The sequence below is a fragment of the Triticum urartu genome, chromosome 1 (assembly GCF_003073215.2).
Source record: "Triticum urartu cultivar G1812 chromosome 1, Tu2.1, whole genome shotgun sequence".
Taxonomy (NCBI): Eukaryota; Viridiplantae; Streptophyta; class Magnoliopsida; order Poales; family Poaceae; genus Triticum; species Triticum urartu.
Genome location: NC_053022.1, coordinates 134,183,016 through 134,255,104, shown reverse-complemented (window position 1 = coordinate 134,255,104; position 72,089 = coordinate 134,183,016).

Sequence of the window (72,089 nt, the reverse complement as noted above, 5' to 3'; positions counted from 1 at the left end):
CATGGCTTTATGGTCGAGTGGACGATGATATTTCTTCGACTGCTTCTGGTTCTTTTAGAGATGTCCTTGGGGAGGGTATCTTGGACAGATCCATGACCCTACCCTAGGTACATAGCTTCGTCATCTACTACACAACCTTCTTCTTGTAGACGTTGTTGGGCCTCCAAGTGTAGAGGTTTGTAGTACAGTAGCAAATTTTCCTCAAGTGGATGACCTAAGGTTTATCAATCCGTGGGAGGCGTAAGATGAAGATGGTCTCTCTCAAACAACCCTGCAACCAAATAACAAAGAGTCTCTTGTGTCCCCAACACACCCAACACTAGTGCAGAACCGGGCAATAGCACCAGTTCGTAAGGCCCTTTAGTGCCGGTTTGGTAACCGGCGCTAAAGTGTAGGCACTAAAGCCCCCCCCCCCTTTAGTACCGGTTCAGCACGAACCGGTGCTAAAGGGCAACCACGTCGCACGAGCCAGCTTCGGGGGCAGGGAGCCCTTTAGTACCGGTTGGTGTCACCAACCGGTATTAAAAGATTGGGGGGGTTGGTTTTATGATTTCTTTTTCATTTAATTTTGTGTTTTCCATTTAATTCTTTTTCGTTTGCTGGTATTTTACGATACTACATATTGTACATGTTATGCATATATATAAATAGAATTTCTAGTAGAACCGATCATAATATATATATATCATCGAATGTCTCACAACCACCATTAATTAATTCACACATATATACACACATGTGTATATATATACAATTTCTCCTAATTGGTGCCTTCGGAGCCAGTGGCATTAGCCTAATTGGTGCCTTCGGAGCACGATAACAATTGGAAGTGGTTCATGGGGGCGGTAGCGGGTAATAGTATTCTCCTTTGGGATCTATGACCTGGTCGAGCAAAAATCCTGCTATTTCCTCTTGAATTGCTTGTATGCGCTCCGTTGGTAGGAGCTGCTCCCGCACCTCTTTGAACTGTTAAGAAGGAGATCAATATGCATGTGTATTAGTTGTGTGACTAGATATCGATAATGGTGTAAAAATTGTGAATAGTGTTTTGACAAACGTACCCACTCCTGTCTTTGAGATTTGCTCCTTTCGGACGCCATCATGTGAATGTTCTCGCAAATGTAGTATGCACACAGATTATTCCCCGGCGCCTGCTTCAGGGCCTTTACGAGAATGGAATTTGATCATATAATAATTAATCAAGCATGATAAATAAAGAGATGGCAGCTAGCTAGTACTACTTAATTACTTACCTGTGGTCGATACCATTTCAGATCTTGTTTCCATGGGCCTGGAGTGGCCCTGATGAACTTTGCCCAAGCCCTGCCCGCCGACAAAGAAAATGAATAAATGGGTTATTAAATAGTTGTTATCAGGAAATGACAAACTAATTAAATAGGCCGAGATATAGTTAATAATGATTGAAATTACCTGTTGACTATCCCCTTCACGATGGTGTAGTCACTTGCTTTCTTAAGTAGTGAGTCTAGTACTTCAACTGTTCCTTCATCAACTTTAATGATTAACAAGATCCAGTGAAATCTGCATGCACACACGTTTGCATGTCTTAATTAAGCGGACATATGTAAGCAAAAACATGAAGCTAGCTAGTAGGTAAAAACAGAATTTGTAGTACAAGATAGTGTGACTCACTCAAAGTTGTAAGGAAGTAGTATATCTTCATTGTATTTGAGGCGCTTGAAGAACTGTAGCATGCTTTCCTCTACACTTTTTTCGTGATATGGATCTAATTTCCATGTGTATTCATTAATGGTATTTGGGTCAACGAACCCAATGCCATAGCGTCCACCTTTTTTCATTTCATAAATCTTCATCCTGCATAATACCACAGAAAAGAATATAGTGAGGATAATTACAGGTAATGATTGATCAAAATGATCACTACAGCTAGCTTGAGACTTAAATTACAGAAAGAAATCACTTACAGACAATAGCAACTGACGACAGATTTGTCGAGTGCGTCTTGATTGTATAGCTGAAATAGTTCTGAATACTCAACGGCCAGAGCTTTCTCATGGTAGTAATGCTCCTCCTTGACATTCACCATGAGGGACTCTCGATTGGAAATCTTGGTAATGTCCATGTACCATCGATGCAATTCATACATTCTCGTTGGGAGGTTTCTTGACCTCGTCTGGCTCGACCAAAGGTTGGGCCCAGACATATTTCCGTTTTATTTCCTCCTCTCTAGTCGGAGACATGGGCTCGATATCGAGGAGTTGTCCAACAGTGATCCCGATCGCTTCAGCCTGCGCAATATGCTCCTCGGTTATTACCACATCTCCCACCCCGGGAACGTTAACGGTTTGCCCACAATAATATTGGGCGCGCCTACTCTCATGTGTTGTTGGCACAACAAGTGGGGGGATTGATTGCGCCGCCTGTTCTCCCAGCTGGGGAACAGTTTTACCGCTCCTTTTGCCAGCTGATTTGCTCGAGCTCGAGCTCGCCTCTTTCTGTAGACGTGCTCGATTTAACTTCTTGATGTGGCGCTCATAGTCTGTGTCAACAGGCTTGGGAGCTGGTGCTCTAGCCATACGAATGAAGTGGTCAATCTTTTCCACAGGCACCTTCTCCCTTGGCGGTGATGGTGGTTTCGGTGCAAAATGGGCTTCCACCTCGGCCTTTGCCGTGGTTTTGTCACGGCAGATGTCCTAGAGAAAGGACTTAGTCGTGGATCCATCGCAACGGGTTAGCTTGAAGGGATTATAGCAGACACAGGGACGCAAGAGAGTTTATACTAGTTCGGCCCCTTCAATGAAGGTAAAAGCCTACGTCTAGTTGTGATGGAATTGATGGGGTTTCGATGACTAGGGAGCAAACAAGCTTCGCCTAAGTCTCGAGTTGTTGTCTGTTGTCCTTGAACCGCCGCCGGGTCGTCCCCTTATATACACGGGTGACGCCCGTCGGTTCACAGAGTCCCAATACCGGCTCATAGATGTGTCCGGTTTGGTCTCTATTTCTTCCTAACTTATAATACAAGTTAAATGCCAACGCCGGTTTACGGCTACAGGCCTTGAACCGACTATGGGCCTTGAGCTCTCATCTGCCTTCTTGGGCTTTAACATAATTAACTACTGATGAAGTTAACCCGGCCCGGATAGGCCGGTTTACGCCCAGTAGTAATATCCCCAACATTAGGCCCCAGATTGATTTGAACAGGTTCATGTCAATCCTTAGCAAAAATCTTCACTTTCAACATCTTCTTGTAGCTTGTTGAACCACCATGATGTCATCTTCTCTGGTCGTTGTAAACCGGCGTGACGTCACCTGTTATAAAGAACTTTATCCATGATACCCCCTTTTTGTTTTTTGTTTAATAGGTCTCCGACAATTAAGGAGATAGCTTCATTTCCAAACCCACGGTCCCTTGATTTTCGCGCCTGACTCCTGTCCCTTGCCTTATAAATAGGACCGAAGGGTCATTTCTTTTTCCCCTTCGTGCCCTTCTGCTTCGTCTTCCTCGCGTCATCCCGCTTCGAAGCTCCGCCGCCGTCGACGACCTCTGCTCCAACCTTGGCCGCTGCATCACCCTAACTGTACCAGAGCATCGCGGCGACCTTCTGTTTCTTCCTCGGCTCCGGTGAGTTCTTCACCTTTTCCTCCGTAGATCCGTTCTAGGGTTTCCAAGTTCTTCAGTGTTCATCGTCTGCTTCGTACTCATATGATAGATCCTGGATGAACCTGTGAACCTTTGCTCTGTGTAGCGGTAGTTCTTAGCATCCGCCTTTACTTATATGCCTCAAGACCATAGATCTACCTGTATCTCTGCCCATTGATTCGGTACTGTTCTTTTTTGAACCTTGAATATTTTCCTTCTTTTCTGAACTTGCTTCAGATCCGAGAAATCTTGTGAAATCTATTTCTGTACACTTATCTATCCGCAATCTCAATTGTTTCAATGCTTAGATCCGGCGGTTTAACTTTGTAGAAAAATTGCCAAACCGGTATATACCATTAGTCCCCTTGTTGAACCGCCTGATGCTGTTGCTTCATAAAACTCCGGTTTAGATAGAGCTGTCTCCGGTTTAACATTGTACATACCAGTGCACTTTAATAAATGCATTCTTGAACCGGAATTACCGATTTCATCATGGCCAAGCAAGTATATGAGTGCAACTGGGTTCCTTCTCGCGTCACAGAGACTCAACTGGATAATTTAGTCCTAATCGGCGCTTTAGGCAGCAAAAACACTATCCATTGGAGAGCTCCTGGCAAAGAATGCCCTCCCAGACCTCAAGAAGGAGAGGTCGTCGTTTTCGTAGATCACTTAGCCCGGGGCTTTAAGCCGCCCGGTTCTAAATTTTACCGGGATGTTTTAGCCGATTTTCAACTCCAGCCACAAGACACTGGTCCCAACTCTGTTACAAACATGTCACTTCCAAGTGCTCTGTGAGGTGTTCTTTCAAGAGGAGCCCACAGTAGAGTTGTTCAGAGACTGTTTCCATCTAAACCGCCGTACTGAGTTTTCTGACGGTTCCAATACAGAATTGGGCGGTGTGGCGATTCAGAAAAGGAAAGAGGTCACATACCCTCACGCCAAGCTGCACAGCCACCCCAAAGAGTGGAATCAAACATGGTTCTATTGCAAAGACACCTCCCCTGCTAGTGAAAATCCTTTGCCTGGTTTTTGTCCGGAGCGGCTTAGCAATACACACCCCTTTCCGCAAAGGTTGACTGCCAAGGAGAGAAGCAAATATGCTCCTCAACTGTCCAAGCTCAGAGCCTTCATGACCAATGGTTTAACAGGAGTTGATCTCGCTCGCTGTTGGAAATCATGGAGCATACTACCCCTTAGTCAGTGCTCCGGTTTGATGTGCGAGTATACTGGCAGTGTTGATGACCCACTGCGACATGCTAACATCCAGCTTACCGATGAAGAAATCACAGAGGCTGTGAATAAAATGCTGAATGAACTGGAACACGTCTGTGCTCGAACCGGCCTGCTTCCCTTCTGTGCCACCAACAAACCGCCAGCTGTAAGAGTTTGATTGTTCTGTTTTCTGAACGTGTTATTGATATATCTGGTCATTGTTTAATATCAATGCCTGTTTAAACAGGGCAATGATCCGTTTTGGAGCAAGAAACTGCCACAGGAGAAACCAGAAAAACCAGACAAACCGGAAAGATCAATTCGGCAAAAGACTAAAGCTGTGAAGAAGATTACCCACAGGAAAAGAACCATTGCATCCTCTGATCCGGCCGCTGATGACGATGTGGGTAACCCGGACCTTGAGGTAGAACTTGATTCACTTGGCTTATTTTTCACGCGCCTTATTGATGATGATATTTGTCAGGATGATGCCAAAGCCAGTCATGCTGATGTTGCAGAGGTAATTATTCTTTCCTCCGATTCAGATCCTTTGCCTTCGCTAAAAATCCGTCAGGCAAACCAGAAGGTTAAATTTTCTCATCCTCTTGCTTACTTGGATCCCAAATTTCTTATGAAGACCCAACAGCACGAAGCTCGTCGCACGACCCAGCATAGTGGCCAGGTAGTTACCTCCGCCGGTTTACCGAATAGCCCGGTTCAGAAACGCCATTCAGAGGTCTCTAATTTGCCTGTCAGTACTTGTCCTACAATGGGTTGTTTTCATCAACCTCTTAATCCGTCTGACTCCGATTATCAGGTCACTTCCCATTCATCATCTGGCGAGTCATCAGCTACCCAGCTGCCGCCGCTCAAAACGGTGCTTGGGTAAGCCATACTTATCATAATGCTTCTGGTGTATTACTTTGTAGCATATACTGTACTGACCTTTGTTACTCCTTTCAGGGCCAAGCCTAAGCCAAGCAAGAAGGCTCGCCTAGATAAAGCGGCTGAAGAAGATGCTATTCCTGAACCGGACAAAGTACTCAACCCTGAAGCGGCCATCCGTGAGGATGTGCCAAACGACCCACCACCACAAGATGATGATTTTATTACTGAAGAGAGACATGTTGATACCTCCGGTCCTGTTGACCAACCCAGAAGCCCCATCCGGATTGAGAAATCCACCAGTCCATCCAAGTCTACTGATAAACTAACGGCCCCAATGCAAACCGGCGACGCCAAGGATGATGAAGTTGTTATTACTGGCATTGGCCATACAGAGCCAAGCAATCCTGTCGCTTTGTCTAAACATACTGCTAAGGAAGAATTTGCTGCCTTTGGCAAGGGCAAGTGGAATGTTGATCTGGCAACTTATGCTGCTCTGAATGCCCAAGACATCCATTCCGGCTATCTGAACCGGTTGTATACCAGTCGTGACTATGAAGCCGGTCTGGTTAACATGATGAAAGATAAATATGAGGTAACTTCCGTATGCTCTTTCCTGCTTGTATGCTTCAATTCTTGCTAACTCGCCTAGCCCCCAAGGACCGGTTTGTAATCTTCTTTCAAACCGGGACTTACTAATATAAATCTTAAAGCCTCGAAATTCACTGATGTAGCCCCCAAGGGCCGATTCAACTTAGTGTAGTTAAACCGGGACTTAAGTAATTAATATCGCCGCATCAGAACTTATTTGAACAAATAGCCATTTGCCCCCAAGTGCCAAGTTGAATACTTGTATTGAGCTTGGGACTTTATAATCAAGTGAAATATGAAGATCAAATAGGCATTAGCCCCCAAGCGCCAAGTGCATAACTTGTTATGTGGTTGGTGCTTCAATTCTTGCACTGCTTGCTGAATCATATAACTGTTTGTATGCAGGCTGAGCTGAAGACAAAAGAGACCCAAATCGCCGATCTCCAAGAAAATCTGAAGTCCCAACAGACTGAAACCTCAAAAGCAAAAGAGGAGTTGACCAGCGCCTTAAGCGTCATGGAACAGTTAAGAAGGATTTCAAGAAGGAGCAGGCGGATTGGGCTACTGAAAAATCCGCTTTAACCAAACGAGCAGAAGACGCCGAGGCTGCCCTAAACCGGTGGTGGATGAACTGACCGGCATAAAGCGGCACGTGCATGCCATGACCGCTGCTATCTTTGGTAAGCCGGTTTGATTTCTGAATTGATTCTGCCGTCTTACAGAGCTGCCGGTTTGTTAACCCTTTGTGATATTTCAGGGACACGCATTGGTCATTTGGGGTCAGATGTGCAGAAGAAATTGAAAGCCGCCTATACGTTGATCGAACAACTATACACTGGTGCACAGCGGATCATCTGTACTGCATCCCACAACAAGCCGGCGCCCACTTTGATTCAGGACACTCTGCAGAAACTGTCGGTGCTTCCTGCCCGGGTTGAAGAGCTGAAGAAATCTGCTGCTCGAACCGGTGCGATCAATGCCTTAATCCGGGCAAAAGCTTGGGTGCCGGATTTTGATCCTATTGAAGCGGCTCAGGGCTATCCCAGCTTGAAGGAAGACGGGTCAGAGTTTAGTGAAGCGGATCTGCGAGCAATAAACCGGGAGATGCGTCCGCTAGCTTGTCAATTGGCCGAAGAAGCAGACTTGTCTCATTATCAAGCCCAATATGACAATCAAAACAAGCGAATAGCTGCACCAATTCATGAAGCGGAAAATCTTATGCCTCCAATCCGTAAGCATACTTACGCTCCCGGTATTGAACCGTCGTTGCTGATCAATGATGAAGCTGTCTTTCGAGCATTAATGGGAATCGACTGGACAACTGTTGATTTCCAGCCGCTGGGTAGAGAAACTGAAGTTGAAGCGGCGCGGGATGAACCACAACCATCAGGCCAGGCTGGTGACGAAGCTTGAACTAGCAGCCGGTTTAAACTGCTTCTCCTTTCAAAAACAATGATTTTGTTTTGGGCACCGTGTTGCCTTGTAATAGGCTAGTTGATACTCTTGATCTTAATATGCCTTCGTGCATAACCACTTCAATTTGTGCTTCTTTTGGGTGATGAACTTTCCAAAGTATTTTCTGCAACATAAAAAAACTTAAAGTGCCACCGCGGTTGTACCGTCAAGCGGAGTATGATGTCTGCATATGTAAAATCAAAATATATGAAATTTAAGCATATGATCAAATCTTTGAGATACATAATACCTGCCATCGTTGGGCATGAAGTTGGCTTAGCCAATCTTGAAGCGGAGGTTTATAAACCCACACTGTTGGAGGAGATAGCAGGTCCTGTATATATATAATGCCAGTTTACCATGTAAACCGTGCCGGGTTATAAAACACCGTGTTACTCCGTAATACGATGTTAACAAAAAATCAAACCGAGCAAATAGTCTCCGGATTAAAAATGGAACGTGTTCCGTCCATTGACAGTGTGAACCGGTTTAAAATTTTGTCGGTTTAAAAAACGCAACAAAAAGAAAGAAATATCTAGCAAAGAAAATTGTGAAGCAAAGGCAATGATAAAACCATTTGCAAAAAGAGGCTTATTTGAGCCGATCAGATGGCGTTACCATGGTCGGACATGACCAAGCTCCCGATAGGTGTAGCTATGGTTCAAGTCAGCCAGGTCCCCAAATGAAACCGTGGCATTTATGCCGATCAAGAGGCGTGGCAATGGTTCGGGTTCGACCAAGCCCCCAAGTGATTCTGTGGCCTTAGGCCGATCAAGAGGCGTGACTGGTTCAGACGTGACCAAGTCCCCAAGTGATCTGGTGGCTCTCGCCTATCAAGAGGTGTTGCATTGGTTCGGACACGACCAAGCCCCCAAGTGATATAACATGATGCTTTTGAAAAGCGAACTCAAGGGGTAAACCGGAGGCCGCTTTAGAACAACTCCGTGTAACCACACATGATGTAAAAGGACAGATACCCCGCTTTAGCTGAGGTTCCGGTTTATTATATTTAATCATAATGTATACATCGTCGTAATATGTACATAAGTAGAGCCAATGGCTCAGGTATAGTAAGGCCAAAGATGAGCTATGTTCCACGGCCTGTTGGTCTCTTCCTCTGATGTACGTGAGTCTTTATGCTCTCGAATATCGATCAGATAGTATGACCCGTTGTGCAGATTCTTGCTGACCATGAAAGGTCCCTCCCAAGGTGGGGATAGCTTATGCATATTAGTGTGATCTTGGATGAGCCAAAGCACCAAATCTCCTTCCTGAAAGGTTCTGGTTCTGACTCGGCGACTGTGATAACGACGAAGATCCTGTTGGTAAATCGCCGAGCGGGCGGTTGCTATGTCACGTTCTTCATCCAACAGGTCCAAAGCATCTTGCCGTGCTGTCTCATTGTCCGCTTCAACATAAGCCGCCACACGAGGTGAATCATGACGGATATCACAGGGGAGAACCGCCTCCGCTCCGTAAACCATGAAGAACGGTGTGTATCCTGTTGATCTGTTGGGTGTAGTATTGATGCTCCATAACATAGATAGTAACTCTTCTACCCAACAACCCGGTGTTCTCTGCAAAGGAACCATAAGCCGGGGCTTGATGCCTTTCAAGATCTCTTGATTAGCCCTTTCTGCTTGACCATTGGACTGTGGGTGTGCCACTGATGAAACGTCAAGCCGGATGTGCTCCTGTTCGCAGAACTCCTTCATGGCACCCTTGGACAAATTGGTACCATTATCTGTGATGATACTGTGTGGAAAGCCAAACCGGAAAATCACTTTTTTGATGAACTGAACCACCGTGGCCGCATCACACTTGCTAACAGGTTCTGCCTCCACCCACTTTGTAAACTTGTCAACCGCCACCAGGAGGTGGGTCTTCTTATCTTTGGACCTTTTGAAAGGCCCAACCATATCCAGCCCCCAAGTCGCAAACGGCCAAGTAATTGGAATCATTCTCAATTCTTGAGCCGGCACATGAGCACGTCTTGAAAACTTTTGGCAACCATCACATCGTCTGACCAGATCCTCCGCATCAGCATGAGCAGTTAACCAATAGAAGCCATGATGAAACGCTTTAGCTACCAAATATTTTGAACCGGCGTGGTGACCACAATCTCCTTCGTGGATCTCATGAAAAATTTCACAGCCTTCTTCAGGAGACACACAGCGTTGAAACGCCCCTGATACACTGCAATGATGCAACTCGCCATTGACAATAGTCATGGACTTGGAATGCCGGATTACCTGTCGGGCCAGAGTCTCATCCTCTGGTAACTCGCCCCGGCTCATGTACGCTAGGTAAGGAAGCGTCCAATCCGGAATGACATGAAGAGCTGCCACCAATTGAGCCTCCGGATCAGGAATAGCCAAATCCGCTTCACGAGGGAGCTTGACCGACGAGTTGTGCAGCACATCTAGAAAAACATTGGGCGGGACCGGTTTGCACTGAGAGCCCAGCCGGCTTAAAGCGTCCGCCGCTTCATTCTTCCGTCGGTCCACGTGGTCCACCTGATAGCCTTTAAAGTGACCTGCAACAATATCCACCTCACGACGATATGCTGCCATGAGTGGGTCCTTGGAGTCCCAAGTGCCAGATACTTGTTGAGCCACGAGGTCCGAGTCACCGAAGCACTTAACTCGACTTAGGTTCATCTCCTTAGCCATCCGGAGACCATGGAGCAAGGCTTCACACTCTGCTGCATTGTTAGTACAAGGGAACATTAAACGGAGAACATAACAAAACTTATCACCTCGTGGGGAAGTTAATACGACTCCAGCCCCCGAGCCTTCCAATTTCCTGGATCCGTCAAAATGGATGGTCCAATATGTGTGACCTGGCTTTTCTTCAGGTGCTTGCATTTCCGTCCAATCATTGATGAAAGCAACAAGTGCTTGAGACTTAACCGCCGTCCGAGGCACATACTTCAATCCGTGCGGCCCAAGCTCTATAGCCCACTTGGCAATCCGGCCAGTCGCTTCCCGGTTCTGGATGATATCCCCCAAAGGAGCAGAACTGACCACCGTAATTGGGTGCCCTTGGAAGTATTGCTTAAGCTTCCGGCTTGCCATAAAAACTCCATACACCAGCTTCTGCCAATGCAGATACCTTTGCTTGGACTCAATGAGTACCTCGCTGATATAATAGACCGGACATTGAACCGGATGCTCCTTACCTGCCTCCTTTCGCTCCACCATAATAGCCACGCTGACCGCACGAGCATTAGCAGCAACATATAGCAGTAACGGGTCCTTGTCAATGGGAGCGGCGAGCACATGCGGATTGGCCAATTGCCGCTTTAAGTCCTCAAATGCTTCATCAACAGCGGAACTCCAGACGAACTGATCCGTCTTCTTCAACGTCTGATACAAAGGGATTGCCTTCTCACCAAGTAGGGTGATAAACCGGCTTAACGCGGCAATCCGGCCTGCCAGGCGTTGAACATCATTGATACACTTCGGTTTAGCCAGGCAGGTGATGGCTGTGATCTTCTCCGGATTAGCCTCAATTCCCCTGTTGGACACCAGAAAACCCAATAACTTGCTCGCCAGTACACCAAAGACACACTTGTCCGGATTAAGCATCATCTTGTACGTCCTCAGGTTATCAAAGGTTTCCTTCAAATCGTCAACCAGAGTCTCCTTCTCCCTGGACTTAACCACGATATCATCCACGTAAGCATGTACATTACGGCCAATCTGCTTGTGAAGACAATTTTGTACACACCGTTGATAAGTTGCCTGGGCACTCTTGAGCCCAAAGGGCATAGACACATAGCAGAAGGCTCCAAAGGGAGTTATGAATGCCGTCTTCTCCTGGTCCTTAACTGCCATTTTGATCTGATGATAGCCAGAATATGCATCCAAAAATCTTAAATGCTCACAACCTGCCGTAGCATCAATAATTTGATCAATACGAGGGAGGGCAAAAGGATCTGTTGGACAAGCCTTATTAAGATCTGTGTAATCCACACACATGCGCCAGGTGCCGTTTTTCTTAAGGACTAGCACCGGATTGGCAAGCCACTCAGGGTGAAAAAATTAAACAATAAAACCAGCTACTAAGAGCCTGGCTACCACTTCTCCAATCGCCTTGCGTCTTTCTTCATTAAACCGGCGGAGGAACTGTTTCACCGGTTTGTATTTAGGATCCGCATTAAGGGTGTGCTCAGCGAGTTACCTCGGTACACCTGGCATGTCAGAGGGCTTCCATGCAAAAATGTCCCGATTCTCACGGATGAACTCGATGAGCGCGCTTTCCTATTTCGGATCCAAGTTGGCACTGATGCTGAACTGCTTGGACGAATCGCCAGGTACGAAGTCAACAAGCTTAGTTTCTGCTGCCGATTTGAACTTCAGGGCCGGATCATGCTCCGTAGTTGGCTTCTTTAATGGAGTCATGTCCGCCGGATCAACATTGTCCTTATAATACTTCAGCTCCTCGGTGGCACAAACCGACTCTGCGTAGGCCGCATCTCCTTCCTCGCACTCAAAAGTGATTTTACGGCTTCCGTGAACCGTTATTGTCCCCTTGTGACCCGGCATCTTGAGCTGCAAATACACATAACAGGGGCGTGCCATAAACTTGGCGTAGGCCGGTCGCCCAAACAGGGCGTGATATGGACTTTGGATTTTCACCACTTCAAACGTCAATGTTTCCGACCTGGAATCATGATCATCTCCAAAGGCCACTTCTAGAGCTATCTTACCAACAGGATATGCTGACTTGCCAGGTACCACACCGTGGAACACCGTATTAGACGGTTTGAGATTTTTATCTGTTAGTCCCATACGACGGAAGGTCATAGTACAAGATATTAATGCTGCTCCCTCCATCCATGAGAACTTTGGTGAACTTGTAACCTCCCACCTGAGGCGCCACCACCAGAGCCAACTGAACCGGATTATCAACCTGGGGAGGGTGATCCTCTCTGCTCCATATGATTGGCTGTTCAGACCAGCGTAGATAACGGGGCACGGCTGGTTCAACAGAGTTGACTGCCCGCCTCTGAACCTTCCGGTCTCGCTTGTCCAAGCTAGTGGTGAAGACATGGTACTGCCCACTATTCAACTGCTTTGGGTTGCTCTGGTAACCTGACTGTTGTTGCTGCTGGTTATAACCACCCTGGTTGTTCTGATTATTTTGATTATTATGTCCGCCCAGATTACCATTAAATCCTGAACCGGAATTTCCTCCACCATAACCCGGCCCGGATCCTGAGCCACCGCCGGAGCCGTGATCATACCGGAAAGCATTAGAATTCTTGAACTCCTACATAATAAAGCAATCCTTCCAAAGGTGGTTTGCTGGCACCTCCTTCGTCCCATGTCTTGGACAGGGCTGGCTCAGTAGATAATTTAGGCGGTCCGGGTTAGGGTTGGGTGCCCCACTGCGATTTGGTGGTTTACCCTTACGTCGCTGGCCCTTGTCCTGCGCGTTGGTATTAGCCACAAAGTCCATGTTACCATCCGCTTTACGCTTGCCTCCGCCACCATTACCTGCCAAGTGATGCTGCTGACCTTTGGAGTTGTTGTTCCTCTTTCCCTTCCCTACCTTGTCATCATCAGATTCGGGATCCTTGGTACTATCAGAATCAACATACTTTACCAAAGCGGCCATGAGGGTCCCCATGTCAGTGCAATGGCGCTTCATCCGTCCCAACTTTAGTTTTAGGGGCCCAAACCGGCAGTTGCCTTCTAGGGTTAAGACTGCGGTGTCAGCGTTGATGCGGTCTGATGAATGCAACACTTGTGAGACCCGGCGCACACAATGAGTCATCGATTCTCCTTCCTCCTGGACACAGGCAGCTAAGTCCACTATCGACATAGGCTGCTTACATGTATCCTTGAAATTACTGATAAACCGGGCTCGTAATTGGGCCCATGAACTGATAGAGTTGGCCGGTAAGCTTTTTAACCAAGTGCGGGCCGTTCCTTCAAGCATCATGGTGAAGTACTTCGCACATGCCGCATCATCCACATCAAGCATCTCCATGGCCATCTCATATCTCTCCACCCATGTCTCTAGGGGTTGATCCGTCGTGTAATTTGGTACCTTGCGTGGGCCCTTGAAATCCTTGGGCAGGCGCACATTGCGTAAAGCGGGGACAAGGCAAGGCACCCCCAAAGAGCTAGAAGTAACACCGGGTTCGACCGAAATAGTTGGACGAACCGGCGTAAGTTGCCGAGCCTGATACTGTGCGGCTAACTCGGCCTCCCTGCGCGCTCGGGCCCGGTCCACCACTTCCTGAGCGTTATCAGCACCACCCGCCGGGTTATTGCCGCGGGGTGCTCCACGTCGTTCATTACTTGACACTGCTGGTTCATCCATACGCCTGCTATAGCTCCGGCTTGGACGAGGGGTCGAGTGGATCCGGTCGCGGCTGTAGGAATACGCTTCCTGTTGGACCAAAGCTGTCCTAAGAAGATCCTTGACCCGTCGTGTCTCTACCGCCTGCGGCGAGTCACCTTCAATTGGAATGGCCTCCAGCCGTGCAGCAGCGGCAATGAGATTGTCCATTGGGTTGGAGTAGTGAACCGGAGGTGTTGAAATAGCCTGAGGTATAACAGTGTTTTGACGAGGCGGATTCATCAGACGGGGCTGAACCGGCGCACCGGTCCCCGGAGCTTCCGGCTGGTTTCCCTCCAGCGGATTGCTGGTTCCTACTCCTGGGGTGTTGAAAAGGTCTCTAGCCTCGAAAACCGAAGGCAAACGGGATCGGTACTTCCTCCTCATGACTTCATGCGACGCGTTCTGGTCCAACATGAGCTTGTAGGCTTGTGCGTCTAAAGCGGCCCGCTCTGTGGTCATCCTGGCATTCTCAGCTGCCAGGTCCGCCTTGGCCTGGGTGATCTGTTCCTTCACCTTTCCAATCTCCATGTTATGTACTTCCTGATCCGCCGGATTAGCTTCTGCCATAAGCGCAGCCAATGCATCAAATAGATCTGATAGAACTTCAGCCGGCGGGCGTGCAGAGCTTCCTGCCCCAGCAGCTGTCACCGCTATTGAACCAGAGGTTATTGGCGCAGCGGTCGAAGAATGAATCGCTGCTTGTGTGCCGGCCATGAATATTCCAACTCGGTTGGGTTGATCAGAGGGGTCCGGAATACTGTTGCCATCGGAACAGGCCCCAATCCGGCCATCTTGTAGCTGATATAGAGATTCGGTTTCTCCGCTTGATGACTCGTCGCCGGAATAAACGACAGTCTCTCCGCGAGATTCCGATCCATCCTCGTAACTTCCTCCATGGATGACTCCCATGAAGGCACGCTTCACGGCCGGTTTAACCCGGGCAGATCGCGCATCTGAGCCGTTTCGACGAGGTCAGTGCAAATGTCCAGCTCAGGGCCCGGTTCTCCGATCTTGCCGATGAAAACGTGTATGCCACCAAAGGGGACCCGGTACCCGTACTCAACTGAGCCGGCCTCAGGGCCCCAGCCTACATCATCGATGTAGAGCTTGCCGCGACGACTCTTAGTCATCCGGCCCACAGCGTAGCCCTCGAGTCCTTCAAAGCGGCCCTCCAAGAACTTGAAACCATCGTGCGATAGCCCCACGGTGGGCGCCAACTGTCGTGGTTTTGTCACGGCAGATGTCCTAGAGAAAGGACTTAGTCGTGGAGCCATCGCAACGGGTTAGATTGAAGGGGTTAAAGCGGACACAGGGACGCAAGAGAGTTTATACTAGTTCGGCCCCTTCAATGAAGGTAAAAGCCTACGTCTAGTTGTGATGGAATTGATGGGGTTTCGATGACTAGGGAGCAAACAAGCTTCGCCTAAGTCTCGAGTTGCTGTCTGTTGTCCTTGAACCGCCGCCGGGTCGTCCCCTTATATACACGGGTGACGCCCGTCGGTTCACAGAGTCCCAATACCGGCTCCTAACTTATAATACAAGTTAAATACCAACGCCGGTTTACGGCTACAGGCCTTGAACCGACTATGGGCCTTGAGCTCTCATCTGCCTTCTTGGGCTTTAACATAATTAACTACTGATGAAGTTAACCCGGCCCAGATAGGCCGGTTTACGCCCAGTAGTAATATCCCCAACAGCCTTCGATATGGCTATGTTTTTCTCCTCGGACTTGTCGTAAGGCCTCTGCGGAAGAGGCGCGCGGCTTGGACCATATTGAAATCGCTTGCCTCCGCCTGTACCTCCAGTACTACCTCGACTTGTACCGCTACGCACCATAGCTGAGGCGGCTCTCTTCCGTGATTGCTGAGGCGGCGAAGACGGCTGATGTGGCTGAGTTGGAGGAGGAGGAGTGGCCTGAAGCTATGCCGGACTTGGAGGAGGAGTGGCCTGACGCTTTGCCGGACTTGGAGGAGGAGGAGTCGCCTGAAGCTATGCCGGACTTGGAGGAGGAGTGGCCTAACGCATTGGTGGACTTGGAGGAGCGGGAGTCTGCTGACTCAGTGGCGGACTTCGACGAGGAGTCGGATGACACGGTGTCGGTGGCCTTCGAAAGATGATGCAATCCTTTCTCCATAGGATGATACGATGGTTGGCCTCTCCCAGTGTGTGCTCATCGTCACCTACAGGAATGTCAAGCTCTAGCCCCGAATATTGGTCCACCACCTCATCAACCAAGACACGAGCATAGCCCGCTGGAATCGGGTTGCAATGGAAGGTTGCCTCGGGGGGGGGGGGGGGGGGGGGGGGGGGGGGGGGGGGGGGGGGGGGTTGTAAAAGCAAGGGCTTCCGCCACCTTCATGGATATGTTCTTCATTTTGAAGTGTAGCTCGTAGTTAGTGTTCTCCATGATGTCATCCACTGGGTAGCTATCCAGCAATGCGTCGCCCGGGGCGGAACCCACGCTGCTTCTCGGCATGGATGGGACGGTGCTATCCAATGGTGGATCATCCGCTAGCTGCTGAGACCCCCTTTGCTGGCTAAGTGAGTCGATCTGCTCCTGCTGCCGCTGGAATTTGACTGCCAAGTCCGCGTGCGCTGATTCTAGGCCTTGAAGGCGTTCATAGTCTAGCTTCCTCTGATCCTCCTCCATCTTCCTCTTCTTCTCCTCCACAATCTTCTTTCTCGCACAGGTTCTGTAGTCGACGTTCCAGTCCAAAAACCCCTCATACCACGGCATAGCGCCCATGCCTCGTGTTCTTCCCGGGTGTTCAGGATTTCCCAGGGCACGCGTAAGCTCGTCATTCTCTCTGTTGGGCTCGAACACCCCCGATCGAGCCTCTTCTATTGCAACAAGTAGCTTATCTTTGGCTCCGTCCAGACATGCCTTCTTCGAAACTTTGCTTGTCTTCGGGTCCAACTCCCCCCATGCGCATAGAACCAAGTCCTACACCTGGGGGGCCAGCTCAATGTTTCTGGAGTGACACCTGCATCCAGCATCTCTTTCTCAGACTTATCCCACTTAGGCATTCCCACCGCATAGCCACCTGGCCCCAGCTTATGGAACTTATCCTTTTTGCCGCATTGGCCTTGTTTATTCTCGACCGTTCCTTAGATAATTCCGAATCCTTGAATTTCACGAAATCGTCCCAATGAGCACTTTGCTTCTCTAGTGTTCCCTCGAATACTAGAGTCTTCCTTCCTCCCTTGACGTACTTGGCCCATTCACGAATCTTGTGGTTCTTGAATGCAACCGCCATCTTCCTAAGAGCAGCGTCCTTGACTTTCTCCACATCTGCATCTGTGAAATGATCTGGTAGGGTGAAATGTTCCATGAGCGTTTCCCAAAGCAGAAGTTTTTGTCTGTCATCGACAAAAGTAACTCCTGGACGTGGCTTTGCTGGCTCTCTCCATTCTTGAAGGAAGGTCGGGAGTTGGTCCTTCACAAGAACTCCGCACTAACGAATGAACTTGTCCACAATCTTCTTAGGCGCTAATGGTTCGCCCTTAGGTTTGATGGCCTCGATATTGTACTTTACGCCCTCCTTCAACTTTTTGTTCGGGCCTCGTTTCCTGTTGCCTGAAGATTTGCTTGATCCGGATGGCTGAAAGAAGAAAGTTTGATTCGTTAATATACCTTCAAGTCATTTAAAACATGTGATGATCACCAGATGCCTGCTATAAATATATATACCTCGCCGGTGTTTGTTGTTTCAAGATCAACATTTTCTTTGTCATGTTCATAGTTCATGACCTCATCAATTCGGTCGTCGCGATCGAATATCATATCACCCTCCCCAGTGTTGTTTAGATATTCAGAGCCATCATAATCTTCTTCATTCTAATCATCATCTGGCCCGTGAGGATTGCGTATGATATTGAACAGGGCCTCTTCTCCCTCTCTGCTGGTATTGTCCGCCATAGGTTTTGTTTAACTAATCCAAAAGAAATATATTCAAATTACAATGCATGGATGCAATCAATTAATAAGGAAAACTGAATCAATCATAGTACATAGTAAGCATCATCGAATATACTCTCGAATACGTCGTCTCGAATAATAGATATAATCTTGAATACATCGTCTCGAATAATAGATATAATCTCGAATACATCGTCTCGAATAATAGATATAATATCGAATACATCACTAGCTAGCTAGCTAGCAAGCTAATAAATATCGAATACTACAGAGTAATCTAGGCCACTCGCGGTTCCTGAGGTGCGGGCGGTGGACACCCAAAGAGAAGGAACCATCACTGGATCATAGCTCGGGTGATCTCCCAAAAGAACCTGCCAGGTATTGGAGAACCTGACATCCATAGCAGCCATGTAGCAATGGACGTGCTCGTCCTCCTCCCTGACACGGTGACGTACCACCTCCGGCAGGGCCGGCTCCCTCCGCACCGAAAGTGGCCCACGCGAACACCACCAAAGGAGATGAGGGTCGACGACGGGACCCGGGGCCGGGTTCCTCACCAAGCGTCGCGCCCCTGAAGGTAGCACCTCCCAGTGCCAGCCCGGCGGAGCCCAGTCCCGAACATGGGTCCTCTGAAGCAGGACGTTGTCGCGAACGGGTCGACGGCGAGGATGCGGGCCGGGCATCATCGACAACAAATACTATATGCTGCAAAAGTAAAGTAACATTTTTAAATGATGGATTGTGATTTCATATATGCAAATTCTAAATTTTATAACTAAAAATATAAGAAACTAAAAAAACATCGATCATCGTCTAACAATTTGAAATTAATCTAATTCATCTAGCTAAAACTAACATTTCCAAAATTTCTAACATTTCTATAACATTTGTATAAAAACAGAAAAAACCATTGACATTATATATATTATAACTAACATTTCTATATACTATTTGACATTAATCCAATCTAATTAATTAAATCATCTAAAACTTTGTATGAAAAACAGAAAAACATAAAAAACTAAAAACAGAAAAATTGTGTGTGTGTGCGCGTGTAGTGTGTGTGTGTGTGTGCATGTAGTGTGTGTGTGCGCGCGCGTGTGTGTGCGCTACGGCCGGCGTCGGTGCGCGGTGGCTTTGATCGATTGGAGGGAGGAGAGGGGCCGGGGGAGCGGCTCACAGCGTGCGCGGGCGAGGTCGAGGCGATGGCGACGGCGAGGCGATGGCAACGGTGAGGCGAGGTTGCGATCCAAGGCGACGGCGGCGAGGCGAGGGGACGGCGACGGGGGTGCCGCGGAGTCGACGGGGACGATGCGACGAGGACGTGGGCATCGCGGAGTCGACGGGGACGGCGCGACAGGGGTGGCGACGGCGCGGGACGGGGCGGCGGCAGAGAGAAGTGAGATGAGAAACTGAAATTTTTCGAAGTGTTTCTTATATAGAACCCACCTTTAGTACTGGTTGGAGCCACCAACCGGTACTAAAGGTCTATTTTGGCCAGGCGAAGTGGCGGGAACCGCACCCCCTTTAGTACCGGGGCGTGGCACCAACCGGTACTAAAGCCCCCCCCCTTTAGTACCGGTTGGAGCCATGACCCGGTACTAAAGGGTGTGCGCTGCCAGGCGAGGGGCGCAAAAGTTTAGTCCCACCTCGCTAGCCGAGGGGCACTCGCACCTGCTTATAAGCCCCGCCGTCGCTGCTGTCTCGAGCTCCTCTCTTAAGCAGGCCTTCTGGTCCTACCTCTTCTGCGATGCCCTATTGGGCCTACTGGGCTAGCGGATCTGCATCCTGGCCCAACTAGAATTTTAGTTTCTAGTCATATGCAGGCCGCTGTGGCCCAGTAGGTGGGATTTTTTTTCTTAATTTTTTTGCTTTATTTATTTTTGTTTTATTTATTTTAGAATTGTTTTTTGCTGTATTTAGAGTTTGTTTGTGAATATTTTTGCTTTAGGTACAAAAAATTACAAACTTTCTGTTAGTACCGGTAGTTTACAAATTTGAATAGTTTAAATTTTGAATTATTTGAAATTTGTGTGAATCACTAGTTTGTGAATAACTTAACTTTGAAAATAGATTTTTCAGTGATTCTTTTTTCTTACGTTTAATATTGTGTAGAAATAAAGTCTGCCCTTATGCCGTGATTCAGGAACACCAATCGGCTTAAGGTCAGGAATAAAGTCAATACAAAACTCAATGACCTCCTCATTTTCGTGGCCCTTGGAGATGCTTCCTTCTGGCCTAGCACGGTTATGAACATATTTCTTTAAGACTCCCATGAACCTCTCAAAGGGGAACATATTGTGTAGAAATACAGGACCCAAAATGTTAATCTCTTCACATAGGTGAACTAGGACGTGTGTCATGATGTTGAAGAAGGATGGTGGGAACACCAACTCGAAACTGACAAGACATTGCACCAAATCATTCTCTAACCTTGGTATGATTTCTGGATCGATTACCTTCTGAGAGATTGCATTGAGGAATGCACATCGCTTCACAATGGCTAATCGAACGTTTTCCGGTAGAAGCCCCCTCAATGCAACCGGAAGTAGTTGCGTCATAATCACGTGGTAGTCATGAGACTTTAGGTTCTGGAACTTTTTCTCTGCCATGTTTATTATTCCCTTTATATTCGACGAGAAGCCAGACGGTACCTTAATACTGAGCAGGCATTCAAAGAAGATTTCCTTCTCTTCTTTGGTAAGAGCGTAGCTTGCATGACCCTGATGTATGCCATCTTTTCCGTGCATACGTCGCTGGTCCTCCCGTGCCTCAGGTGTATCTTTTGTCTTCCCATACACGCCCAAGAAGCCAAGCAGGGTCACACAAAGATTCTTCATCACGTGCATCACGTCGATTGCGGAGAGTACCTCTAGGTCTTTCCAATAGGGTAGGTCCCAAAATATAGATTTCTTCTTCCACATGGGTGCGCGTCCGTCGGCGTCATTCGGAACAGGTTGTCCACCAGGACCCTTTCCAAAGACCACCTTCAAATCCTTGACCATATCATGTACATCAGCACCAATACGGTGGCGAGGCTTCGTCCGGTGATCCGCCTCACCTTTGAAATGCTTGCCTTTCTTTCTTACGGGATGCCTGCTCGGAAGAAATCGACGATGTCCCAGGTACACATTCTTCTTACAATTAGCCAAATATATATTGTCGGTATTGTCCAAACAGTGCATGCATGCGCGATATCCCTTGTTTGTCTATCCTAAAAGGTTACCGAGAGCAGGCCAATCATTGATGGTCACGAACAGCAACGCCTTTAGGTCAAATTCTTCCCCCATGTGCTCATCCCACGCACGTACACCTGTTCCATTCCACAGTTGTAAGAGTTCTTCAACTAGTGGCCTTAGGTACACATCAATGTCGTTGCCGGGTTGCATAGGGCCTTGGATGAGCACTGGCATCATAATGAACTTCCGCTTCATGCACAACCAAGGAGGAAGGTTATACAAACATAGATTCATAGGCCAGGTGCTATGGTTGCTGCTCTGCTCCCCAAAAGGATTAATGCCATCTGCGCTTAGACCAAACCATACGTTCCTTGCGTCATCTGCAAACTCCTTCCCGTACTTTCTTTCGATTTTTCTCCACTGCGACCCGTCAGCAGGTACTCTCAACTTTCCGTCTTTCTTACGGTCTTCTCTGTGCCATCGCATCGCCTTGGCATGCTCTTTGTTTTGGAACAAATGTTTCAGCCGTGGTATTATAGGAGCATACCACATCACCTTGGCAGGAATCTTCTTCCTGCGGCGCTCGCCCTCGACATCACGAGGGTCATCGCGGCTGATCTTATAGCACAATGCACCGCATACTGGGCAAGCGTTCAAATCCTCGTACTCACCGCGGTAGAGGATGCAATCATTAGGGCATGCATGTATCTTCTGCACCTCTAACCCTAGAGGGCGGACAACCTTCTTTGCTTCATACGTACTCTCGGGCAATTCGTTGTCCTTTGGAAGCATATTCTTTATCATTACCAACAACTTTCCAAATCCCTTGTCAGATACACCATTCTCTGCCTTCCATTGTAGCAATTCCAGTGTTGTGCCTAGCTTTTTCTTGTCACCTACGCAATTCGGGTACAACAACTTTTTGTGATCCCCTAACATGTGTTGCAACTTCTTCTTCTCCAAATCACTTGCGCAGTTTCTCTTTGCATCGGCAAAGGCCCGGCCTAGATCATCAACGGGCTCATCCGATGCCTCTTCTTCAGCTACTTCCCGCATTGCCGGCTCAGCTTCTTCCCTCATTACCGGCTCAACTTCTTCCATCATTGTTGTATCATCATATTCAGGGAACCCATGGCCAGGATAGCTATCGTCGTCCTCTTCTTCTTCATTGTCTTCCATCATAATCCCTCTTTCTCCATGCTTGGTCCAAACATTATAGTGGGGCATGAAACCGGACTCAAACAGGTGGACGTGAATGGTTCTTGACGTAGAGTAATTGTGACCATTCTTACAGCCAGCACATGGACAAGGCATAAAACCATCCGCCCGCTTGTTTGCCTCAGCCGCAAGTAGAAAAGTACGCACGCCATTAATGAACTCGGGAGAGCATCGGTCATCGTACATCCATTGCCGGCTCATCTTCAATACATAGCACCGAAAACACCAAATTAATACAATACATAAAGTTCATACATAAAGATCATACAACACTTAAATGCAACAAACAAATAACTCTCTAGCTAAAGAATTTAAATGCAACAACAAATGCGATCAGGATCACAACTAAGGTAACAATTGATCCAACAGCATAATGATACCAAGCCTCACTATGAATGGCATATTTTCTAATCTTTCTAATCTTCAAGCGGATTTTCTCCATCTTAATCTTGTGATCATCGATGACATCGACAACATGCAACTCCAATTCCATCTTCTCCCCCTCAATTCTTTTCATTTTTTCCTTCAAATCCTCGTTTTCTCTTTCAACTAAATTTAACCTCTCGACAATAGGGTCGGTTGGAATTTCTGGTTCAACTACCTCCTACATACAATTATCTATGTCAACTTGATGGGCATAATTTGTCATAAACACGAAATGCAATGAATAGTTTTAAAAGAGAATATACCACATCCGAATCATAACCCGGATGAGGGCCGACGGGGACGGATATCAAAACCATGGCACTATGTATAACAAACAACGTATGGGTAAGATAATTATACGAGTAACTATATATCCAAATCACACAAACATCACTTTTTTATATAAAACTTCATGAAAAAGAGGCTCACCACAAGGTGGTGCCGGCGACGGGACGTTGCGAGCGATCGACGGTGGTTACGACGGAGATTTAGAAGGTACTAAGTAAACCACACCTACATATGCAAACTAAGTGTTACTTTTGACCTCAAATTGCATATAAATCAAATACTAGCACATATATATAATTCCTCCCAAATTACTAAACTCAAAAATCAATCACTATATAAAGCATTGCATGAGCTAATCTAGCAATGAGAGATGAAAGGACAAAATTGCTAACCTTTGTGATCATTTGAATGGATGGGGGCCTTTAAATCTTGACAAATTTTGGGCAAAATGTGTGATGAGCTTGAGAGGAAGAGGGAAAAGAACAGAGAGGAGAGGGGAAAGGGGAAGAACAGAGCGAGCTCGGGTGGATGAAGGGTCTATGTAGGACGACCTTTAGTACCGGTTCGTGATACGACCCGGTACTAAAGGTGATGGAGGTGCCCCGGACTGACAACATCCTTCCACCACTCACTTTAGTACCGGTTTGTGGCACGAACCGGTGCTAAAGGTTCGCCACGAACCGGTACTAATGAGAGCGGCCGGCTAGCCGTTGGAACCGGCACTAATGCACACATTAATGCCGGCTCAAATTCAAACCGGCACTAATGTGCTTCACGTTTGACCCTTTTTCTACTAGTGCAATACAATGGTAAATTGTATAGGTGCACTAGTTCGGCGAATAGATGGTGATACAAGTGCAATATGGATGGTAGATAAAGGTTTTTGTAATCTGAAAATATAAAAACAACAAGGTAATTAATGATAAAGGTGAGCACAAACGGTATTTCAATGCATTGAAACAAGGCCTAGGGTTCATACTTTCACTAGTGCAAGTTCTCTCAACAATAATAACTTAATTGGATCATATAACTATCCCTCAACATGCAACAAAGAGTCACTCCAAAGTCACTAATAGCGGAGAACAAACGAAGAGATTATTGTAGGGTACGAAACCACCTCAAAGTTATCCTTTCTTATCGATCTATTCAAGAGTCCGTAGTAAAATAACACGAAGTTATTCTTTTCGTTCAATCTATCATAGAGTTCATACTAGAATAACACCTTAAGACACAAATCAACCAAAACCCTAATGTCACCTAGATACTCCAATGTCACCTCAAGTATCCGTGGGTATGATTATACGATATGCATCACACAATCTCAGATTCATCTATTCAACCAACACAAAAGAACTTCAAAGAGTGCCCCAAAGTTTCTACTGGAGAGTCAAGAAGAAAACATGTGCCAACCCCTATGCATAAGTTCACGAGGTCACGGTACTCGCAAGTTGATCACCGAAACATACATCAAGTGGATCACGTGATATCCCATTGTCACCACAGATAAGCACATGCAAGACATACATCAAGTGTTCTCAAATCCTTAAAGAATCAATCCGATAAGATAACTTCAAAGGGAAAACTCAATCCATTACAAGAGAGTCGAGGGGGAGAAACATCATAAGATCAAACTATAATAGCAAAGCTCGCGATACATCAAGATCGTGCCGAATCAAGAACACGAGAGAGAGAGAGAGAGAGATCAAACACATAGTTACTGGTACATACCCTCAGCCCCGAGGGTGAACTACTCCCTCCTCGTAATGGAGAGAGCCGCGATGATGAATATGGCCACCGGAGAGGGATTTCCCCCTCCGGCAGGGTGCCAGAATAGGTCTAGATTAGTTTTCGGTGGCTACAGAGGCTTGCGGCGACGGAACTCCCGATCTAGGTTTCTTTCTGGAAGTTTGGGTACATATAAGAGGTGTTGGCGTCGGGGACAAGTCAGGGGGGTCTCCGAGGCGGCCATGAGGTAGGGGGCGTGCCCAGGGGGTAGGGCGCGCCCCCACCCTCGTGGTGGCCGTGGGACTCTTCTGGCCCATCTCCGGTACTCCGTGGGCTTCTTCTGGTCCAAAAATGATCTCCGTGAAATTTCAGGTCAATTGGACTCCGTTTGGTTTTCCTTTTCTACGATACTCAAAAACAAGGAAAAAACAGAAACTGGCACTCGGCTCTAGGTTAATAGGTTAGTCCCAAAAATCATATAAAATAGCATATAAAACATCCAAGGTTGATAATATAATAGCATGGAACAATCAAAAATTATAGATACGTTGGAGACGTATCAAGCATCCCCAAGCTTAATTCCTGCTCGTCCTCGAGTAGGTAAATGATAAAAAAAGGATTTTTGATGTGGAATGCTACCTAACATAAGTTTCAATGTAATTTTCTTCATTGTGGCAAGAATAATCAGATCTGAAAGATTCAAGACAAAAGTTAATATTGACATAAAATAATAATACTTCAAGCATACTAACAAAGTAATCATGTCTTCTCAAAATAACATGGCCAAAGAAAGCTATCCCTACAAAATCATATAGTCTGGCTATGCTCTATCTTCATCACACAAAATATTTAAATCATGCACAACCCCGATGACAAGCCAAGCAATTGTTTCATACTTTTGATGTTCTCAAACTTTTTCAATCTTCACGCAATACAAGAGTGTGAGCCATGGACATAGCACTATAGGTGGAATAGAATGGTGGTTGTGGAGAAGACAAAAAGGAGAAGATAGTCTCACATCAACTAGGCGTATGAACGGGCTATGGAGATGCCCATCAATAGATATCAATGTGATTGAGTAGGGATTTCCATGCAACGGATGCACTAGATCTATAAGTGTATGATAGCTCAAAAATAAACTAAGTGAGTGTGCATCCAACTTGCTTGCTCCTGAAGACCTAGGGCATTTTGAGGAAGCCCGTCATTGGAATATACAAGCCAAGTTCTATAATGGAAAATTCCCACTATTATATGAAAGTGACAACATAGGAGACTCTCTATCATGAAGATCATGGTGCTACTTTGAAGCACAAGTGTGGTAAAAGGATAGTAGCATTGCCCCTTCTCTCTTTTTCTCTCTTTTTTTCTTTTTTCTTCTTTTTTTTGCCTTCTCTTTTTTTATGGTCTCTTTTTTTCATCCGGAGTCTCATCCCGACTTGTGGGGGAATCATCGTCTCCATCATCCTTTCCCCACATGGGACAATGGTCTAATAATGATGGTCATCGCAGTTTTATTTACTTACAACTCAAGAATTACAACTCGATACTTAGAACAAAATATGACTCTATGTGAATGCCTCCGACGGTGTACCGGGATGTGCAATGACTCATGAGTGACATGTATGAAAGAATTATGAACGGTGGCTTTGCCACAAATACGATGTCAACTACATGATCATGCAAAGAAATATGACAATGATGTAGCGTGTCATAATAAACGGAACAGTGGAAAGTTGCATGCCAATATATCTCAGAATGGCTATGGAAATGCCATAATAGGTAGGTACGGTGGCTGTTTTGAGGAAAGTATATGGTGGGTGTATGATACCGGCAAAAGGTGCGCGGTATTAGAGAGGCTAGCAATGGTGGAAGGTGAGAGTGCGTATAATCCATGAACTCAACATTAGTCATAAAGAACTCACATACTTATTGCAAAAATCTATTATTTATTGAAACAAAGTACTATGTGCATGCTCCTAGGGGGATAGATTGGTAGGAGAAGACCATCGCTCGTCCCCGACCGCCACTCATAGGGAAGACAATCAAAAAATGAATCATGCTCTGACTTCGTCACATAACGGTTCACCATACGTGCATGCTACGGGAATCACAAACTTTAACACAAGTATCTCTCAAATTCACAACTACTCACTAGCATGACTCTAATATTACCATCTTCATATCTCAAAACAATCATCAAGTATCAAACTTCCCATAGTATTCAATGCACTTTATATGAAACTTTTTATTATACCCATCTTGGATGCCTATCATATTAGGACCGATTTCATAACCAAAGCAAATTACCATTATGTTTAGGACTCTCAAAATAATATAAATGAAGCATGAGAGTTCATCTATTTCTTCAAAATAAAACCACCGCCGTGCTCTAAAAGGATATAAGTGAAGCACTAGAGCAAATGACAAACTACTCTGAAAGATATAAGCGAAGCACAATGAGTAGTTGAATAATTATGTAACTATGTGAAGACTCTCTAACATTTAAGAATTTCAGATCTTGGTATTTTATTCAAACAGCAAGCAAAACAAAATAAAATAAAATGACGCTCCAAGCAAAACACATATCATGTGGTGAATAAAAATATAGCTCCAAGTAAAGTTACCGATGAACAAAGATGAAAGAGGGGATGCCTTCCGGGGCATCCAAAAGCTTAGGCTCTTGGTTGTCCTTGAATATTACCTTGGGGTTCCTTGGGCATCCCCAAGCTTAGGCTCTTTCCACTCCTTATTCCATAGTCCATCGAATCTTTACCCAAAACTTGAAAACTTCACAACACAAAACTTAACAGAAAACTTGTAAGCTCCATTAGTATAAGAAAATAAATCACCACTTAGGTACTGTTGTGAACTCATTATAAATTCATATTGGTGTAATATCTACTGTATTCCAACTTATATATGGTTCATACCCTCTGATACTACTCATAGATTCATCATAATAAGCAAACAACACAATGAAAACAGAATCTGTCAAAAACAGAACAGTCTGTAGTAATCTGTATCATTCGAATACTTCTGTCACTCCAAAAATTCTGAAATAAACTGGTGGACCTGAGTAAATTGTCTATTAATCAACTGCAAAAATAATCAACCTAAACGCACTCTCCAGTAAAAAAAATGGAAGCTAATCTCGTGAGCGCAAAAGTTTCTGTTTTTTACAGCAAGATCGCAAAGACTTCACCCAAGTCTTCCCAAAGGTTCTACTTGGCAAAAACACTAATTAAAACATAAAACCACATCTAAACATAGGCTAGATGAATTATTTATTACTAAAAAGTAGCAAAAGGCAAGGAACAAAATAAAGTTGGGTTGCCTCCCAACAAGCGCTTACGTTTAACGCCCCTAGCTAGGCATGATGATTTCAATGATGCACACATAAAAGATAAGAATTGAAACATAAAGAGAGCATCATGAAGAATATGACTAGAACATTTAACTCTAACCCACTTCATATGCATAGGGATTTTGTGAGAAAACAACTTATGGGAACAAGATTCAGCTAGCATAGGAAAGCGAAACAAGCATAGCTTCAAGATTTTAAGCACATAGAGAGGAAACTTGATATTATTGCAATTCATACAAGCATATATTCCTCCCTCATAATAATTTTCAGTAGCATCATGAATGAATTCAACAATATAACTATCACATAAAGCATTCTTTTCATGATCTACAGGCATAGAAAATTTGTTACTCTCCACATAAGCAAATTTCTTCTCATTCGGAATAGTGGGAGCATCATAAGAAACTCAAATACTACAAATTGTTTCCACATTAAAAGAGTAATGTTCAGAAAAAGGGTAGTCATAATCATGACAAGTTCTATAAATATAATCATCTCTACTTTTTATAGCATAAGTATCATCACAATAATGATCATAAATAGGAGGCATGCTATCATCATAATAAATTTGCATATCAAAACTTGGGAGGTTAAATATATCATATTCATGAAACATAGCATCCCCAAGCTTGGGACAAACATTAATTTCAGAAATAAATTCTCAAACATGTCATTCTCATCAAACATAGCATCCCCAAGCTTGGGCCTTTTCATATCATAAGCATAATCACTCTCATCATTAATAGTATGGATAGCACCAATAGTATAGCATTTACCATCATCACAATGAGTAATAGGAGCAACATCATTTGGGAGGGGTACCTTTTTACCTTCACTTCTATGTCTTTTCTTTTTCTTCTTCGCATCATGTGTGGGTTTAACCCTCTTTTTGGAGCTCCTTATTAATGAGATTGGTTGGATAGAAGGCTCCTCCTCGTTACCTGATCCATCATAAGAAAAAATAGGAGGATATTGGGAAATCTCTTCCCTTTCATTAGTATTCTCTTCATCTTCTAATTTTTTTCTTGACTTTATGTAATTGGCAATATAAGTATTTTCGATGCAATTCACCGCACAATACATATAAATTTCCTCTAAATCAAAATCAAGAACTTTATTAAGGAAAAATTCTGGAAGATCCTTAGTTATACGTTTCATTTCTTCATAACCCACAAGCAAACTAAGTTCATTATGATGTGTAAGGGACATCAGGTCATCACAATTTTTGGACATGATTCAATCATGAAACAATTTTCATTGGATATTTAAATGACTACGTTCATTCCCAAGCTCACAAGGATGGCTAAGAAAATTTAAATTTTCAGCACAAACATCTAGCCTTTCTTGCAACCATTTAGTTTATAAATACTTATGCCTCTTGCAAAATCTATCTTCCCTATTTGGTGTGTACTTGCAAACTCTATGCACTCCACAAAAATTGACATGCTTATAAGAGACATTTTCATCATGACTCGTGCAATCATCGTCAGTACTATGGATATTCAAAGAGTTTGTACTAACAACATTGCAATCATGCTCACCATTCAAAGATTTAGTGCCAAATTTTTTAATGCATTCTTCTTCTAGCATTTTGGCACAATTATCGAAATCCTTATTTTCATGAAAGATATTAAAAAGATGAATCATATGAGGTACCCTCAATTCCATTTTTGTAATTTTCTTTTATAGACTAAACTAGTGATAAGACAAGAAACAAAAAGATTCGATTGCAATATCTAAAGATATACCTTCAAGCACTAACCTCTCCGGCAACAGCGCTAGAAAAGAGTTTGACGTCTACTACACAACCTTCTTCTTGTAGACGTTGTTGGGCCTCCAAGTGCAAAGGTTTGTAGGACAGTAGAAAATTTCCCTTAAGTGGATGACCGAAGGTTTATCAATCCGTGGGAGGCATAGGATGAAGATGGTGTCTCTCAAACAACCCTGCAACCAATAACAAAGAGTCTCTTGTGTCCCCAACACACCCAATACAATGGTAAATTGTATAGGTGCACTAGTTCGGTGAACAGATGGTGATACAAGTGTAATATGGATGGTAGATAAAGGTTTTTGTAATCTAAAAATATATAAACAACAAGGTAATTAATGATAAAAGTGAGCACAAATGGTATTGCAATGCGTTGAAACAAGGCCTAGGTTTCATACATTCACTAGTGCAAGTTCTCTCAACAATAATAACATAATTGGATCATATAACTATCCCTCAACATGCAACAAAGAGTCACTAATAGCGGAGAACAAATGAAGAGATTATTGTAGGGTACGAAACCACCTCAAAGTTATCCTTTCTGATCGATCTATTCAAGAGTCCTTAGTAAAATAATACGAAGCTATTCTTTTCGTTCAATTTATCATAGAGTTCGTATTAGAATAACACCTTAAGATACAAATCAACCAAAACCCTAATGTCACCTAGATACTCCAATGTCACCTCAAGTATCCGCGGGTATGATTATACGATATGCATCACACAATCTCAGATTCATCTATTCAACCAACACAAAGAACTTCAAAGAGTGCCCAAAAGTTTCTACCGGAGAGTCTAGACGAAAACGTGTGCCAACCCCTATGCATAAGTTCACGAGGTCACGGAACTCGCAAGTTGATCACCAAAACATACATCAAGTGGATCACGTGATATCCCATTGTCACCACAGATAAGCACATGCAAGACATACATCAAGTGTTCTCAAATCCTTAAAGACTCAATCCGATAAGATAACTTCAAAGGGAAAACACAATCCATTATAAGAAAGTAGAGGGGGAGAAACATCGTAAGATCCAACTATAATAGCAAAGCTCGCGATACATCAAGATTGTGCCGAAGCAAGAATACGTGAGAGAGAGAGATCAAACACATAGCTACTGGTACATACCCTCAGCCCCGAGGGTGAACTACTCCCTCCTTGTCATGGAGAGTGCCGGGATGATGAATATTGCCACCAGAGAGGGATTTCCCCCTCCGGCAGGGTGCTGGAACGGGTCTAGATTGGTTTTCGGTGGCTACAGAGGCTTGCGGCGGCAGAACTCCCGATCTAGGTTTCTTTTTGGAAGTTTGGGTATATATAAGAGGTGTTGGCGTCGGGGACAAGTCAGGGGGTCTCCGAGGCGGCCATGAGGTAGGGTGGCGTGCCCAGGGGGTAGGGCACGCCCCCCACCCTCGTGGTGGCCTCGGGACTCTTCTGGCCCATCTCCGGTACTCCATGGGCTTCTTCTGGTCCAAAAATGATATCCGTGAAATTTCAGGTCAATTGGACTCCGTTTGGTTTTCCTTTTCTGCGATACTCAAAAACATGGAAAAACAGAAACTGGCACTAGGCTCTAGGTTAATAGGTTAGTCCCAAAAATCATATAAAATATCATATAAATGCATATAAAACATCTAAGGTTGATAATATAATAGCATGGAACAATCAAAAATTATAGATATGTTGGAGACGTATCGAGACCCCTAAGGAAACATCCTCGTGCGTTGCATGAAACATCAAGATGCATTTGTATGAGTAGTTTATCTTGTGAGAGAAAAGGATGAACGAGGGAAGGCCTTATTTGCAAATGTGGAGAGGGGTGTAGGTTTATTTTTGCAAAATTGCCACAGTTTTCCTCCTATCCATCAGATATAAATCGGACGACCTATATTGCAGGGTGGCAGACACACCATCATCACCAACTATGTTTTTTGTAAGAGTAGAGACTAGAAAGATGCCCGTGCGTTGCACGGAACATCAAGATCTTGTGGGAGAAAAGGATGAATGAGGGAAGGCATGATGATGTTCCGTGCAACGGACGGTCATCTTGCTAGTATAAGAGGGGTGTGGGTATTTTTTGCCAAAATTGCCATAGTTTCCTTCCTATCCGTCAGATATAAATCGGACGGCCTATATTGTAGGATGGCAGGCACACCCTCATCAACAACTCTGTTTTTATAAGAGTAGAGTAGAGATAGAGATAGATACTACTACTACCAATGTGTTGGCCCGTGCGTTGCAATGGATCCAAAGTAGTAGAATAATACTTGTTCACGGGCTTGAAATATAACACTCTAGTTTTGATATACATATATCAGTAAAAGTAAATCATGCTTCACTCAAAATATATTCCTCGGGCTATTTTGATGGTTTGAAGAAAACAGGTTTCAAAAAAATTGGAGCTGTTTTTTTAACATTTTGTAGCGTGGCATGGCATCCGGTGCACCTAAGCGTCTGAAAAAATATTGAGTTTGGGTCGGTGGCACACCCTGCGGCAAGATGCCCGTGTGGGCTTCTTTTATAACTAGCAAGATGCCCGTGCATTGCAGGGAACATCAAGATGCATTTTTTTTTACAAAACACCTATTGTGATTGACCCTTGCAGGAGTAATCCCATGTGTAAAAACTAATGATATCTCGAGAATTTTATCGGAAAAATGGTATCTTTGGAACAAGTTTTCTCAACTACTGCTCCTTGTAGTGAGCAATATGCAATGCATGTGTCAGCAGACATGACAGCTTGTCCATGGAAGTTGAACCGCGACGACCATCATGTTTCTTGTTTCTACCACTGCCACACCCACACGTGATTCCCACGATGCCGCTCCAACCCATGGCACGACATCCCCCGACGTGCGCCTCATCCCTCTCGGCCCCACCGCTCCTCTGCCTTTGTCTGCATGACATGCAGGCCAGCTAAACTGCGGCGACCATCAACTTTCTACCACAGCCACACCCGATTGGATGTGGTTTTCCTGCTCCGCTCCTGTGCTCCGATCCGTACTCCCGCACCATCGAATTTTCATCCAGTGGGTGTGACACATTTCATCCTAGGCATCAATCCTCAGCTGGAGTACTTATGTACTACAGGTAGTACCCACTGGTGTGTCCATCTACGCCTCGTAACGCCTCGATGCCCAGTTGTGGCACCCTTGCCACAACCACGCCACCACCGGCCGGTTCATCTCGAATGAGTGAGTCGCGAACCACGCCACCACCATGAGAATGACATGTGTGCCAGCCGCATTTAAGGTCTGCATGTCATTGACTCATAGGCCGATGCACTCAGTCACTGAAGCTCGGTCCCATAGGCCCTGAGAGGGAAATGTAACTCCTGCGGCAGGCCTTGTGGTGCTCCCACAGTACGAGCTCGTGCCAAACCCGGATGAGATTTGGTAACCAACTAGTAAGGTACACATGCATTGCACCCGAATCTCTACTCTCTGTATCTATATCTATATATGTGTCTATATCTATATCTATATCTATACTCTTATAAGAAACAGAGTTGGTGATGATGGTGTGCCTGCCATCCTGCAATATAGGTCGTCCGATTTATATCTAACGGGTAGGAAGAAAACTATGGCAATTTTGCAAAAAGGTACCCACACCCCTCTCCACATTTGCAAATAAGTCCTTCTCTTGTTCATCCTTTTCTCCCACAACATAAACTACTCATACAAATGCATCTTGATTTTTCGTGCAACGCATGGGCATCTTGCTAGTTATGAATAGATAACACTCTATCAACGAGCCCCATCAGACACCAAATTTCTTGGCTTTCATGCTATAGCTAGATCTTCCCCTCATTTCTGTTTTCCAACCCGGCGGCGGGCGGGGTGCAGTTTGCTGATAGTCGGTTTGCTCAACGGCGGTCCCACATGAAAGTGAAAATGCTAGGCAACACGCCTTCCCTAGCTATGTGGTGTGCCAGACGGGCCATAGAGTACTCCCAATTCCCAGGCATGTGGGGGTGCGACGCGAACGCAGTAGGCCTTTTCCTTTTACTAGCAATGTGACTGTGCATTACAACGGATCCAAAGTAGTAGCTAGGTTGGTGCATCATCGGTTTGGTCACATGCGGTCCGACATGTTCTAGTGTTTCTAGAAATATGCCCGTGCATTGCACGAACTTGATGGAAAAGGTAAGCACAACTTATAAATTGACGGATGGAGTACTAGTTACAGTGATGCATAAAATTAAGCAAAGGGATCGCACATGTCGGTATTGACTAGAACGAGAATGCGATAGCACAATAAGAATTAAGGCCACGATGATGCGATCGCAGTGGTGGTTACAGGAGGCAAGAAGAAAGATGCATCCATCAATGTACGACCTCCTCCTCCCCAACTTAGTGCGCTGGGCACCCAACCGACGGCTAAGGAGCGGCGGCTTTTGTGGCAAGGTCAAGGTGCTTCTCAGCAAAGGCATCCAAGGCTTCAAGCCGGTTGAGGAAGGTCAGCGTCGTAGCGTCCTAAATGGCCTTGTAGATACCTATGTACACAATTTTCTCGTACATGTGGATGTGTAGGTCGACGAATTCTTGCAGGGCGAGGCGCCCTGTGGCGAGCGCGACCTCCAGGTGGACATTTTTCATGGCATCGGCGGGCAGTCGCAGGGCCACCAGTGCTTGAAAGAGGTTCCAGTCAAGGAGGCCGATTAGGGTGGCAGGCAATGAGGAGCCTGGGCGCGCGGGCTGGAGGAGTACGACGATGTTGTCCCCGAGCTTCTTGAGGACGGTGAACTTGTTGGTGCTGGCAACAACCATCTGGTCCAACTGAGAGTCATAGTTGGCGTCGACGGCGGCCATCCACCAGCCAGTCGCGAACACCGTTTGGAGACAATCCTCGGCACCATGCTGCAGGCCGGCGTCGTGGACCATCTGGCACAAATGCTTGCCTCTCGCGTGCATCGCTGCCATGGGTCTGGAGTGAGAACTTTTGAGCTTAGTGTAGGTGCTAAGGCCTATGCTTAGGTGCGTACGATGTGCTAGATGCATTGGAATTGAGGGGCGCCTTTATATGAGTGCAAACTACATTGCATTCACATCGTGCAGCCTATTTTCTTGGTCCTCCTCCCATTACTTCCCTCATGCATGCACGATGCTAATTTAAGGAGATGCATCATTGGCCATTCAACATTTCGGGAACCTCTATCCCTCCCTCGTTTGCATTAAAGCCGTATCGGGAACTGCACCGCCCGCTGTTAAATCGAATAGTACTACGCCGCCTGCTCTAGGCCTGGCTGAACATGCCTCCTTGCCTCCATCAAACCCCTCCGTTAAACCTGCATGCAAACCGAGAAACCTACTCCGGCCATGATACGTCTCCAACGTATCTATAATTTTTGATTGTTCCATGCTATTATATTATCAACCTTGGATGTTTTATATGCTATTTTATATGATTTTTGGGACTAACCTATTAACCTAGAGCCCAGTGCCAGTTTCTGTTTTTTCTTTGTTCCATGCTATTTTATACATCTAGCCTGTGTTTAGATATGGTCTTTTCCTACCAATCTATCCCCCTAGGAGCATGCACGTAGTACTTTGTTTCGATAACTAATAGATTTTTGCGATAAGTATGTGAGTTCTTTATGACTAATGTTGAGTCCATGGATTATACACACTCTCACCCTTCCACCATTGCTAGCCTCTCTAGTACTGCGCAAGTTTCGCTGGTACCATAAACCCACCATATATCTTCCTTAAAACAACCACCATACCTACCTATTATGGCATTTCCATAGCCATTCCGAGATATATTGCCATGCAACTTTCCACCGTTCCGTTTATTATGAAATGCTCCATCACTGTCATATTGCTTTACATGATCATGTAGTTGACATCATATTTGTGGCAAAGCCACCGTTCGTAATTCTTTCATACATGTCACTCATGAGTCATTGCACATCCCGGTACACCGCCGGAGGCATTCACATAGGGTGATATTTTGTTCTAAGTATCGAGTTGTAATTTGGTGAGTTGTAACTAAATAAAAGTGTGTTGGTCATCATTATTAGAGCATTGTCCCAGTGAGGAAAGGATGATGTAGACTATGATTCCCCCACAAGTCGGGATGAGACTCCGGACGAAAAATGATAAAAAAGAGAAAAAAAAGAGGCCATAAAAAAGAGAAAGCCCAAACCAAAAAATAAAAAAATGAGAGAAAAAGAGAGAAGGGGCAATGCTACTATCCTTTTACCACACTTGTGCTTCAAAGCAGCACCATGATCCTCATGATAGAGAGTCTCCTATGTTGTCACTTCCATATACTAGTGGGAATCTTTCATTATAGAACTTGGCTTGTATATTCCAATGATGGGCTTCCTCAAAATGCCCTAGGTCTTCTTGAGCAAGCGAGTTGGATGCACACCCACTGAGTTTCTTTTTGAGCTTTCATACACTTATAGCTCTAGTGCATCCGTTGCATGGAAATCCCTACTCACTCACATTGATATCTATTGATGGGCATCTCCATAGCCCGTTAATACGCCTAGTTGATGTGACACTATCTTCTCCTTTTTGTCTTCTCCACAACCACCATTCTATTTCCACCTATAGTGATATGTCCATGGCTCATGCTGATGTATTACGTGAAGATTGAAATAGTTTGAGAACATCAAAAGTATGAAATAATTGCTTGTCTTGTCATCGGGGTTGTGCATGATTTAAATATTTTGTGTGACGAAGATAGAGCATAGCCAGACTATATGATTTTGTAGGGATAGCTTTCTTTGGCCATGTTATTTTGAGAAGACATGATTGCTTGGTTAGTATGCTTGAAGTATTATTATTTTTATGTCAATATTAAACTTTTGTCTTTAAGCTGAATATTCTTGCCACAACAAAGAAGATTACATTGATAAATATGGTAGCTAGCATTCCACATCAAAAATTATGTATTTATCATTTACCTACTTGAGGACGAGTAGGAATTAAGCTTGGGGATGCTTGATACGTCTCCAACGTATCCATAATTTGTTATTGTTCCATGCTATTATATTATCAACCTTGGATGTTTTATATGCATTTATATGCTATTTTATATGATTTTTGGGACTAACCTATTAACCTAGAGCCCAGTGCCAGTTTCTATTTTTTCCTTGTTTTATAGTATCGCAGAAAAAGAAAATCAAACGGAGTAAAATTGACGTGAAACTTCAGAAACTTATTTTTGGAATGGAAGCAATCCAGGAGACTTGTAGAAGACGTCAGGGAAGCTTCGAGCTAGCCACGATGCAGGGAGGCGCGCCTGCCCCCCCCCTTGGCACGCCCCCACCCTCGTGGGCCCCCCGTGGCTCCCCTGACCAACTTCTTACACCTATATATGTCCATATACCCTAAAAACATCAAGGAGGAGAATAGATCGGGAGTTCCGCCGCTAGAAGCCTCTGTAGCCACCGTAAACCAATCTAGACCCGTTCCGGCACCCTACCGGAGGGTGGAATCCTTCTCTGATGGCCATCTTCATCATCCCGGCGCTCTTCATGATGAGGAGGGAGTAGTTCACCCTCGGGGCTGAGGGTATGTAATAGTAGCTATGTGTTTGATCTTTCTCTCTCTCGTGTTCTTGAGGTGATATGATCTTCATGTATCGCGAGCTTTGCTATTATAGTTGGATCTTATGATGTTTCTCCCCCTCTACTCTCTTGTAATGGATTGAGTTTTCCCTTTGAAGTTATCTTATCAGATTGAGTCTTTAAGGATTTGAGAACACTTGATGTATGTCTTGCATGTGCTTATCTGTGCTGACAATGGGATATCACGTGATCCACTTGATGTATGTTTTGGTGATCAACTTGCGAGTTTCGTGACCTCGTGAACTTATGCATAGGGGTTGGCACACGTTTTCGTCTTGACTCTCTGGTAGAAACTTTGGGGCACTCTTTGAGGTTCTATGTGTTGGTTGAATAGATGAATATGAGATTGTGTGATGCATATCGTATAATCATACCCACGGATACTTGAGGTGACATTGGAGTATCTAGGTGACATTAGTGTTTTGGTTGATTTGTGTCTTAAGGTGTTATTCTAGTGCGAACTCTATGATAGATCGATCCGAAAGAATAACTTTGAGGTGGTTTCATACCCTACCATAATCTCTTCGTTTGTTCTCCGCTATTAGTGACTTTGGAGTGACTATTTGTTGCATGTTGAGGGATAGTTATATGATCCAATTATGTTATTATTGTTGAGAGAACTTGCAGTAGTGAAAGTATGAACCCTAGGCCTTGTTTCCTAGCATTGCAATACCATTTTAGCTCACTTTTATCATTAGTTACCTTGCTGTTTTTATATTTTCAGATTACAAAAACCTATATCTACCATCCATATTGCACTTGTATCACCATCTCTTCGCCGAACTAGTGCACCTATACAATTTACCATTGTATTGGGTGTGTTCGTGACACAAGAGACTCTTTGTTATTTGGTTGCAGGGTTGTTTGAGAGAAACCATCTTCATCCTATGGCTCCCATGGATTGATAAACCTTAGGTCATCCACTTAAGGGAAATTTGCTACTGCCCTACAAACCTTTGCACTTGGAGGCCCAACAATGTCTACAAGAAGAAGGTTGAGTAGTAGACATCAGGCCACACGTCCGTTCATGAGCGGGCCGAAATTAAACGCAACACCGACCGAGGTCCTCCCGTCCGCCCTCAGTTTAAACGAGGCTAGACGCCGGCCAAGCTCCTACCGTCCGCCCTCTATTTAAACGAGGCCAGACAGATAGCGGGCAAGAATCGCACCCCTTCGCCGCTCCCCCATCTCCTCCTTCACCATTTTCTCCACTCTTCCGATGGCTTCCGAGGAGCCGTTCTCCGGCATACTACCCGGCTGGGGGGCCCGCCGATCCCTCCGGATACGGGCGAGGCCACTCGGTGCTTCATCAACCTCGGTTGGCCCAACGGAGCCAGTTGCTGCCCCAATCCGGCGCGTGGTTCAGCAACTCGCTGCTCCAGTTCAGCTCGATGAGGAGGGGCGAGTTGCTCCACGCTGGTACGGGCATCGTCGCTGCCACGTCGTACCGCGCCACCAGTGTTTGCGGTGGCTACGCCTCCCGTGTTTGTGGGCGCGCCTCCCGTGCTTGTGGCAATGCCATGCAGGCAGAGACAGAGGCCGGGTGCCTGGAGAGTGACGAGTCGGTGGCCAGCTTCTTCGTGTCCGCCGCCATCATCAAGGAGAAGTAGAACACGGGAGGCCGCCGCCACTTGGGTCCCATGAAGGCCACCGATGAAGCGACGACTGCGCATTCAGGTGGTTTCTTTGCTGCTTCGTCTCTTCCGAGGACCTTCGTCGACCCCGCAAGTGTCTGCCGGACATGAGGAAGACAAAGGGATCCACGAGCGGCCATTTAGATTAGGTACTCCCTCTCCGGCTGGCGGGAAATATTTTTTCTAAGAATGGATAAATTGGATGTATCTATAACTAAAATAAGTCTAGATACATTCATTTCTAGGACAAGTATTTCCGGACGGAGGGAGTATTAATTATACCAAGAGAGCCGGATTAGCACTGCTTAGTTCATGTAAATGTAATGAAATCCATCATGTTTATATGAAGATCCGGCTTTTTTACACGAAATCCTGCATGCTTATATGAAAATAGTTCGTGTTTGCACGAATTTCATCTGGTTGGTTAGAGTTGTGAAAATATATGTTGTCGGTGTTTGATGTCGTCCTCCGCGGAAGGAAGCGGGAGGAAATTTGACGGCTGCCGTTGGAGATGCTCTTATGCTGGAAATAATAGAGTCACACCCAATCCATTTGATTTAATTGCGTGTATGATCCTCCCTCTATAAAAATTTAATTGCATGTACAGTGTACACGTGACTTGCAAGGTGGCTACAGATTCGTACAGAAAGTTAAAAAGAAATAAGTCCATCCTTAATCTTGTATTCTAAGTACTCTATCGGTTCCACTGTCAGTACAGTAGCGAAAGAAGTATATATTAAATAAGTAATATATAATATAAAAATCTAAAGTTAAAGACAGAATTCGAACTCAGGTCATCGCGTTGCGAGCATCCGGCGCTAACCAGTCCAGCACATTTTTGTTGTAGACCATGCTGGAAATATATCTCAATGTCTACTCTTATACTCCATCAGTTCCTAAATATTTGTCTTTTTCAGATTTCAAATGGACTACCACATACAGATGTGTATGTAGACATATTTTAGAGTGTAGATTCACTCATTTTTCTCTGTATGTAGTCACTTGTTGAAATCTCTAAAAAGACAAATATTTAGGCACAGAGGGAGTAGAAAATAGAGTTGGTGATGATCGTGTACGTGCCATCCTGCAATATAGGTCGTCAGATTTTTATCTAACGGATAGGAAGGAAACTATGGCAATTTTGCAAAAAGATACCCACACCCCTCTCCACGTTTGGAAATAAGGCCTTCCCTCATTCATCCTTTTCTCTACTCATACTAGCAATGTGCCCGTGCGTTGCAATGGATCCAAAATATAATAATACATGTTCACAAACTTGAAAGAAAAACACTCTAGTTTGGTGTATATATCACTAAAAATATACTCGTATTAGGTTTCACTCAAAATATATTCCTTGTGGATGTTTTGATGAGGTGGGGGAGGGATGTGGTTGGTTTCAATAACTAAGGGGTTTCTGCAAATTGGAGTAGAGAAGTGTGGGGTCTTGTTGCAAAAAGCCATGACTTACATCATAGTTGTTAGATGCAGATCTGATGGTCAGAAATGATGGATGGCAGATGTCGGTGTCAAAATCGGCGGATCTCGGGTAGGGGGTCCCGAACTATGCATCTAGGATCAATGGTAACGGGAGATGGGGGACACAATGTTTACCCAGGTTCGGGCCCTCGCTATGGAGGTAAAACTCTACGTCCTACTTGATTGATATTGATGAATATGAGTGTTACAAGAGTGGATCTACCACAAGATCATAATGGCTAAACCCTAGAAGTCTAGCCTATGTGGGTATGATAATGAGTATATGTGTGGTCCTTTCCGGACTATCCCCTTCGGTTTATATAGACACCGAGGGGATCTAGGGTTTACATGGAGCCGGTTACATAAGAAGGAATCTTCGATCGCCAAGCTTGCCTTCCACGCCAAGTAGAGTCCAATCCGGACAAGGTGCAGTCTTCTGCCTTCATGTCTTCACAGCCCATCAGTCCGACCCAAAGGATAATGGGCCGGACGCTCGAGGACCCCTTAGTCCAAGACTCCCTCAGTAGCCCCCGAACCTTGCTTTCAATGACGAGGAGTCCGACATGCAGATTGTCTTCGGAATTGCATGGCGGGTTCCCCTTTTCTCCGAACTCCAAGATAGTCTTCGGATGTAATGATAGTATCCTGACCTATTACGTACACCATACACAACCGTAGAGAGAATATAATTTTTGCACAAATCTAATCTGTTGACAGCTTTTTTTCAACACGACATCACGTCTGTCCGGTTATAATTTCGAACCGTTTTTCTTCATCCAATCCATGCTACGAGGCGTGGTTGCTACTGGCACATCTTGTCAAAACAGAGATCGTGTCCCCTTATTACGGGATTCTCATCAATGCGGGCATGGGTAACTCAACCGTGTCGTTTATACAGCCCTAGGGAACAGGCGAATCCTAAGGCGAGTGAGGAGGCATTTAATATTTACTGCCTTTATAAGGGGATAAGGATTCCCTCTTCCTCTCCTCACACTCTTTCTCTGTCTCTACCTTTCTGATCTCAAGCTCCAACGCCCAAGCTCTCATCTCCTTTCCACTCAAGCAACCATGTCCGGATCTAGTGGTCAGGGCAAGTGGATGGTCTCCTCCATCAAGGAGGAGGACATTACTAAGCTCCGGGCGGCTGGATATTTGGCGAAGGAGATCACCCATCATCTGCCAGCCGAGGGACAAGTTGTCCCCACGCCGGAGCCCACAGAGAGGGTGGTATTCATACCCCATTTCTTCCGCGGGCTAGGGTTTCCACTCCACCCTTTTGTCTGCGGGCTGATGTACTACTATGGGATAGATTTCCATGATCTGTCCCCGAATTCCTTCCTCAACATCTCGGCGTTCATCGTCGTGTGTGAGGCTTTCCTCCGCGTCCGTCCCCACTTCGGGATGTGGTTCAAAGTCTTCAACATGAAGCCAAAGGTGGTGGAGGGATAGCACGCGTAGTGCGGAGGGGGCATGTTTAGCAAGCTATCCAACGTCTCATGGCCCAAAGGCACCTTTGTTGAGATAGTAAAGGAATGGCAGAAGCAGTGGTTCTATATTACAGAACCTTGCGGCACCACCTAGGCCGCTGCTGCTGAATTCCGCTCCAGCGCTCCCATGCGACTCACCTCCTTGGTTGAGAAGAGTCCGGACTGGTGTGCACCTGACTAGCTGATAGCGCTACAGACGTGCGTTCAAAGCATGGTGACCAAGGATATCAAGCTCGTCGACGTTATCCAAGTGATGCTAATCTGCCCGATTCTTCCGTGCTAGCGTCGTAGCCGCCCTTTATGGGAATTAAATTCGAAGAAGCACCAAACCTTAAAAAGGCTCTTCGATACTTCTCACAAAGGGGCCCGGAAGTTGCTCTTTAAGGGCAACAAGAGGCCACCGGCCACGGACTCAGACAGTGGTCACAATTGTTACCGCCCCGCCAGCGAGGTATGTTACTTTTGATGTACTCCCAACTTAAATGTTTCGAGGATGATGTCTGAGACTTTAGTATTGCTTCCTCAGGACTGGGTGGAGAGGGCGAAGTGGATCCAGTGTCCGGCTCCATTGCCCAAAGAACCAGTCATCCCGCGCCTGGCGAAGATGCTGGTGCCGGCGCCATATACGGCGCCGGAGAAGAAGGCTAAGAAGAAAGCCAAGGGGGCCAAGAGCGGCCCCCGTCGCAAGGGCACTTCGGATGTGGCGTCCGAAGACGACGAGGCCCATTTCTCTGTCCCCGAGGACAACAATGAGGAAGAGGAGGAGGAGGAGGAAAAAAACCCTCCTCCTGAGCAGAAGAAGAAGAAAAGGGTGGCCTCGACACATCTGGAGGCGCAAGCGCCCAATAAGGGGAAGGGCGCCCCAGCGGTCAATACCGCGTGGGATGTTGATAGTCGTCCGGAATGTCACCCCCATACTAGGCCCCAGGCCGCATCATAAGTGACATGGCTTATTTATGCGCATATCCAGCCCTTTCTTTTTATTATTCTAACATGGTTAATCCACACTATTGCAGTCCGGCCCGTGACCTTATCTAGCGATCTTCATCTGGAGGTTCGTCGGCTCCGTCGGAGATGGCGAGCATGTCACCACCGCCTGCTTACTCCCCTGGGGCTAGGGATGACACTGAAGTGTTATCTCGGAGGACCTCTCCGAAGGGAGGAGCCCAAGACTTTGTCCAGGAGGCGCCACAAGGCGGGACCTCCACTGCCGGACACATGGGGGAGTCAATCCCCATGGAGACTGGCAAAGAGGGTCGTATCCAGTTCGGCCCTCATCCGAATACGATTCTGGAGACCCATATGGCTCCGAAATCGGGCAAGCAGCCCCCTTTGAAGGAGGGGGGTGCTTTGCTTCCACCGGTGGCTCATGTCCATCCAGGAGCGCCAGATGACCCGATGGGGGCGCTACAAAGCGCCTCCATCGTGGACGAGCACCGTATCCTTATGGGTGCGGTGGTCGAGAAGGTTTAGTCCGCCAAGAGCGGACTGAATGAAGCCTGTAGTAGCCTATTAACAGGTTTCGAGGTAAGAAAAGAGAAAAGCCCTGTATAGTCTGTAGCCTCTGAGACGTTGTCCAGTGTTCGGCGAGGAGGACCAGACAGGGGATCAATCCTTAATTATAAGAGGCTGACTGAATATGTATTAATGAGCAGGCGTCCCTGTTGGCCGCGATCTCGCATGCTGCCGAGGTCTCCGAGCTGAAGTGGAGGCTGGAGCAGACCGAGAATGAGCTCGGCGAGGTTAAGGTTAGGCTCTAGGTGAAGCAAGGTGAGGAACGACTTGCTATATGTTCGGGAAGGGATAAACGCTGTATATTGACAGCGGTATTGTGATATGTGCAGAAGCCGCGACCGAAGTCGAGGCCCTGAGGAAGGCCTTGGGCGAGGCCGAGGAGTAGGCTATCCAGCAGCAAGCCGCACGGAAGAAGCTACATGCCCGGGTCAAAGAAGTCCACCAGGAGCTCCAAGATGCGGTGAAAAAATGCGAGGCCTTGGAGCATGATGTGTTGGTTCGAGGGACCAAACTCACCAAGGCTTGTCAGAGCGCAGAGACCGCACAGAATGAGGCCCAGGCCGCCCTCCAGGAGATCCAGGAGGCCAAGAAGATCACAGCGGGTAAGGCATTTAAGATTCAAAGCAAGTATGCGGAGAAGTAGTACCTTTTACTCACCCGGGTTCAGAGTTCCCCAGGGGCTTTTGCGGATTTGCCACACAGTGTATCAGACACCGTGAAGTTCTATTGAGCCAAAGGAGGGGTTCTTTGGAGACGCTCTTCTCGTCGCAGTATGAGGCACCAGAGCATCCCATGTCCTTCAGTGATCAGCTGAAACAGTTGGTGGAGCTGCATAGGGTGGCCGAACTAGCCATTAAGGATGTGATAATCCGGTTGTGGCCAGCCGAAGCTATGCCTAGTAGCTACTTCGGACTCATGAGGCGTATGGTGGATGCCTGTCCTCGGCTGGACATTATCAAGCGCTCCATCCATATTGAAGGTGCCCGTATGGCCTTCGCTCACTGCAAGATGTGGTGGGCGAAGATGAACGTTGTTGAAGTCGCCAGCGGGCCGCCGGAGGGCAAGGAGCACCGCACACCCGAACGATATTTCGAGGATGTTGTAGAAGGGTCTCGACTTGTAGCGGCGCAATGTTCGCAGGACATTGTATTTGAATAAATGTATTCATGTTGCCTTTGTCTTGTATTATGGGAACAAAGCTAGTTGTTGTAAAGTAATTTTATTATGCTTTGAATTGTTTCCTCCTATGCGGCTATGTTGTGTGTAATCTGAGGGTTGGCCCGTTGTCAGCTTCTGCCCTCACGTAGATAGTATGGAGGTGTTTGGGATGGAATCTAAACAATCTTGATCCAATTACATGGTCCTTGAAGTAGTTGTTTAGCGCAACGAACAAGGCAATCAGACTTTATGGCTTTAACGCCCTCACTTAGCCATACGAGTTTTATAATAAAGCATGGGCGCAGCCCCTGGTTTAATCCAGGGTACTGTCAACATATGATCGGGAAGTTCCGATGTCTCGCGTAACGCGGAAAAAATCTCCAACAATTTGTAACCCTCGAGTAGCTGACTGGCTCTCGCCACATCATGACAGTCAGTTTTCGGCTTTCTCTACTGAGGTTCTCGTCTGGTCAAAGCCAGGGCACAATCGCGGTAGTTCTCCCTTTACTACCCTAGCCGATAGAGCGGAGCGTAGGGTAGCAAGCACAGGAGCCGGGCAACCCAACTATTGACCAAAGACATGATTCGGAGCCAATGCATATAATGCTAAATTCAGGGTGTCGAACATATATAAAAAGTGTTCAGACTGTGTTGCCCTACTGTGGGGCGATAGGTAGCCCCTGGTGAATATTAAACGTAAAAGAGTGTCGATGCAGCAAATAAGCAGATTGAAAATAAAAACGAAGTAAGAAGCGAAAACCACAGGAACTAGGCCACGAACCATTTTATTATAACTGGATGGATACGTCAAGGCGTATCTTGTACAGATGGTGGGAGAAGTATCCGACCATTTAACATGCCAGCATCAATAGGGCGCAGCGTGCGGGTCCTGAGAAATAAGTATGAATACCGTCAAGAAGAACGTATAAAGGTTACCCTTCACACTTGTGTTGCTTGCCTCCGTTGTATTTCAGTCCTTCCAAACGACTTGACATCAGGCCCGCGGAAAAGGGTGCCTGAAACAAGAAAAAGAGGTAAAAGTATGTGTGTCCGGGATCGGTCTGGCTGGATTGTAGACCCCGGGTTATCTCGTGCCTCCGTCGATGTCCATGGAATTTTGAGTGCGTAATTGTGTACGCGTGGTACGAATGCCACTACCTTATTGGGGCTAGGACAGAGGCCGAATTGCTAGTCGAGCTCTTGACGAGCCGCGCTGTCCTGTTGCGGTGTAGTCCGGACCCGCTTGATGGTGTCCAGGGGCTCGGCGGCTGGGTTGTAATGCTAATTGAGAAGGCCGCTCTATGCTTCAGCTGCTAGGGCGGCGGTCTGCTCCTCTGTTCGGAGGGAGCGTTCCGTATTGCCATTGACTGTTATGACGCCGCGTGGACCGGGCATCTTGAGCTTGAGATAAGCATAGTGTGGCACTGTGTTAAATCTAGCAAACGCGGTTCATCCGAGTAGTGCGTGGTAGCCGCTGCAGAAGGGGACGATATAAAAGATTAACTCTTCGCTTCGGAAGTTGTTTGGAGAACCAAAGACCACCTCCAACGTGATTGAGCCCGTACAGCGGGCCTCTACACCTGGTATGACTCCTTTAAAGGTAGTCTTTGTTGGTTTGATTCGTGAGGGATTAATGCCCATCTCCCGTACTGTATCCTGATACAGCAGGTTGACGCTGCTTCCGCCATCCATCAGGACTCGTGTTAGGTGGAATCCGTTGATGATTGGGTCCAGGACTAGTGTGGCTAAACCGCCATGGAGGATACTAGTTGGATGATCTCGTCGATCGAAGGTGATCGGAAATGATGACCATGGATTGAACTTTGGGGCGACTGGCTCTACCGCATAGACGTCCCTGAGTGCTCGTTTGCGCTCCTTTCTGGGGATGTGCATGGCGTATATCATGTTCACCATTTTGACTTGGTGGGGGGATTTCTTCTGTCCCCCGGTGTTCGGCTGTCGGGGCTCTTCTTCCTTGTCCTCACTTTGTGATCCCTTTTCTTTGTTTTCGGCATTTAACTTGCCAGCCTGCTTGAAGACCCAACAATACCTGTTGGTATGATTGTCTTGTTTATCCGGGGTGCCATGAATTTCGCATGGGCGGTCGAGTATGTAGTCCAGGCTGGAAGGTCCTTTGTTATTTCTTTTGTAGGGTTTCTTCCGTTGGCCGGACTTGGAGCCACTGAATCCGGCGTTGACTGTGGTGTCTTTGGTGTTGTCGCCATTGCTCCTGCGTTTGTGTCTATTGCGCCGGAGCTTGCCGGTGCTGTTCCTGGCCTCTGTAGGGCCTGCCTCACTGGCTATGTTTTTGCTACGAGCCGGCCGGCTGTCCTCGCCTGCGCAAAAGCGGGTCATGAGTGCCGTAAGGGCTACCATTGGCTCTGGCTTTTCTTGTCCGAGATGGCGTGCTAGCCATTCATCCCGGATGCTGTGTTTGAAGGCTGCTAGGGCCTTGGCGTCCGGACAGTCGACGATCTGGTTCTTTTTGGTTAGGAACCTAGTCCAGAATTTTCTAGCCGATTCTCCGGGTTGTTGAACTATGTGGCTTAGCTCATCAGCATCTGGCGGCCGGACATAAGTTCCTTGGAAGTTGTCGAGGAAAGCCTCTTCCAAGTCCTCCCAGATGCCGATTGAGTTCTCAGGCAGGCTATTTAAGCAGTGCCGAGCTGGTCCTTTGAGTTTTAATGGGAGGTATTTGATGGGGTGGAGATCGTCTCCTCAGGCCATGTGGATGTGGAGAATGAAATCCTCGATCCATACTGCAGGATCGGTTGTGCCGTCGTATGATTCGATATTGATGGGCTTGAACCCCTCGGGGATTTCATGATCCAGTACTTCATCTGTGAAGCAGAGGGGGTGTGCGGCGCCTCTATATTGGGCCGCATCATGGCGGAGCTCTAAAGGAGTCCGTCTACGGCATTCGGCTCGAGCGTGGTTAGGTTTGTCACGTCCGAATACGTAGCCGTCGTCGCGCCTCGAGGCACGTCCTCGTGATCCGTAGATCAATCTTCTGTGTCCTGCTCTACTATACAGGGTCTGTCGGAGGTCGTACATATGGCCCCGAACTCTTCCGTCCCTATTTTGATGGGGTGGTGGGGCGGTCTGCTGTTCGGCCTGAGTTTCCGCTTTATCTCGACCGTGGGTTGGCCGTTCCGCCGCCCTGTCCCGACCACGTGGTGGTCGATCCGCATTGCGCGAGGGAGATATATGCTCCGGTGCCTCATCATCGAATTGAGGTATCAGTCTGCGTTTCGGGTATCTCTTCGTTGGGCGGTTGAGGCCGTATTCCTCGGCTGTCAGGACATCAGTCCATCTGTCGACGAGCAGGTCTTGTTCAGCTTGATGCTGTTGTTGTTTCTTTTTCAGGCTCCTTGCAGTAGCTATGAGATGAATCTTGAAGCGCTCCTGCCCAAGAGGATCCTCGGGCACGATGAAGTCTTCGTTGCCAAGGCTTGTCTCCTCCTTAGAGGGTGGACGGTAACTATCATCCTCCGGGACATCATCTATGGCCCGTTTGTCAGTGTTGTCTAGCTTGCTGTCGTGTTCCTGTTCGGATGTAGCCCCGGCGGGGTCTTCACTGTTTTCGGCGTTGCCTGGAGTACTATTTTCTCCGGTGCCAGTGTTGACGTCCTTTGAGTGATGGGGCTTAGGGTGGCGTTTGGGCCGCCAACGCTTGGATTGTGTCTCGGAGGTTTTGTTCGCATCCGGCTCTTCTTTGTCGTCGCCAGATCCTTTAGGTGTATCAACCATGTACACGTCGTACGAAGAGGTAGCCGTCCAACATCCAGTGAATGGCGAGTCTTGGCCTTGGTCCTTGTCGGCATCGTCATCCTTGCCGTCGATGTCTTTGGAGCCATAGTCAAGCACGTTGGTTAAGTCATCGACGGTGGCTATGAAGTGGGTGGCGGGTGGGAAGCAAAATTCCTCATCATCCGTCTCTAGCTCGAACTGGACATAGTTCGGCTGGGAGTCCTTTTCCAGGGACAGATTCTTTAAAGATTTTAGCACGTCACCCAAAGGCGAGTGCTGGAAAACGTCAGCGGCGCTGAACTCGGAGATCGATAACCAATCTAGCTCGGTGTCCGCGGGCGTACACAGTCCGGAACTTATAGCCGGAGATGAGTCCGCAGTTCCGTTAAAGCGAATATTGTGGGGCGTCGAGTCCATGTGCGGCTCCAGCCCCGCGGACTCTAAGGCCTCAGATGGCTCGATCTGCTTCGGCTCTAAGGTCGCTGCAGCCGCAGGAACCATCTCCTGGGTGTGATTCGATGACAGATTTAAGTCATGTTCATCGGGATAAGGAGGAGAGATCAGCGCGGGCTCAAATCCCTCGGAGATCAGGTCTCCACGGATGTCTATGGCGTAGTTCAAGCTATCGAATCTGACCTGATGGCCAGGGGCGTGGGTGTCGATCTGTTCCAGATGGCCAAGCGAGTTGGCCTGCAGTACAAAGCCGCCGAATACGAAGATCTGTCCGGGGAGGAAGATTCGTCCCTGGACAGCGTCATTATTGACGATTGAGGGGGCCATCGAACCTTTTGTCAACGGCATAGTGGAACTCTCAATGAAAGCACCAATGTCGGTGTCAAAACCGATGGATCTCGGGTAGGGGGTCCCGAACTGTGCGTCTAGGATCGATGGTAACAGGAGACGGGGGACACAATGTTTACCCAGGTTCGGGCCCTCTCTATGGAGGTAAAACTCTACGTCCTACTTGATTGATATTGATGATATGAGTGTTACAAGAGTGGATCTACCACAAGATCGTAATGGCTAAACCCTAGAAGTCTAGCCTATGTGGGTATCATAATGAGTATATATGTGGTCCTTTCCGGACTATCCCCTTTGGTTTATATAGACACCGAGGGGATCTAGGGTTTACATGGAGCCAGTTACATAAGAAGGAATCTTCGATCGCCAAGCTTGCCTTCCACGCCAAGTAGAGTCCAATCCGGACACGGTGCAGTCTTCGGCCTTCATGTCTTCACAGCCCATCAGTCCGGCCCAAAGGATAATGGGCCGGACGCCCGAGGACCCCTTAGTCCAGGACTCCCTCAGCAGACACACCATCATCACCAACTGAGTCTTTTATAGGAGTAGAGATAAAAAAAGGAGTTGGTGATGATAGTGTGCCTGCCATCCTGCAATATAGGCCGTCCGATTTATATCTGACGGATAGGAAGGAAAGTATGGCAATTTTGCAAAAAGATACCCACACCCCTCTCCACATTTGCAAATAAGGCCTTCCCTCGTTCATCCTTTTCTCTCACAAGATAAACTACTCATATAAATGCATCTTGATGTTCCGTGCAACGCATGGGCATCTTGCTAGTCTCTCACAAGATAAACTACTCATACAAATGCATCTTGATGTTCCGTGCTACGCATGGGCATCTAGCTAGTTTTTTTAAAATAGTTATTGCGATAATTGTGTTGAAGTGATATATTTTATGCCTGCCCCGAATGATTTCAGATTCACTAGTAGTAAAAAAGAAAAGGTTGCCTTGTTAATTAACAGAAAACAGGGTGAAAACTATCACATGAGGCCGGTAAAAACAAAGCACATTGGGTTCAGCGTCATCGTCACTACAGCTGTGCACACGCGAGAAGTCTACATATCGAGGGGGCTACGGAGAAAAAGACGTATCGAGTGTGTCTGAGCGAGGCATAGAGACACAATGTTTGAGAGGGAAACCAATTGACAGATTAAGATCAGATCGAGTTGTCACCCTTCTGCTGTCATTGTGGGGGTGGGGGGGGGGGGGGGGGGGGGGAGGGAGAGGGAGAGAAAGACATATCGAGAGTGTGCGTGGTATGCACAGATGCACAACTAGCGAGTGTGTGTGTGTGTGTGTGTCTGTGTGTGTTTGAAAGAGGAGTAGATAGATTACTATCAAGATCAAGGTGCCACCCTACTCCTTCATTGCCGGGTAGTGTGTGTGTGTGTGTTTGAGAGAGAAGCCAGTCAATACATTAGTATCAAGATCGAGGTGTCACCCTACTCCTTCGGTGTCGGGAAGTGTGTCTGTGTGGGTGTGTGGGGGGCAGTGACACTTACATATCTCTACTCTTATAAAAAACAGAGTTGGTGATGATGGTGTTCCTGCCATCCTGCAATATAGGCCATCCGATTTATATCTGACAGATAGGAAGGAAACTATGGCAATTTTGCAAAAAGATACCCACACCCATCTCCATATTTTCAAATAAGGCATTCCCTCGTTCATCCTTTTCTCCCACAAGATAAACTACTCATACAAATTCATCTTGATGTTCCGTGCAACGCATGGGCATCTTGCTAGTAGGGAGAAGGAGTTTGTGTGACACATATCTATATTAAGGGATAGGTAGATAGGATGTGTGCGAGGCATACTTAAAGCATCACAGAGGTAAACAAACGGTGTGCATGCAAGTGCCGGAAAAAATTAAGCGATAAACTATGTCTACGCGCACGCGTGTGTGTGTGTGTGAGAGAGAGAGAGAGAGAGCGAAATATCAAAACAAAAGGTGCTCTGCTGGAATCCCATTGTATGTATTCATATGGTTCCAGAACTCGAGTTAAACTTAGGCATATGTGTGAGAGACATAATTATCCTTTGAGACATTAGTGGTTGTGGGTGGGTGGGATTAAAGGGGTGGGCATGTTCGACAGACAGAGCGTGTGTGTTTCTGTGTGAGAGACTTGTAGCACGGGGTAGAAAGACGAATTCTAACCTTGACGGAGGGAGAGAAATACATGAAGTGTGCGTGTGTGATTCTGATGCCCACGGGGAAATGAGATATGTATGCGTGTGAGAGAGATTGCAGAATTCATTCACGTATCACTATTTAGCGATCATGGATGTGCATCGCTTGAACATAAATCAATATCTACTTTGTATCATGGCCAAAGGTACAATATCGATTCAACGCTATAAAGATTGGACACTCACATATCACATTTTTTTCTATCTAAATAAACCTTTCAATTGTGCATGCCAAAGTTACAGTGATGTTTCTTCAAACAACCAATGTAGCTATCATGTACATGCACCATTGCTACTCTTGCATTCAAATTCATTAGTCTTGGATGATTTAAGGTTCAATTTTGAAGTAATCTATGTAATATTCATATATGAATTCAACGGGTACGCAATTTATGAAATGGAGGCTATGTAATCATATGAGGTAACACTTTTAAGTAGCGGACTACAATATCCATTTCTTTTGTGGGACTACAATATCCATTTCTTTTTGTGCGCCTCTACACTAACATGTCAATGCATTATGTTTAAAGTAAATAACCAATGGCACTAAATTATCTATTTATAAGAGAAATACATAGGTTGGGCGTTTGATCCCTTTTTTGTGAACGCGCCTCTACACCCGTATGATTGGCTGCGACCGTGTGAACGTCCAAGTTATTGGCGCATCATCCCGAGTTATTGTCTATTTCTCTGGGGTGGAGTTCACACTAGTTATTAACTGCTGACGCTTACCCCGTGTACACAGTCTCGCATGACCTTCCCGCTAGCACGGTCCAAAGTTAGTTGAAACTGGATACGAACGATCCCGTGAGCGGCAAAATCTCCAACCTCCTTCTAAATGTTCCGCCACCTAGTCTTTAGCATGCGAAATTCCCCTTTTGTCCTTGGTGCACGGAGAACAACAGTAACAATACCGCCCTCATCTACATAATAGGTCGGGGTTGTTGGGGAACGTAGTAATTTCAAAAAAACTCCTACGCACACGCAAGATCATGGTAATGCATAGCAACGAGAGGGGAAAGTGTGTCCACATACCCTCGTAGACTGAAAGCGGAAGCGTTAGCACAACGCGGTTGATGTAGTCGTACGTCTTCACGATCTGACCGATCAAGTACCGAACACATGGTACCTCCAAGTTCAGCACACGTTCAGCCCGATGACGTCCCTTGAACTCCTATCCAGCCGAGTGTTGAGGGACAGTTTCGTCAGCACGATGGCATGGTGACGATGATGATGTTCTACCGATGCAGGGCTTCGCCTAAGCACCGCTACAATATTATCGAGGTGGACTATGGTGGAGGGGTGCACCGCACTCGGCTAAAAGATCAAATCAATTGTTGTGTCCTTGGGGTGCCCCCTGCCCCCGTATGTAAAGGATCAAGGGGGGAGGTGCGGCCGGCCAGGAGGAGGCGCGCCAGGAGGAGTCCTTACCACCGGGAGTAGGACTCCCGCCCTTCCTTGTTGGATTAGGAGAAGGGGGAAAGAGGAGGGAGAGAGGAAGGAAAGGGGGGTGCCGCCCCCTCTCCTTGTCCTATTCGGACTAGAGGGGGAGGGGCGCATGGCCCTGCCCTAGACTCCTCTCCTCTTCTCCACTAAGGCCCACTATGGCCCATTAAGCCCCCAGGGGGTTCCGGTAACCCCTCGGCAATCCGGTAAAATCCCATTTTCACCTGGAACACTTCCGATATCCAAATATAGGCTTCCAATATATCAATCTTCATGTCTCGACCATTTCGAGACTCCTCGTCATGTCCGTGATCACATCCGGGACTCTGAACAACCTTCGGTACATCAAAACTCATAAACTCATAATATAATCGTCATCGAAACTTTAAGCGTGCAGACCCTACGGGTTCGAGAACTATGTAGACATGACCGAGACACGTCTCCGGTCAATAACCAATAGCGGAACCTGGATGCTCATATTGGCTCCCACATATTCTACGAAGATCTTTATCGGTCAGACCGCATAACAACATACTTTGTTCCCTTTTTCATCGGTATGTTACTTGCCCAAGATTCGATCGTTGGTATCTCAATACCTAGTTCAATCTTGTTACCGGCCAGTCTCTTTACTCATTCCGTAATACATCATCCCGCAACTAACTCATTAGTTGCAATGCTTGCAAGGCTTAAGTGATGTGTATTACCGAGTGGGCCCAGAGATACCTCTCCGACAATCGGAGTGACAAATCCTACTCTCGAAATATGCCAACCCAACAAGTACCTTCGGAGATACCTGTAGAGCACCTTTATAATCACCCAGTTACGTTGTGATGTTTGGTAGCACACAAAGTGTTCCTCCGGTAAACGGGAGTTGCATAATCTCATAGTCATAGGAACATGTATAAGTCATGAAGAAAGCAATAGCAACAAACTAAATGATCAAGTGCTAAGCTAACGGAATGGGTCAAGTCAATCACATCATTCTCCTAATAATGTGATCCCGTTAATCAAATGACAATCTCTTTGTCCATGGCTAGGAAACATAACCATCTTTGATCGACGAGCTAGTCAAGTAGAGGCATAATAGTGACACTCTGTTTGTGTATGTATTCACACATGTATCATGTTTCCGGTTAATACAATTCTAGCATGAATAATAAACATTTATCATGATATATAAGGAAATAAATAATAACTTTATTATTGCATGTAGGGCATATTTCCTTCAGTCTCCCACTTGCACTAGAGTCAATAATCTAGTTCACATCTTTATGTGATTAGTTCACATCTCCATGTGACTAATACCCAAAGGGTTTACTAGAGTCTATAATCTAGTTCACATCGCTATGTGATTAACATCCAAAGAGTGATCATGTTTTGCTTGTGAGAGAAGTTTAGTCTACGGGTCTGCAACATTCAGATCCGTATGTATTTTGCAAATTTCTATGTCTACAATGCTTTGCAAAGAGCTACTCTAGCTAATTGCTCCGACTTTCAATATGTCCAGATTGAGACTTAGTGTCATCTAGATCGATGTAAAAATCTTGCATCGACGTAACTCTTTACGACGAACTCTTTTATCACCTCCATAACCGAGAAATATTTCCTTAGTCCTTTAAGGATAATTTTGACCGTTGTCCAGTGATCTACTCCTAGATCACTATTGTACTCCCTTGCCAGAAAGATGCTAAGGTATACAATAGGACTGGTAAACAGCATAGCATACTTTATAGAACCTATGACTGACGCATAGGGAATGACTTATCATTCTCTTTCTATTTTCTGCTGGGTTTTGAGTCTTCACTCAACTTCACACCTTGCAACAAAGCCAAGAACTCCTTCTTTGACTGTTCCATTTTGAACTACTTCAAAATCTTGTCAAGGTATGTACTCATTGAAATAACTTATCAAGCGTCTTGATCTATCTCTATAGATTTGGATGCTCCATGTGTAAGCAACTTCATCGAGGTCTTTCTTTGAAAAACTCCTTTCCAATACTCCTTTATGCTTTCCAGAAAATTCTACATTCTTTCCGATCAACAATATGTCATTCACATATACTTATCAGAAATGTTGTAGTGCTCCCACTCACTTTCTTGTAAATACAGGCTTCACTGCAAGTCTGTATAAAACCATATATTCCAACTCTGAGATGCTTGCACCAGTCCATAGATGGATCGCTGAAGGTTTCTCACTTTGTTAGCACCTTTAGGGTCGACAAAACCTTCTAGTTGCATCATATACAACTCTTCTTTTTAAGAAATCCATGAAGGAATACAGTTTTGACATCCATTTGCCAGATTTCATAAAATGCGGCAACTGCTAACATGATTCAGACAGACTTTTAAGCATCGATACGAGTGAGAAAATCTCATCGTAGTCAACACCTTGAACTTGTCGAAAACACTTTGCGATAATTCGAGCTTTGTAGATAGTAACACTACTATCAGCGTCTGTCTTCCTCTTGAAGATCCATTTATTCTTAATGACTCACCGATCACCGGGCAAGTCAACCAAAGTCCTTAATTTGTTCTCATACATGGATCCCATCTCAGATTTCATGGTCTCAAACCATTTCGCGGAAGCTGGGCTCATCATCGCTTCCTCATAGTTTGTAGGTTCGTCATGGTCAAGTAACATGACATCCAGAATAAGATTACCATACCACTCTGGTGTGTATCTCACTCCTACGAGGTTCAGTAGTAACTTGATTTGAAGTTACATGATAATCATCATTAGCTTCCTCACTAATTGGTGTAGGAGTCACAAAAACAGATTTCTGTGATGATCTACTTTCCAATAAAGGAGCAGGTACAGTTACCTCATCAAGTTCTACTTTCCTCCCACTCACTTCTTTCAAGAGAAACTCCTTCTCTAGAAAGGATCCATTCTCAGCAACGAATGTCTTGCCTTCGGATCTGTGATAGAAGGTGTACCCAACTGTCTCCTTTGGGTATCCTATGAAGACATATTTCTCCATTTGGGTTTGAACTTATCTGGATGAAACTTTTTCTTCTAAGCATTGCAACCCCAAACTTTAAGAAACGACAACTTTGGTTTCTTGCCAAACCACAGTTCATACGGTGTCGTCTCAACGGATTTAGATGGTGCCCTTTTTAACGTGAATGCAGCTATCTCTAATGCATAACCCCAAAACTATAGTGGTTAATCGGTAAGAAACATCATAGATTGCACTATATCCAATAATAGTACGGTTATGATGTTCGGACAAACCATTATGCTGTGGTGTTCCAGGTGGCACGATTTTGTGAAACTATTCCACATTGTTTTAATTGAAGACCAAACTTGTAACTCAAATATTTGTCTCTGCGATCAGATCATAGAAACTTTATTTGTCACGATGATTTTCCACTTCACTCTGAAGTTCTTTGAACTTTTCAAATGTTTCAGACTTATGTTTCATCAAGTAGATATACCCATATCTTCTCAAATCATCTGTGAAGGTCAAAAAATAATGATACCCGCCACGAGCCTCGACACTAATCAGACTGCATACATCAGTATGTATTATTTCCAATAAGTCAGTTGCTCGCTCCACTATTCCGGAGAATGGAGTCTTAGTCATCTTGCCCATGAGGCATGGTTCGCAAGCATCAAAATGATTCATAATTAAGTGATTCCACAAGCCCATCAGCATGGAGTTTCTTCATGCGCTTCACACCAATATGACCTAAACGGCAGTGCCACAAATAAGTTGCACTATCATTATTAACTTTGCATCTTTTGGCTTCAATATTATGAATATGTGTATCACTACGATCGAGATCCAACTAACCATTTTCATTGGGTGTATGACCATAGAAGGTTTTATTCATGTAAACAGAACAACGATTATTCTCTAACTTAAATGAATAACTGTTTTGCAATAAACATGATCAAATCATATTCATGCTCAACGCAAAAACCAAATAACGTTTATTTAGGTTTAACACTAATCCTGAAAGTATAGGGAGTGTGCGATGATGATCATATCAATCTTGGAACCACTTCCAACACACATCGTCACTTCACCCTTAACTAGTCTCTGTTCATTCTGCAACTCCCGTTTCGAGTTACTTACTCTTAGCAACTGAACCAGTATCAAATACCGAGGGGTTGCTATAAACATTAGTAAAGTACACATCAAGAACATGTATATCAAATATAGCATTGTTCACTTTGCCATCCTTCTTATCTGCCAAATACTTGGGGCAGTTCCGCTTCCAGTGACCAGTCCCTTTGTAGTAGAAGCACTTAGTCTCAGGCCTAGGTCCAGACTTGGGCTTCTTCACTTGAGCAGCAACTTGCTTGCCGTTCTTCTTGAAGTTCCCTTTCTTTCCCTTTGCCCTTTTCTTGAAACTAGTGGTCTTGTTAATCATCAACACTTGATGCTCTTTCTTGATTTCTACCTTCATCGATTTCATCATCATGAAAATCTCGGGAATCGTTTTCGTCATCCCTTGCATACTATAGTTCATCACGAAGTTCTACTAACTTGGTGATGGTGACTAGAGAATTCTGTCAATCACTATTTTATCTGGAAGATTAACTCCCACTTGATTCAAGCGATTGTAGTACCCAGACAATCTGAACACATGCTCACTGCTTGAGCTATTATCCTCCATATTTTAGCTATAGAACTTGTTGGAGACTTCATATCTCTCAACTCGGGTATTTTCTTGAAATATTAACTTCAACTCCTAGAACATCTCATATGATCCATGACGTTCAAAACCTCTTTGAAGTCCCGATTCTAAGCTGTTAAGCATGGTGCACTAAACTATCAAGTAGTTATCATATTGAGCTTGCCAAACGTTCATGACGTCTGCATCTACTCCTGCAATAGGTCTGTCACCTAGTGGTGCATCAAGGACATAATTCTTCTGTGCAGCAATGAGGATAATCCTCAGATCACGGATCCAATCCGCATCATTGCTACTAACATTTTTCAACTTAGTTTTCTCTAGGAACATATCAAAAATAAAATAGAGGAGCTAAACGCGAGCTATTGATCTACAACATAGATATGCTAATACTACCAGGACTAAGTTCATGATAAATTAAAGTTCAATTAATCATATTACTTAAGAACTCCCACTTCGATAGACATCCCTCTAATCATCTAAGTGATCACATGATCCAAATCAACTAAACCATAACCGATCATCACATGAAATGGAGTAGTTTTCAATGATGAACATCACTATGTTGATCATATCTACTATATGATTCACGCTCGACCTTTCGGTCTCAGTGTTCCGAGGCCATATCTGCATATGCTAGGCTCGTCAAGTTTAACCTGAGTATTCTGCGTGTGCAAAACTGCCTTGCACCCGTTGTAGATGGATTGAGAGCTTATCACGCCCGATCATCACGTGGTGTCTGGGCACGATGAACTTTGACAACGGTGCATACTCAGGGAGAACACTTTTATCTTGAAATTTAGTGAGAGATCATCTTATAATGCTACCCTCATAACTAAGCAAACTAAGATGTATAAAAGATAAACATCACATGCAATCAAAATATGTGACATGATATAGCCATCATCATCTTGTGCCTTTTACCTCTATCTCCAAAGCATCGTCGTGATCACCATCGTCACCGGCATGACACCATGATCTCCATCATCTTGATCTATATGAATGTGTCGTCACATGGTCGTCTCGCCAACTATTGCTCTTGCAACTATTGCTATCGCATAGCGATAAAGTAAAGCAATTATTTGGCACTTGCATCTTATGCAATAAAGAGACAACCATAAGGCTTCTGCCAATTGCCAATAACTTCAACAAAACATGATCATCTCATACAATAACTTATATCTCATCACGTCTTGACCATATCACATCACAACATGCTCTGCAAAAACAAGTTAGACGTCCTCTACTTTGTTGTTGCAAGTTTTACATGGATGCTATGGGCTGAGCAAGAACCGCTCTTACCTACACATCAAAACCACAATGATAGTTCATCAAGTTAGTGTTGTTTTAACCTTCTCAAGGACCGGGCATAGCCACACTCGATTCAACTAAAGTTGGAGAAACTGACACCCGCCAGCCACCTGTGTGCAAAGCACATCGGTAGAACCAGTCTCGCGTAAGCGTACACGTAATGTCAGTCCGGGCCGCTTCATCCAACAATACCGCCGAACCAAAGTATGACATGCTGGTAAGCAGTATGACTTGTATCGCCCACAACTCACTTGTGCTCTACTCGTGCATATAACATCAACGCATAAAACCTGGCTCAGATGCCACTGTTGGGGAACATAGTAATTTCAAAAAAAATCCTACGCACACGCAAGATCATGGTGATGCATAGCAACGAGAGGGGAGACTGTGTCCACGTACCCTCGTAGACCGAAAGCGGAAGCGTTAGCACAACGCGGTTGATGTAGTTGTATGTCTTCATGATCTGACCGATCAAGTACCGAACGCACGGTACCTCCGAGTTCAGCACACGTTCATCCCGATGACGTCCCTCGAACTCCTATCCAGCCGAGTGTTGAGGGAGAGTTTCATCAGCACGACGGTGTGGTGACGATGATGATGTTCTACCGACGCAGGGCTTCGCCTAAGCACCGCTATAGTATTATCGAGGTGGACTATGGTGGAGGGGGGCACCGCACACGGCTAAAAGATCAAATAAATTGTTGTGTCCTTGGGGTGCCCCCCTGCCCCCGTATGTAAAGGAGCAAGGGGGGCCGGTGCGGCCGACCAGGAGGAGGCGCGCCAGGAGGAGTCCTACTCCCACCGGGAGTAGGACTCCCTCCCTTCCTTGTTGGATTAGGAGAAGGGGGAAAGAGGAGGGAGAGAGGAAGGAAAGGGGGCGCCGCCCCCCTCTCCTTGTCCTATTCAGACTAGAGGGGCAGGGGCACGCGGCCCTGCCCTAGCCGCCTCTCCTCTTCTCCACTAAGGCCCACTATGGCCCATTAAGCCCCCGGGGGGTTCCGATAACCCCTCGGTACTCCGGTAAAATCCCATTTTCACCCGGAACACTTCCGATATCCAAATATAGGTTTCCAATATATCAATCTTCATGTCTCAGCCATTTCGAGACTCCTCGTCATGTCTGTGATCACATCCGGGACTCCTAACAACCTTCGGTACATCAAAACTCATAAACTCATAATATAACCGTCATCGAAACTTTAAGCATGCGGACCCTACGGGTTCAAGAACTATGTAGACATGACCAAGACACGTCTCCGGTCAATAACCAATAGCGGAACCTGGATGCGCAAATTGGCTCCCACATATTCTACGAAGATCTTTATCGGTTAGACCGCATAACAACATACGTTGTTCCCTTTGTCATCGGTATGTTACTTGCCCGAGATTCGATCTTCGGTATCTCAATACCTAGTTTGATCTCGTTACTGGCAAGTCTATTTACTCGTTCCGTAATACATCATCCCGCGACTAACTCATTAGTTGCAATGCTTGCAAGGCATAAGTGATGTGTATTACCGAGTGGGCCCAGAGATACCTCTCCGACAATCTGAGTGACAAATACTAATCTCGAAATACGCCAACCCAACAAGTACCTTCGGAGACACATGTTGAGCTCCTTTATAATCACCCAGTTACGTTGTGACGTTTGGTAGCACACAAAGTGTTCCTCCGATAAACGGGAGTTGCATAATCTCATAGTCATAGGAACATGTATAAGTCATGAAGAAAGCAATAGCAACAAACTAAAATATCAAGTGCTAAGCTAACGGAATGGGTTAAGTCAATCACATTATTCTCCTAATAATGTGATCCCGTTAATCAAATGACAATCTCTTTGTCTATGGCTAGGAAACATAACCATCTTTGATCAACGAGCTAGTCAAGTAGAGGCATACTAGTGACACTCTGTTTGTCTATGTATTCACACATGTATCATGTTTCCGGTTAATACAATTCTAGCATGAATAATAAACATTTACCATGATATATAAGGAAATAAATAATAACTTTATTATTGCCTCTAGGGCATATTTCCTTTAGGGGCTGCTTTGGTAACTTCCGGTTCCCCCCACCAAACGGCACCCCCATTTCCTCTCCCCCTCCCACAAAAACGACTAACTCCATGGCACTAGAGCATCTTACATCACGCCGTCCGTACTTCATCGGCCTTTCTCCTCCTTCCCTCTTGAAACCCTAGACTGCTCATCCACCGGCGTACTAGAGCCCATTCACTGCCAGCGGCATCCACCTCACCGGATCTGCTTCTGCGGCTGCATCTACCCCTCCCGCCTCCACTAGAAACAAGTAGACTGCTCATCCACCACTGTACCACAACCCATTCAGTGCCGGCCTTGTCCACGGCGCCAGATCTGCTACGCCGGTACTCTCATCAACCGCAGCGCATGTGCAGCGGCTCATTCATACTCCCCACCAGAGACGCTTCGTCCACACCCCCCGGAGCTGCGCCACCGACGCCCCCGTCGACGACCTCTGGTCCTCTTCGCCGACACCTTCCTCAACCCTACCGGAGCCGCTTTGCCGACACCATTGTCAACCCTACCGGAGTAGCTTCGCCTATACCATTCTCAACCCTACCGGGGCCGCTTTGACAACTCACAAGTCCACGGCCTCAGATCCACTTCGTCGCACCCTCATCCAACCTACCGGAGCAGCTTCTGACGCCCCGTCCACGGTCGCAGATCCGCATCGTTGACACCATCCTTAACCCAACCACCGAAGCAGCTTCACCGATGCCCTCGTCCACGGCCACAGATCCGCTTCACCCACACCGTAGTCCACCCTATCAGAGCCACTCCACAAACACCCTACTCGACGGTTCTAGATCTCCTTACCGGACCCCGACAGCTAGTGCAACATCATCACCCTTGATGTTTCTAACCTGATTCCCACCGTTTGGCAACATGCTAAGCACCTGCCACGGCCTAGGTACTTCACCTTTAAACCCGTCCAGCATCACCTGCCCGATGTACTTCAAATATACTAACATGTCACTGTTACCTATCATGCAGCTGGCAAAAACTACAAGGACGATGTTTCTTTTGGATCTAACAGCTTGGCCAACCAAGATCCTGGACTGAGGCATTGCTATGATCTTGTAAGTGCGTCTCTCTCTCTTGTATTGTTGTGTGCCTGCCAGCGTGCTTTGCTAGGATTTTCGACCAGTAATCCCTTTGTGTAGACAATGATTTCTACTATTGGCTGCTAAATTAGATATGTAGAGGTCATACATGATACTACCTCGTACCTCCGTTCCTAAATATAAGTCTTTCTAGAGATTCTACTATAGGCTACATACTGAGCAAAATGAGTGAATCTACACTCGAAAATGCATCTGTATACATCTATATGTGGTCCATACTGGAATCTCTACAGAGACATATATTTAGGAACAGAGGTAGTACATTACACAAAATCGTAGGTGGCATGTAGGAATTCCAGTGCACTACATTAGGCTCCCTTAGAGTGCCTGCTAGTCCAGCACACAGAGTCATGGCTAGTTTATGCTACGCACACAATCGTTAATTGGTGGTTTAAATATGCGCAAGGGATATGCAATGTATTATCATGTAGAGATGTCTGAAATTAGCCGTGTCAACTTGCAGATAGTGTTACACAATGAAAAAGTACAAGATGTATGTGGCAATTTCATGGAACATCGCAAAAAAGGAGAGGTAGCGGTGAGCCTATACAGTGTGCTATTGTAGGTCAGTCCTCCATTGCAATCATCGTGACATGTTATTTGTATGTCAGTTCTTTTGGCCAAGTTTCTTAGGGACAGTTTTACGAGTTATCCTAAGAAAATAAGCACATGTGAATATAAGCTCCAGGTAATAAGCTAACCAGTTCTTTTCATTGCCTTCCTTTTCAGCTTATCTTTGGTATGATTAGTGAAAAGTCTAGATTGCATTATATTTTGTCATTTTTATGCCCATGTGAAAATTAATTTGACTTGCAAACATCACAAATTGAACCCATTGCAGTAATTAATATGATAGGAAAACAGACCATGGCTATTTGTTCAAAATGCAAATACAAAGATACCATCTACTTGGTACAATCTACTTTGGTCAATGTCTTCCATAGAGATCCCATTGCCTAATTTAAATGAAGAATGCATGGCCCACATTTAAATGAAGAACAATTATTTATTGAAATTTGATGGTCCAAGTGGTTGGTTATTATCATATAGCAGCACCACCTGAAAGCGTCATATAGCAGCAGCAGCTCATAGCAACTCATTATATAGTAGTAGCAGTGTGCAATTCATCATATAACAGCAGCAGCTCATAGCAATTCATCATATAGCAGCAGCAGGAGCATCTCACAGCAATTCATCATATAGTAGCAGCAGAAGCAGCTCATAGCAATTCATCATATAGCAGCAGCAGGAGCAGCTTATAGCAACTCATCATATAGCAGCAACAGCTCATCGTAATTCATCATATAGCAGCAGCAGCTCATAGCAATTCATCATTTAGCAGCAGGAGGAGCAGCTCATAGCAATGCATCATATAGCAGCAGCAGAAGCAGCTTATAGCAATTCATCGTATAGTGGATTAGAATGAAAATTTGGCAAAAAATCAGAGGAGATCCTCACCTTGTTGGATGAGCTCATCCTTCAACAACACCTCAAGGCCACGACCTAGGAGGAGGGGAGGGGGAATAAGGTGCCTTCTGCCGCAGTGTGGGATCAGCCGTAGTTGTGCGGCACCTACCTGAGTAGTGCGTTGGACGGACCATAGTGGAGCAGCTGCTGGAGACCATGAGAATGAGGGGCGGCACTAGAGGGAGGAGCAGCCAGGGAGATTTGGCCCTACCCGCCGGCCAGATGGGACCAGTGGCGACGGCTCGCTGGAGGAACCCTATCGCTGCAGGCAGGGGATCGAGGTAGAGGTAAAGGGGAGAGGAGAAGCAAGTGAGCAGGGCAATTGCATTTTGAGTGTAATATAGGCAGGCAACAGAGTCATTTCACTATTCCCCTTCCCTTCAATTTTTAGTGAGCTTCTACCCAAAACACCCCCCTCCGAAGCGAAATAACTTAAGCCCGAGCCCATAACTCAAAAATGACTTATTTACATCTTTTATGGCTTATTTTGACAATAAACTCTAAAAAGGCGGAATAGAACTGACCCTTAACCTGTAATTCAATTGTGCATGCAATAATGAATCACTCGTGCCTGCATGTGCATTCCATTGTAGAATCTGGAATATGCAATGTTTATGTTAGTTCATACATTGCACATGATGTTTAAATGCCCCTTAAATCTGGTCAGTCAAGTGATGGTCTTTAAGCCTCCTCCTTTGCTTCTTTTCTTGATACATCTGTTCAATTGTTTGTTTGCATCGGCCAACCATACCAGAACGGTTTGCCTTGATTACTTGTTGTTCTTGACCTAACACTCTAACTGAGCTTGTCAACAATTTAAACACTAAGGGCTGTTGTAGTGGGGGCTTGTCTAACTCATAGGTGACATAAATGTTTGGCTATACACTAAAGTAGGCTCTCCAAGAGTACCTGGAGATCCAGTTCGAAGGTATGCCTAGTTTTTACATAGTGCACACATAGTAAATGCTCATTTCATTGTGTGCAAGTGCAAGAGATGTGGCATGTTTCATTATGTGGTGTTGTTTTGTTATAATCTCATCCTTTTTTGTTGTTCATAGACTAGAAAGTATGCATATTTATCTTCCAAGGAGACGAGTAACTAGTTTGTGTCACCTTGCAAAAGGGGTGCAATGAAGATAAGATTGAGAATTTCCAAGTAGAAGATGTTAGGAAGGAGCCTTGCAAGAGAAGTAGGAGCAGTGTTGAGCCTGTTCAACCAATTAAGGTAAGTCACTCTATCCAACTCAACAGTTCAATTCCTTGTTTGTTTCAGGCATAGTTAAATTGCTCTTTTCAATTGCTTTATTTGTCCTCAGTTAATGAGATGCCCAAACAATGATGCTTGATGTTGGGTACTTGTATAACTATTACTTGACATAATTAAAGGCCTTACCATTTAATTACTCTGGTGAAGTGTGCCTTAAGCTTTGAAGTCTATTAACCAACTATTACTGCATGAGGTCCACAATCTAGTTTATACTAGGCTAATGATTGCATAGCTTTGCTTGTTGTAGTAGGTTTGTATGAATCCCTCCGCTGTTCATTATGCTCCCTAAGGCTTTAATTGGGCTACAGAATGGCCAACTGCTTGCTTACTTATGCGCAATGTGCTGTCTAAATTTGTAACATGTCTGTGTTTTGGATTTGGCCCCAACATCATGCTCCTCTGGTGAGATAAGAGAGATTTTTTATGCAGGCTACACAAACTACCATTTTTATAATTTTTAAAATATCACCTGCTTATGCTTCATGACGTGTAACATTATTGTTAGTCCTGTTTTGCCATGTACAAAATAGACTGTCTTTCTCGCTTCACTGTTGTAACTATATTTTTGCCCTAGTCATGTGTACTTACATAAACATTTAAGGATGAACTGACACCAACTCAAAGATCTGCGAGCAGTGCGGCATGGCCATTACTGAATGATTATGGATTGGAATTGGAATGTGCTGATGTTCTCGAGCATCAACTAGAGGTGGCAAGACAACGTGTACATGATTCTCAACGTACAATCAACAAGTTGAGACTGGACATGCAGGTATTAGATGCAGGAGTCAAAAAATTAAACAAGACACTGAGGTAACCACGAAGGAATTGGAGATTTTGCATACTGAAATTTGTGCTATCTGGATCCAACCAATCCTATTTTCTGAAGAGATTATAGTTCAAATGTTAAGTTCTGTTGATGCGTGTCCATGATGTATGAGCTTTATTTGTCTAGTGTATGTAATTTGTTGTTTGTGTATGATTTATTATCACTTGTGCCGAACTATAATGCCCAGTGGGTATATTCGGCTGTAATTTCTTTATTGTATAGTGTAGGATTATTGTACGTTTCTATGCCTTAGTCTTTTTATTGTATAGTGTATGTTTTTTAGAGGCGATAGTATGGAGTAGGATAATTCTTGGATATGCTATATCGTTGAAACGGGGGCCCACACGCCCAAACATTTCCTAGATGCCATACAAACGAACAAACATGTGTAGTCAAAGCGGGCATTAATTGGGCTGGTGAAAATAATATTAAGTGGATCCCAAATGATGTGGCCCACCGTAACAACGGCTCTTAGCAGGTCGTTAACAGGCCAAAAGCTCGATAGGGCCGTATAAATGTAAATGGCCCGCAGGCCTCTAGCAAGCCGAAATAGATGTCAATTTTGTCTCGGCCCTTTTACTTTACAGGCCAGTAAGAGGCCGAAAGTGTTATGGAGCAGAGGAGGCCCAATTCTCAAACTAGGCTTTTAATAGGACGAAAGTCACGCTGGGCTGGAATGATGCCCTGCGGAACATGGGCCCCTAATGGACCTAAAGTCAAAAGGACCAACTGTTGTGCGGGCCGTTAATAGGCCGAGAGACAAAATGGGCTAGGAGTTGGCCCATTTACCGAATGGGCTGATTACAGGCCTAATGTCATAGCGGGCTAGAATTTGCCCAACTGCAGAATGGGCCGAGAAAAGGCCGAAAGACGTTCCGAGCCGTTAACAGGTTGGAACTGGCGATGGGCCCCTAACAGACCGAAATAAGCTCGGTCCGCAATTGGGGCCAAAGATGTAGCGGGCTGTTAACGGGCTAAAACTAACGATGGGCTGGAAATTGTCAAATGTAGAATGGGCCTTTGATGGGCCAATTCTGTGTAACTTGTATGGGTCGTGCTTGTAATGGGCCTGACTCAAGCAGGCCGCTAATGGACCGGCCCGCTTATTTTGACAGGCCCGGCCTTTTAACCTGAATGGACCACTATTGGGCCAGTCCACGTGTCGACATATCATAGGCGCATCTCGCCCATTGGATGAGTGATACATGTGCTAACGCGGAGCTGACACGTGGTTCCGTCGGCCAATGAGAATTTTACACGTGGAAAATCATCATTGGTCGTGGTTGTTAGTGGGTTATCAGATCCGAAACTGGACCCAATAGCTTAACGGCGACCCGTTATGGTGGATGCCACATGTCGGTCACCCTTGACGAAAGAACTTCCATGACACGGCATTTATCGTCATGGAAGTGAACACTTCTATGATGATAATTTTGGTAGTGTCATGGAACACTTCTACGACAGCACAGGTATGACTATCTTGATTCTGTCATAAAATCATCATGGATGTATATGCATCACAGAAAACGTGACCTACTACGACAAACACGTATCATCACGGAAGTGTATTTTTTGTAGAGGGAGTGGAGGCAACTAAGGTTAAAGTATATAATTCATGGTACCATGGTAATGCTCTAGAAGTCTTCCTGAAGGCAGTGAAGGATCGGCGGGCGATCGTCACAAGGGGTTGGACAAAAGTGGTTCATGCCTATGGCATGCAGGAAGACACATTATGGGCATTCCGTTTCTTCAACACCGTCGGCACTCAAAATAATTTACACTTGTCTCTTCACCTTTACTGCCTTTAAATACTATGGTTCATCATAGTTAATTGCTGCCTAATCCTATAATTACTGAACATATTGTACTAGCAATTTTATTTATGGATTCATTGTTGAACCATTGTGCTGAGAATTTGAATTGCATGTTTCATATTTCAAAATTTCCAATTTTAATAATAAATTACATGCAAAAATAAAAAGAGAACAGACAGCCATGGAACTTTGCAAACGGTTCTGGTAGTAAAAGCGCTTGTGATGGATAGCCCAATGCCACACAGTTTTCTACATCAAATCGTGTGTGATGTAGTTAATGAAAGCAAACAGTTAACCAAGGCAGAGCGTGTGTGATAGTTACACCTTTCACACACGAGCGTATACATAAAACTGTGTGGGATGTACATACAAATGGAAACATTTCCCTGGATTGACTGTGTGGGATGTACATAAGAATGGAAATGTATTCCTTGGATTCACCATGTGGGATGTACATATATACGAAAATGATTTTTCTGGGATTCACCGTGTGGGATGTACATACCTACGGAAATGATTTTCTCGGATTACCGTGTGGGATGTACATACCTACGGAAATGATTGGGTTTCCATGCCTCGCCCGGTCGCACACGGCCCCAGCCTATGTCCCAGGAGGGCCTATCCCCGACGATTTCTGGGTCGTGTGGGAAGGACCCCCCTTATCGCCCACACTCATTGGCGACGGTTCCAAATGTCGTCGCGGAAAGGGGTTAAAAACCGTTTGTTTAGCACCGACGCATACCAGTGCATGCTCAAAATGTTTGGGTACCATAACCACTTGACTCAGCTGGGAGTTAATCTTCCTGATGATAGTGTCATTGACCGAGTTCGTCAATCACTGCCACCAAACTAAAAAGGCTTCATGATGAACTATAATATGCAAGGGATGGAAAAGACAATTCCCGAGCTCTTCACAATGCTAAAGGCTGCAGAGGTAGAAATCAAGAAGGAGCATCAAGTGTGGACGGTTAACAAGACCACTAGTTCCAAGAAAATGGGCAGAGGGAAGAAGGTGAAGTTCAAGAAGAATAGCAAGCCCAAGTCTAGACCTAAGCCTGAAACTGAGTGGTTCTACTGCAAAGGGACTGGTCACTGGAAGTGGAATTGCCCCAAGTATTTGGCGGATAAGAAGGATGGCAAAGTGAAAGGTATATTTGATATACACATTATTGATGTGTACCTTACTAATGCTCGTATTAGCGCCTGGGTATTTGATACTGGTTCTGTTGCTCATATTTTCAACTCGAAACAGGGGCTACAGATTAAACGAAGATTGGCTAAGGATGAGGTGACGATGCGCGTCAGAAATGGTTCCAAGGTTGATGTGATCGCTGTCGGCACACTACCTCTACATCTACAGTCGGGATTAGTTTTAGACCTAAATAATTGTTATTTGGTGCCAGCGTTGAGCATGAACATTATATATAGATCTTGTTTGATGTGAGACGGTTATTCATTTAAATCAAAAAATAATGATTGTTCTATTTATAGGAGTAATATCTTTTATGGTCATGCACCCTTGATGAGTGGTCTATTTTTGTTGATTCTCGATCGTAGTGGTACACATATTCATAATATTGAAACCAAAAGATGCAAAGTTAATAATGACAGTGCAACTTATTTGTGGCACTGCCGATTAGTTCATATTGGTGTAAAGCGCATGAAGAAACTCAATGCTGATGGGCTTTTGGAATCACTTGATTATGAATCACTTGATGCTTGCGAACCATGCCTCATGGGCAAGATGACTAAGACTCTGTTCTCCGGAACAATGGAGCGAGCCACTGACTTATTGGAAATAATATACATACTGATGTATGCGGTCCAAAGAGTGTTGAGGCTCGCGGCGGGTATCGTTATTTTCTGACTTCACAGATGATTTGAGCAGACATGGGTATATCTACTTAATGAAAAATAAGTCTGAAACATTTGAAAAGTTCAAAGAATTTCAGAGTGAAGTGGAAAATCATCGTAACAATAAAATAAAGTTTCTACGATCTAATCGTGGAGGTGAATATTTGAGTTATGAGTTTGGTCTTCATTTGAAACAATGTGGAATAGTTTCGCAACTCACGCCACCTGGAACACCACAGTGTAATGGTGTGCCCAAAAGTCGTAATCGTACTTTATTAGATATGGTGCGATCTATGATGTCTCTTACTGAGTTACCGAGTATCGTTTTGGGGTTATGCTTTAGAGATGGCTGCATTCACGTTAAATAGTTTCGCAACTCACGCCACCCGGAACACCACAGCGTAATGGTGTGTCCGAACGTCGTAATCGTACTTTACTAGATATGGTGCGATCTATGATGTCTCTTACTGATTTACCGCTATCATTTTGGGGATACGCTCTAGAGACGGCCGCATTCACGTTAAACAGGGCACCATCAAAATCCGTTGAGACAACGCCTTATGAACTATGGTTTGGCAAGAAACCAAAGTTGTTGTTTCTGAAAGTTTGGGGCTGCGATGCTTATGTGAAAAAGCTTCAACCTGATAAGCTCGAACCCAAATCAGAGAAATGTGTCTTCATAGGATATCCAAAGGAAACTATTGGGTACACCTTCTATCACAGATCTGAAGGCAAGATATTCGTTGCTAAGATCAGATCCTTTCTAGAGAAGGAGTTTCTCTCAAAAGAAGTGAGTAGGAGGAAAGTAGAACTTGATGAGGTAATTGTACCTTCTTCCGAATTGGAAAATAGTTTATCACTGAAATCAGTTCCAGTGATCCCTACACCAATTAGTGAGGAAGCTAATGATGATGATCATGAAACTTCAGATCAAGTGACTACCGAACCTCGTAGGTCAACCAGAGTACGGTCCGCACCAGAGTGGTATGGTAATCCTATTCTGGAGGTCATGTTACTTAACCATGACGAACCTACGAACTATGAGGAAGCGATGATGAGCCCAGATTCCCCAAAATGGCCTGAGGACATGGAATCTGATATGGGATCCATGTATGAGAACAAAGTGTGGACTTTAGTTGACTTTCCCAATGATCGGCAAACCATAGAGAATAAATGGATCTTCAAGAAGAAGACTGACGCTGACGGTAATGTTACTGTCTACAAAGCTTGACTTGTTGCGAAAGGTTTTCGACAAGTTCAAGGAGTTGACTACGAAGAGACCCTCTCGCCCGTAGCGATGCTTAAGTATGTCCAAATCATGTTAGCAGTTGCCGCATTTTATGATTATGAAATTTGGCAAATGGATGTCAAAACTGCATTCCTTAATGGATATCTTAAAGAAGAGCTGTATATGATGCAACCAGAAGGTTTTGTCGATCCTAAAGGTGCTAACAAAGTGTGCAAGCTACGGCAATCCATTTATGGGCTGGTGCAAGCTTCTCAAAGTTGGAATATACACTTTGATAATGTGATCAAAGCATATGGTTTTATACATACTTTTGGAGAAGCCTGTATTTACAATAAAGTGAGTGGGAGCTCTGTAGCATTTATAATATTATATGTGGATGGCATATTGTTGATTGGAAATAATACAAAATTTCTGGATAGCATAAAAGGATACTTGAATAAGAATTTTTCAATGAAAGACCTCCTTGAAGATGCTTACATATTGGGCATCAAGATCTATAGAGATAGATCAAGACACTTAATTGGACTTTCAGAAAGCACATACCTTGATAAAGTTTTGAAGAAATCCAAAATGGATCAGTCAAAGAAAGGGTTCTTGCCTGTGTTTCAAGGTGTGAAGTTGAGTCAGACTCAATGCCCGACCACTGCAGAAGATAGAGAGAAAATGAAAGTCATTCCCTATACTTCAGCCATAGGTTCTATCATGTATGCAATGTTGTGTACGAGACCTGATGTGTGCCTTGCTATAAGTTTAGCAGGGAGGTACCAAAGTAATCCAAGAGTGGATCACTGGATAGCGGTCAAGAACATCCTGAAATACCTGAAAAGAACTAAGGATATGTTTCTCGTTTATGCAGGTGACAAAGAGCTTGTCGTACATGGTTACGTCGATGCAAGCTTTGACAGAGATCCATATGACTCTAAGTCACAAACCGGGTAGGTATTTATATTGAATGGTGGAGCTATAAGTTGGTGCAGTTCCAAGCAAAGCATCGTGGCGAGATCTACATGTGAAGCAGAGTACATAGCTACTTCAGAAGCAGCAAATGAAGGAGTCTGGATCAAGGAGTTCATATCCGATCTAGGTGTAATACATAGTGCATCGGGTGCAATGAAAATCTTTTCTGACAATACTGGAGCAATTGCCTTAGCGAAGGAATCTAGATTTCACAAGAGAACCAAACACATCAAGAGACGCTTCAATTCCATCCGTGATCAACTCAAGGAGGGAGACATAGAGATTTTCAAGGTACATATGGATCTGAATGTTGCAGACCCTTTGACTAAGCCTCTTCCACGAGCAAAACATGATCATCACCAAGACTCCATGGGTGTTAGAATCATTAATATGTAATCTAGATTATTGACTCTAGTGCAAGTGGGAGACTGAACGAAATATGCCCTAGAGGCAATAATAAAGTTGTTATTTATATTTCCTT